The following is a 72,089-nucleotide window of genomic DNA, read 5'->3' on the forward strand; positions in this document are numbered from 1 at the left end:
TAGTTGAATCTTTACTTATCTAGTTTTTAGTTAAGTAATCTAAGTATTAGTTGGTAAGTTTCTAGTCTTGCAAAACTAGAGAAACCCCCTTTCTATTACTTGTTTTATTTAGATAATATTAGCTTTTATTTTAATTGTTTATCTTTCCCTGCGTTCAATACTCTACTTGCTTGAACTATATTACTAATCGATAGGTACACTGCCTTTCGTGTGTTTATTGTGTGTCTAAGTTAGTAGGATTAAAACTAGTTCGTTTCACACGCATCAAGTTTTTGGTGCCGTTGTCGGGGAACGGTTCTAAATAGTTAATTTTATTTGCTAATTGTTATCATTTTTTAATTTATTTGTTGATTATTATTTTTTTGATAGTTTAATTTTTATTTATTATGTATTTTCCAAATCTCGATGCTTTTGATGCTTTTCTTGAGGAAGTAGCGCAGGAAATTGGGCAAGAAGATGAAGCATATGACTCAGATGAAGATTTGAAGAAATTTGGAAGATGGTTAGATAACTTCTTGACTAACGAACAAGAGCAACCTGAGTCACAAGAGGTAAAGTTACAAGATGATGAATTTAATCTAGAAAGAGATTTGGAGGAGCTGGAAAGGTCGCTAACAGAGAGGTCAGACGAAGAACAAGAATAAGCTGAATTGCAGGAACCAACCTGTGGTTTGACCATTACCACGACATGGCCCCCTGTATTTTCAGTTTGTGTTTCGAAGCATGGGGTGACGATTCCAACTTTGGAGAAAGTTCTGAAGCGCGATCCATTTCTGATTAGTATCCAACCGGTCCCAACCCTTGTCAGAATTCTTGGGTTCTATGTATTCAAGCTTGTTTGGCCAATTTTAGAAGAAAAGAGCCAAATTGTACAAATTGGTCCAAAGAAGATATTCAATGCAACGGATGGATTGGCGTTGAGTTTATTGGAAGTTTATTAAGTTGGGAGTCCAGCTCAAGACTCACACAAAAAGAAGCGCTTGCGGGAGGCAACCCGTCATTAGAGTTTGCTTTTCTTTTTCTTTTAAACTTCTAGTATTTAGGGATAATATAGGAATTTTTATTTTGATGTTTCTTTTCCTTTTTATTACGTGGTTTTGTCTTTGATCTTTTTAGAAGCTAGGGTCATATTAGATCAAATTCTTAAAGCGTGAGGGAATTAAAGTGAGGGCTCGAGTCGTTTACGAGAAGATTAGAAGATTTTGAGCGATATGTTGAGTCCGATGTTTATATTTGATTAAAAAGAGTCTCGTCCCTGAAGAAAATGAGGAGTTGTATTACCTTGATACTCACCTTGAACACAAAATTAAAGCTGAGGCAGAAAGAAGAAAAGACCTGATCAGAGTCAAGAACTCGTCGAGTGCATAATACTAACTCGAAGAGTCCAAGCAAAAAATCACGATTTCTGCGAGTATAGCGATTCAACTCGGCGAGTCTCCACATAAAACTCAGCGAGTTACTCATTCTTTTTATATTTGAGTTGACGATTTGATTCCATTCGACGCTGGCCTTGTCTATATTTTTGAAGATCATTTTCCGAGCGTTTCTAAGATGCTTTTTCCCACATATTGAGAGTTGTCAACCACACGAGATTTGACGCCCAAGGCATGGATGCGCTGTTCCCATGCCAAAGTCAGCTGAAGTTGGAGCTTTACATGAAGAAGATTAACCTCGCGACTACTATCACAGGGGAGTTTGTTCCAATTCTCTCTTTATTTTATTGTTCTTTATCATGCATAATATGCAATGGGGACATTGCATAAATTAAGTGTGGGGTAGGGGTTGGTTAAATTAGTTAAAATTTTAGTTAAGTTTGAAAATTTTGCATTGCTAGGGCTAATTTAGAAAATTTTGGTAAAGCAATTAGGGATCATGCTAGTATTATATTTGATGATTGCATGAAAACTCAAATGTTTAGTTGAGCCTATATACATTCTAGTGCATTTGTGGCTTCCTTATTCTAGTGAAATCATGGGACAAAAACACGACCTCGCTTAGTTTGAAGGATGCAATATGTTTAGCATCATGTACCAGAAATGTATCCAGGAAAATTATTATCGTTAACCAATAAAGGTTGAAGTTGAGCGCCCCTGCTTAAGCATGTAGGGTTTTGAGTGAAAAAAGTGAGTTACATGTTAAAAGAGAGAGAGAGAGAGAGAGAGAGAGAGAGAGAGAGAGAGAATTACAAGAAAAAGTTCAAAGAATTTTTGGAGCATCAAAGTTAAATTATGAAGTTCAAAGATCAAAAATTCTGAAGAAATTCAAAAGGTTGAAGATACCCAAAAATTAAAGATCAAATGTCAAAGAAGTGAAGAATTTCAAAAGAGCTCCATAGCGGTATCATAAAATGTAATTGTCTAGATTATGTATGCTTGGTTTCCTCAACCAAAAATACCTTGAGGTTAAGAGGTTTTCTGAGGATGGATTTGGATGGATGCATAAAATGAGCATTGTTCGGAAAAAGTGGGCGAATGTTTATGAGGATTGTGAGTATTTGGAGTATGGGGGGTTATTAGGAAAATTTTAGACACAAATGCATGCGTTGCGGTCTTGGCATCATGGCTGGATTCGATTGGGATTGTCTTATGTAATATTAGTGTACTAAAATTCAGTTTTGCTTGGGGGCAAGCAAAAGTCAAGTGTGGGGTATTTTGATATTAGCATATCTAGTTATAAAATTTGCATTATCTTAATACTTTATGTTGTTTTTGTCTCATTTAATGAACCAAAGGTGCTTAATTAGCTTAAATATTTCATTTACAGCAACAAAGACATGCTCGAAAGGAAAATGAAGCGGAATTGGCGATTGGACGCTTGGATCTTGGATTTTGAAGAAAGAAGGATGTTGTTGGACAGCTTGACCCATTGTCATTGTTTTGGCCATATTTCATGAACCGTCACTCTGATTGACGAGATTCAAAATGTTCTGAAAACTAGACACAATTTCGGACGGCTTTCGTGTTTTGAGAAAATGCTGATTCCAAACGTACTCGACGAGTAGGCCATCAACTCAACGAGTTGGTCAGAAGTTTCGCGATTCTTGACTTCGCCTTGTCGTACACGGGATTTTAAGTGATGGACTCGGCGAGTAGGTCAATGGACTCGCCGAGTAGCCCCTGTTTTCAGAATATATATATATATATATATATATATATATATATATATATATATATATATATATATATATATATATATATATAGAAACGCTTCTCATTCGAGCCCTAACGAATGGGGGAAGTTTAGGATGATTTTTGGAGGCCAGAAGGGTTATTAGAAGCTGTGGTTTTCGAGATTTCAACTTAGATATCAATTTGGAAGAAGATCAAAGGCAATAACACACTACTTTTTGATGGGTTTTAGCCATAAGAACTTTCCTATGTGCGCATGCAAAACCCTAATGCTTGGATCTAGGCTTTCTAATTAAACATGCTTTGAATCCAAGACTCCTAATGACTATTTAGGTATAAGAACAATACAAAACCAGATCTAGAATCATACCTTTGAATCTCTTGTTTGATCTTGTTGTCTTGGAGCTCTAGAATCACAATTGTCACTCCTCTGATGGCTTACAAACACCAAATAGCAAGGATGATGATTTGGGAGAGAGGAGAGGGCAGGAAATCGGCCAGGGGTTCTCTACTTTAGATCAAGTGCCGATTTCCCTTTGCCATAGGGTCTATTTATACTTGTAGACTCCTTAAGGGTTACAGCTTAAACCCTAATTGGATAACCTTCTTTTAAAGCAATCCAAATCCATTCCTTAGATAGACTTGGACAATTTGAAGCTATCCATAGCTTCTAGAATCCGTCCACCCCTATCCAATATGGATTTACAGTCTAAAGTCTAACTATCAAACAATTGACAGTTTATACCCTCTTATTTAATTAATCTCTTTAAGTCACCAAATTAATACTAATTAATTTATGACTTATATTAATCAAATAAAAATATTATTATTCTTTATATTATTCCCATAATATATTAATAATATTTATTCTCTCTTAATAAATCATCCTATCAAGTTGCTATGGTGAAGGTAACCCAAAAGGACCATGCACAACCGGGTCAAATACTTGCCTAATATAGTTGCAGCCTTAGACACTATTCCAACAGTCTCCCACTTGGATAAATCTAGTAACTATATGCACAAGTACAATTCAATTTGCAATCGTAGCTCTCAAAGACGTTTTCAAACTCTGATCAATCATGTCCTTTAGATAAGGGATCGTACAGTCCTCTGTTAGATATCATGCTGACAATTCTATGGAATGGTTAGTCAAGCATTTAGGTTTCTCGATCTCTGATTTATTTGACATAGAACTTAATCGAACACATCAATTCAGTTCTGACCGGGCCCGGCACATAAGTCAAATCAAATCATCGAGCGGCCGAGATATCGCTTTACCCTCTTGGGATAAAAGTTACAAATAAACTTCGACTTATATGCATTTACTTATTCATTAACCAACTATACACAACAATGCGTTTTATGACACCGAGTTACTGATGCGTTTTCGCATTATCAATGTACAATCAATTAACAAATAACAAACCATATATCTAGGTTTTAAGACTATATGATATTATCGTCTTGCGATCACCCCTTTTATATCTTATTCCATAAGGTGATTCCAGCAAGTGCGGGTTTGTTCCAATACTCAAAACCAGTTCATAAGCACTCATGAACGTTGCAACAACCCTTAGCTATGTCTAACACCATTGAGACAATCTACACACCAATTCATGACAATCTTCATTCATATCTACTTCCAACATATGAATGATTGTGGACAATTTGAATAATTCGATTATTCCTAATAAACTCAATTATTCTGGAAGTCAAAACATGCAAAGTGAAACAATAGTTAAACAATTAACATAAGATAGTAACATTACTTATAAATAAAACTCCTTTATTTAATCATCAAATGTTAATTACATTTATCTATTACACATTTCTAATACTATCTAATCTATGTTAATATCATCCTTCAGCCCAATACTCCTAGCATGCTGCAAGTGCTTAACCCTACTCAGTCCCTTCGTAAGCGGATCTGCTGGGTTATCCTCCGATGATATCCTCTTCACCACGAGTTGTCCTTCTTCTACACGATGTCTAATAAAGTGATATTTTATGTCGATATGTCATGATCTACCATGATCCCTCGGTTCCTTGGTCAAGGCAACCGCTCCTTCATTATCACAGAAAATCTCCATGGGCTCCTTTATGGCAGGTACAACTCCAAGATCACCTATGAAGTTCTTCAGCCATATTGCCTCCTTCGACGCTTCGCTCGCTGCAATGTACTCTGATTCGCACGTTGAATCAGCTACGGTTTCTTGCTTGGAACTCTTCCATGTCACTACTCCTCCATTCAGGGTAAAGACCCAGCCCGACTGCGAACGGTAGTTGTCTCTGTCGGTCTGAAAACTGGCGTCACTATACCCTCGCACCTTCAAGCCATCACTCCCTCCGAGGACTAAGAACCATTCCTTCGTCCTCCGAAGCTACTTAAGGATATTCTTCACCGCAATCCAATGGGCTCTGCCAGGATTCCCTTGATATCTGCTAACCATGCTCAAAGCAAAGGCTACATCAGGGCGAGTACAAGTCATAGCGTACATGATTGAGCCAACTGTGGAAGCGTATGGTACTCAGCTTATTTCTGCTATTTCAGCTTCGGTACTCGGACTTTGAGTCTTACTCAACTTGGCATTACTTTGTATCGGTAATTCTCCCTTCTTCGAGTTTTCCATACTAAAACGTTTTAGTACCTTCTCTAAGTAAGTGTTCTGACTAAGTCCAATTAGTCTCTTACTTCTTTCTCTTACTATCCTTATTCCCAAAATGTAAGAAGCCTCTCCGAGGTCCTTCATAGCGAAGCACTTCCCGAGCCAGGACTTAACCTCCTGCAGAGTCGGGATGTCGTTTCCTATGAGTAATATGTCATCGACATATAGAACGAGGAAGCTTACTATACTCCCACTGGCTTTGACATATACACAAGATTCATCTTCGCTTCGTACAAATCCAAACTCTTTGACTTTCTCATCGAAGCAAAGATTCCATCTGCGAGACGCTTGCTTAAGTCGATAAATTGACTTCTCAAGCTTACACACTCTATTTGGATGCTTCGGATCCACAAACCCCTCTAGCTGAGCCATGTAAACATCCTCAGCCAACTTTCCGTTAAGGAAAGCGGTCTTGACATCCATTTGCCAAATCTCATAATCATGAAATGCGGCAATAGCTAGCATCACTCTAATAGATTTTATCTTCGCAACTGGTGAGAAGGTTTCATCATAGTCAACTCCGGGAGTTTGAGTAAAGCCCTTCGCGACCAATCGCGCTTTATATGTGTGTACGTTTCCATCCACGTCGGTCTTCTTCTTGAAGATCCATTTGCACCCAACGGTCTTACATCCGGGCACATTATCAACCAAATTCCAAACTTGGTTATCATACATGGATTGGATCTCGCTATCCATTGCCTCTTTCCATTTTGCAGACTCCGAGCCTGCCATGGCTTCCTTATAGCTATTAGGTTCATCAAGATTTATTAGTGTACCATCACTAATATACGTGTCCCCTTCGGTAGTAATATGAAAACCATAAAACTGGGGTAGAACTCTAACTCTATCGGAACGTCTAAGAGGTAAGGACTCGTCAATCGGTTCAACCAGAGTTTCCTCCTCGGGTTGAGTGCCAGCGGTAGAGGTTCCTTCATCTATTGACTCTTGAATCTCTTCAAGTTCGATTTGCCTCCCACTATCTCCTTGGCTTATGAGTTCTCGCTCTCGGAAAACTCCTCTTCTCGCAACGAAGACAACATTGTCCTTCGGTCTATAGAAGAGATATCCAGAGGATTTCTGCGGGTAGCCGATGAAAATACATCACTCACTACGAGGTTCGAGCTTGTCGTGAGTATCTCGTCTTACGAAAGCCTCGCAACCCCAAACCTTGATATGTGCTAACGAGGGAGCTTTCCATGTCCACATCTCATGAGGTGTTTTGGCAACCTTCTTAGTAGGGACTCGGTTAAGGAGCATACCCCCAAAAAGAGATTGATAGTGAAGCACGACTCATCATAGAGCGAACCATATCCAATAAGGTTCGATTATGCCTTTCTACCACACCATTCAACTGCGGTGTCCTAGGAGGCGTCAATTGTGAAACTATTCCACACTCCTTGAGATAATCGTGGAATTCAAGACTTAGGTACTCTCCTCCTCGATCGGATCGAAGCATCTTGATTTTCCTGCCCAATTGATTCTCCACTTCATTCTTGAACTCTTTGAACTTTTCAAAGGTTTCTGACTTTTGCTTGATTAAATAGATATACCCATATCTACTATAATCATCGGTAAAATTCACGTAGAAGCGGTTCCCATCCTTCGTGGTTGATCTAAACGGTCCACATACATCGGTATGTATTAGGTCCAATAGACCCTCACCCCTTTCACACGTACTTGTGAAGGGTGACTTAGTCATCTTTCCAAGTAAACAAGACTCACATGTGTCATCTTTCTTAACGTCGAATGACTCCAACACACCATCCTTTTGGAGTTGGGCTATGCGTTTCTTGTTGACATGTCCAAGACGACAATGCCACAAGGATGCTTTATCCATACTAGTGGAAGAATCTATGTTCAAAACATCATTTCCTAAGTTATCAATAATCATAACAGTTTCATAAATCCCATTACATGGTATAGCTTCAAAGTAAAAGACACCATTTAGATAAGCCAAAATACAACCATTCTCATTATTAATAGAAAATCTAAAACCTTGTCTAAACAAACCATGAAATGAAATGATGTTTCTAGCCATTTCTGGCGAATAGCAACAATTGTTCAAATCTAAACATAAATTATTCCTAAGCACTAAAGAATACACTCCAATCTTGGTCACAGGCGACGATCTTTTGTTCCCCATGATTAGATTGATCCTTCCTTGCTCCACATCCCTACTTCTTCTTAGTCCCTGCACATTATAACAAATGTGATAACCACAACCGATATCAAGAACCCAAGAAATAGCATGATTAGAATCGTTAGACTTAATTGTATATATACCTGCGAAAGATGGCTTGATCTTTCCTTCCTCGATGGCTTGCAGGTACTCTGGGCAGCTTCTCTTCCAATGTCCTATCTTGTGGCAGTGGTGCCACTCTGCCTCCTTAGGGTTAGGGCAGGGCTTAGCGGGATCAACTTTGGTCCCACTAGAAGAGGCACCATCTCGGGCTTTAACCTTGTGATAGTTCTTAGACGAAGCCTTCCTCTTCTTTCCCTTTCCTTGACCAATAGCCAAGACAGGAGCAGTGGGTGGATTGGGAGTTGGTGCAGCAGACTTGTCTTTGAAGTTGCTCTCAGCGACCCTCAAGAGACCTTGGAGTTTGCTTAGGGTGACCTCCTCTTTGTTCATGTGGTAGGTCATCCTAAATTGACTGTACATCGGAGGCAAAGAGTGAAGCACCATGTCGATCGCCAAGTCTTCCCCAAAGTCAACATTTAACTTGCGAAGGTGGTCGACATACCTTTGCATCTTTTGCAGGTGCACGGTAAAAGACTCTCCATGACCCATCTTAGCGGAAATCATGTTAATGAAAATCTCATAACGCTCTTGTCTCGCGTTTTGGTGGTATCTCTCCAATAAGTCTTGATGCATCTCGTACGGGTACATGTCCTCGTAGGACTTTTGGAATTCGGAGTTCATGGTGGCTATCATGATGCAATGTACCTTCGTTGCATCTCGCTCATGAGTTTCAAAAGCGGTAATTTCAGCCGGAGTAGCGATTTCAGGGTTGATTTTCTCGAGCTTCTCATCGAGGACATACTCCTTATCCTCATAGCGAGCAATGGTGCGAATGTATCTTATCCATTCGCTAAAGTTCATTCCATCGAAGGTGACCTTTTGGCAAAGGCTCATCAATGTGAAAGAACTAGCAGCAGCGTTGTTAGCGTTCGACATCTACAATTAGAAAGGACAAAGATAGATTAGATTATGAATCCCTAATTATCACCCAATAAGAAAAATTAGGGCTAGGATCCAACAACAACATTTACATATTAGAAAAGGGATGTCGTAATCTAACATGCAAATAAATTGAAGGTAAGTGAATGACAATTCACTAATTCTCCACCATAAAAACTAACTATAAGTCCTAAATGTATTGAGAATTCCTAGGTTCGGATGAGATTCATTGAAACTATTCAATGGCATGTTTAAATCTCGATATGCCCCTCTTGTTTATGACTGGGATACCGAGGATCACAAAGCGGGTGTGAATTACCATGCAAATTCACATGGTGCCTTCATTGTAACAATCACCAATTCGATGTGCCGGTAAACCACACACGCTCCATCGAACTATGATAAAAAATGAATCACCCTTTGCCACCTTTGCTTAGAACCAATTAGTGTGCCGGTAAACCACACACGCTCCACTAACTTCTTAGCAAGGGTGCAAAGTGTAATTTCATGGGATTGCATCAATTCACTTTTCCTAAAGTAACTAAGATTGGGAAATTTTATAAAAAAAATGTGTAGTTACTTTGTATTACTTATTATACTTTTAATGAGAGGATGAGGTTGCCCTATCCTACCCGTTCGGCTAACGACCCTCCACCGATCAAGCAAGCGATGGGTGTGAGTGTACACCCATTAAGCGCCATTTTACAGGCCGCAACCTTATACCCACCTTATAGATCGGCTTCGTGAATGAGGCCTACTAACGGTAAGACTAGCATTTTAGTTATATATATATATATATATATATATATATATATATATATATATATATATATTAATCTTGTAATATTATATTAGTATAGGGTTGTATTTTAAACATTTTAAAATCTAGGGTTTGAAATTTAAATTGTCTAAATTAAACCTTTTAATCACAAAATATAAATTTCAAAACTTGAGGATAAGTTTTAAACATTTAAAACATGGAGGATCAAATAACAAATAATTTTAATTAACAATTAATTTCCTAATTATCTATATTTGATTTATTCAAGATTTCTTTCAAGATAAATACCAAAATAATCAAAATAATTAATTAATTATCATATAAGGAAATTAAATATTTTATTAGTTGATAAATATCTTTAATTAGATCAAGATAATAGTCATATATATCAAAAAATCGGATTAGGGTTGATCTAATATGATTAAGGTAAGTTTCCATAAGATAATCATGAAGAAATTCCGAATATGGCCATTCCTGACGCTTGGACTCGCCGAGTGCACCAAGGGACTCGTCGAGTCAGGCCAACTTGTCGAGTCCACTATGGAACTCGCCGAATCCATGACTCAGAAACACAAAATTCAAATTTTGCAGTTAAGTTTCAAACAATAAGCAACAATTTAATGAAAACCAAGCTAGGCTCTGATACCACTGATGGGTTTTAGCCATAAGAACTTTCCTATGTGCGCATGCAAAACCCTAATGCTTGGATCTAGGCTTTCTAATTAAACATGCTTTGAATCCAAGACTTCTAATGACTATTTAGGTATAAGAACAATATAAAACCAGATCTAGAATCATACCTTTGAATCTCTTGTTTGATCTTGTTGTCTTGGAGCTCTAGAATCACAATTGTCACTCCTCTAATGGCTTACAAACACCAAATAGCAAGGAGGATGATTTGGGAGAGAGGAGAGGGAAGGAAATCGGCCAGGGGTTCTCTACTTTAGATCAAGTGCCGATTTCCCTTTGCCATAGGGTCTATTTATACTTGTAGACTCCTTAAGGGTTACAGCTTAAACCCTAATTGGATAATCTTCTCTTAAAGCAATCCAAATCCATTCCTTAGATAGACTTGGACGATTTGAAGCTATCCATAGCTTCGAGAATCCATCCACCCCTATCCAATATGGATTTACAGTCTAAAGTCTAACTATCAAACAATTGACAGTTTATACCCTCTTATTTAATAAATCTCTTTAAGTCACCAAATTAATACTAATTAATTTATGACTTATATTAATCAAATAACAATATTATTATTCTTTATATTATTCCCATAATATATTAATAAAATTTTGTTCTCTCATAATAAATCATCCTATCAAGTTGCTATGGTGAAGGCAACCCAAAAGAACCATGCACAACCGGGTCAAATACTTGCCTAATATAGTTGCAGCCTTAGACACTATTCCAACACTTTTATCTTAATCTTTTGCATAAACCATGTTTCAGTCATTAGATTATGTTTTTCGTTTGTTATTTGTTGTAGATATGAGCTAAAAACTCATAACTTCTGTTTAGGATAGATGATTTTGTGATTATGGTTTGATTTTATGGTAGGATTGATTTAATATTGGTGATTTTGTTGATTTTAGCTTGTTAAAGAACATTATGTGTGAATGATAACTATTTTTCTGTTAATAGGAAGATAATTAAGCTTCATGAACATCTCTTAATTGTTTACCTCATATGATTTATGTGAACACTTTATTATATGACTAGGATTAGCGAATGTGAAACTAGATTTAATAAGAAAAATAGGTAAATTCATGTGTGAGCTTGTGTGATGACCATCAACAAGAGGTTAACTAAAGGACCAAATTAGTTAACCATTACAAGACTAAATTAACCCGAATAAATAACCTAGTGAATTGAATTAAATTAGACAACTGGCCACTGTTTGAGTTAGTTTGTTCTCTAAGGATTAGTGCAGCGAACGTGAATCTAATCAGTTGAATTGGTAGCCAATAGAAGAGTTAATCCATTGCAATATTACCATAATATCAACCATAGGATCAATTGAGTTGAACTAAACAGAAGTTCCCTTCGTTATTGAATTTAGTTGAATCTTTACTTATCTAGTTTTTAGTTAAGTAATCTAAGTATTAGTTGGTAAGTTTCTAGTCTTGCAAAACTAGAGAAACCCCCTTTCTATTACTTGTTTTATTTAGATAATATTAGCTTTTATTTTAATTGTTTATCTTTCCCTGCGTTCAATACTCTACTTGCTTGAACTATATTACTAATCGATAGGTACACTGCCTTTCGTGTGTTTATTGTGTGTCTAAGTTAGTAGGATTAAAACTAGTTCGTTTCACACGCATCAAGTTTTTGGTGCCGTTGTCGGGGAACGGTTCTAAATAGTTAATTTTATTTGCTAATTGTTATCATTTTTTAATTTATTTGTTGATTATTATTTTTTTGATAGTTTAATTTTTATTTATTATGTATTTTCCAAATCTCGATGCTTTTGATGCTTTTCTTGAGGAAGTAGTGCAGGAAATTGGGCAAGAAGATGAAGCATATGACTCAGATGAAGATTTGAAGAAATTTGGAAGATGGTTAGATACCTTCTTGACTAACGAACAAGAGCAACCTGAGTCACAAGAGGTAAAGTTACAAGATGATGAATTTAATCTAGAAAGAGATTTGGAGGAGCTGGAAAGGTCGCTAACAGAGAGGTCAGACGAAGAACAAGAATAAGCTGAATTGCAGGAACCAACCTGTGGTTTGACCATTACCACGACATGGCCCCCTGTATTTTCAGTTTGTGTTTCGAAGCATGGGGTGACGATTCCAACTTTGGAGAAAGTTCTGAAGCGCGATCCATTTCTGATTAGTATCCAACCGGTCCCAACCCTTGTCAGAATTCTTGGGTTCTATGTATTCAAGCTTGTTTGGCCAATTTTAGAAGAAAAGAGCCAAATTGTACAAATTGGTCCAAAGAAGATATTCAATGCAACGGATGGATTGGCGTTGAGTTTATTGGAAGTTTATTAAGTTGGGAGTCCAGCTCAAGACTCGCACAAAAAGAAGCGCTTGCGGGAGGCAACCCGTCATTAGACTTTGCTTTTCTTTTTCTTTTAAACTTCTAGTATTTAGGGATAATATAGGAATTTTTATTTTGATGTTTGTTTTCCTTTTTATTACGTGGTTTTGTCTTTGATCTTTTTAGAAGCTAGGGTGATATTAGAGCGAATTCTTAAAGCATGAGGGAATTAAAGTGAGGGGTCGAGTCGTTTACGAGAAGATTAGAAGATTTTGAGTGATATGTTGAGTCTGATGTTTATATTTGATTAAAAAGAGTCTCGTCCCTGAAGAAAATGAGGAGTCTTATTACCTTGATACTCTCCTTGAACATGAAATTAAAGCTGAGGTAGAAAGAAGAAAAGACCTGATCAGAGTCAAGAACTCGTCGAGTGCATAATACTAACTCGACGAGTCCAAGCAAAAAATCACGATTTCTGCGAGTTTAGCGATTCAACTCGGCGAGTTACTCATTCTTTTTATATTTGAGTTGACGATTTGATTCCATTCGACGTTGGCATTGTCTATATTTTTGAAGATCATTTTCCGAGCGTTTCCAAGATGCTATTTCCCACATATTGAGAGTTGTCAACCACACGAGATTTGACGTCCACTACTAGAAAACAGACCTTTAATGACGCGCTTTTTACGACATGCACTGATTAATGATACGCAAAAGGGCGTGCCCTACAAATAATGTCAGATCTTTAGAAATTTGAAGAACGTAGGACGCGCATTTTTTGCGTGCCCTAAATTATTGTCCCACAAAAAAAATATACAAACACGGAGGGCGCTTATTTAAAGTGTGCGTCCACTGTGAGTGTCGCTTTATAATTTTTCACTCAAAACACGCGTTCAAGGGGGAAATCAAATCCTCTTAAAATTCTAAAATTTTTAAATACCCCGCTTCAAGATCTCCCTTCATTCTCTTCTTCCCTTCTCTCTACAAACCCTAATCATAGATACCATATCTTCTTACTTCGGTTGCTATAGTTTAATTGGACCAAAATTAATCATATATTAATTTTTTTAGCCCAAGGCAGTGGAGCTGAACATGAACACATGGGAAATTACAGCATCTCAAGCCTAAATCGAAGCAATCAAACATATTTTAGTCCTCCATGTTACATTGAGAATCATTTCCCCTCCCATTGCCGACCCCTTTGGAGCGATTTCTAGGGCTTGAATCAACATTTACCCATGTCGACACTCCATCTAATGCCCTCATCGCCTTTTTTTTCTTTTTGTGGAGGGGGTGATTCTAATTAGGTATATGCTATTCCATGTTTAGATTTCTGTAATTGCAATCCTCTCCTCCCATCAATATGATAATAAATGAAGATGAATAAGTCAAAATTTTGTTTTATTTTTTGGTCCCAATTTCTTTTTCTCTCACCCCTTCCATTCCATGGGCAGAGGTCAGCGGGTCGTCGAGCCTGGTTTTCAATCGCATGCCATAATTCATGCAGGTGCTGGAGTTCAAGCCCTGACAAAAGAACACTTCAAAACTGTTCGATTTTGGACAAAAACGACATGGGTAGCGATCGTAAGTCGAAAAAGAAGGGGTCTCCGGCTGAGTCCTCGTCGGAAGGTTTTTGTTCTTTCTCTTCGTTACCAATATTTCTCTGTTTATACAATTTTCAATACGAATTGATGAGGATACTCGTGTTATGTAGATGGAGGGAAGAACAAAAGGCGTAGAAGTTCAGAAACAAAGAGTGATAAGAAAGAGAGAGACTCCGATAGGAAGCACAAATCGCATAAATCTTCAAGTACTAAAGGTATGCTTCGCTACATCATGAGCTTACATCCAGTTTTAGTTTTGTTGTTGATTTGTTTCTGTAATGGAGGAAAGCTAGGGTTTAATTTGTTATCGAGTATCATCTTAGTATAAACACTCTCGATGCGATTAGTTACAGAATCAAGCTACTTAGTGCGATTAGGGTTTTTCAGCTGTCTGTCTGCGCATTCTGTTTTCCATTCACTAAGATACGATACCCAATTTTTAGTTTTCTGATGAATCTGATACCTTTGTTCTTGTGCAATTGGGATTTGGAACTAAGAATCCAGTTGTAAGGACTTGTATCCTGCCAATAATCCCTTTGATTTGAACAACAAGCTGATATTGTTTCTCAATTGTTGTAACTTTGATTTGAACAACAACCTGCTTCCCTTGTATATAAGTAACCTTAGAATTCCTCCTCATATCCAGAACCCTTAATATTCACCCTAAGGCATATTTTTTTTCAATAAGCACTAAATAGATGTCTAAAGTCTGATTAGACTGATAGACAAAGTTGACATCAAATTTTGTGTTCTAAAGGTATCAATTAAAGATGCTATTTAACAGACAAACTTTTTACAAATATGTCACGTTATTTTTGCATTTTTTGTCTCACTCCCACCCACAAAGGTGGATAGACTGATAGAGACTCACACTTGATCTTTATATGTGTAGAAAAGACATAAATACCCTCCTATTGAGTCTTGAGTGTTTCATATTTGTTCTAATCTTATTTCTTCTACCCTCTAAAAACACACAGATGAATGGGTTTCAAACACATGTTGATGACACTGAAAATCTAAAGTAAGTTATCAGTTACTACTTACTAGTTTTTGTTCTTTAAGCCTAAATGTTTTTTTTTTGCATAATTTAATTATTTTGCATATTTATAGGACACATCGAAGCATATTGGTTGGAAATATACATGTGCTTTTTAACCCAAGTCGTGGGGATATTAAGCTCGGTCAGGTACTTAACAAAATTATTATTATTATTATTATTATAAAAATGATTAAAAAAGTGTATTGTTTAACATAATCATACAGTTTGAGCAAATTTTGACACATTTGACTTTTTTTTTGACCAATAAGGTACGATTATTTCTTGCAAAGGCTCATAGACTTTTGGAGACATGGGGCAATATACCAATTATACTTGGTGGAGATTTTAATAGTATGCCTCAGGTATTAAATTAAATATGATTATATTGTTTTTTTAATAGTATGTATAAAGTAGAGTTAAACCTATACATTGTATTTAAATATATATTATAAAGAATTTAACCAATCTATATTTTATTTCACTTAAACATTTGTGTGTCCTCATCTATTCATATTTTTTTTCAGAGTGCAATGTATCAGTTCATAGCTTCATCAGAGGTTTTCTTGTTTTTTTTAGATGCAGAGTTTTATTTACTATGAATCTATGATGAATATCAATGTTTAATATTTTATGTTTATTGATTTATTTAATTTTTCTTCTCAGTTAAACATCCAACACCATGAACGCAAAAAAATATGTGGGCAGAATTGTCCATTACATTACCCAACATTTCAGTGTCATAGTAATTATTATTCTTCTAGGTCTGTTAATCCAATTATTTTTTCACCTCTTATCTGTGCAAAAGACGTAAATGCCCTCCCCTCCCCCTCATCGAAAATTGCCTTAGAAAGCTTCTTCACTGTCCAGCTATTTTTGATAATGAGAACAAGGACATTTACGTCTTTTGCACATATATAAGAAATTGCATTTTGTAGTATTTGTCCCATTTACATGAGTCCTTTTTTAAAAGGTGGAATAAAGAAGAAATAAGGTTAGCAACAGGAACAAAACACTCAACTTGCCTTAAACACAAACTAAAACTCACAAGTGCATATCATGGAGTTCCTGTAAGTTTATTATTTTCTCTAATTTCCTTTTTATCTTTTTAAATTTTGTTTGTGCTTCAGTGTAATTATGTAATTTACAGTTTCTATATGAGTTGGTTATGATTTTTTTTCAGGCGACACGTTTGACAAGAGATGAATATGGAGAACCCTTAGCAACATCTTTTCACTCCAGATTTATAGGGACAGTTGATTACATATGGTAAATCTAATTACATATAGTTTATCCTAAAAGTTGAGTGCATATTTTTACCTTACTTATTTGATGTCAAGTATGTCTAAAAATGCAAAAAAAAGTTTGTCAATGACACTATCATTGACTTTTATGTCAAGTATGTTTACCTTACTTATTTGATGGAATGAATTACTTTCATAACAATCCATTTTACAAATATAAAAACTTAAATGTACATCAGACTAGAAGTCATTACATATGAAATTTTATTCTAACTTTCTAACTGATGATAGATACTTGAAGAACAAAATCAGGCCTGAAGAGAGACAGAGGTTTCATTTTTTTCAATAGTTTTTTTCTTCCGGAAGCTAGCTGACCCAGAAAAAGAACCTCTAGATGCCCTTGAAGGGAAAACAGCTTTTCAACGCGTAAGAAAGTGGACACGAAAAGTTAATCTTTTTTAGAAAGACTTTGTCTTTATTCCTGTAATTTACAAGTAAGTTGGAAAACAGTTTGCTTTCTATACATTTCATTTGAACAGTTGACAATTATTTCTGTTGTTTGACAGCTATCATTGGAGTCTTATTGTGATGTGTCATCTTGGGGAAGTTGCGAAATACAAGGGTATATCTGTCATTTCTCTTTGACATCTTCAAGTATTTTATGAGGCATGGTTATCCCTTTTTTCTAATGTTATAATCTGGTTTATAGATGAAGAAGATGTAACTGAGTTGATTAAAGTGTCATGTGTTCTGCATATGGATCCTATCAGAGGTAGTCATACTGGTTTGAAAGGTCTTATGCAAAGGTAACATTTTTTTTATTATATAAACATTTTATTTTATTTTTAAATTATAAACCTTTAAATATGCCATTCTAGCTATCTGAAAGAAGAGTGGAAAGGGAGGCAGCAGGAGGCATCTAAAGATATATCATCAAGATTCGATAATCTACACTTTATTTCACTTGAGGTATCATCTGGATAAATAATGTTTCAAAATTATTTGAGAAATGGAAAGGAAAAATATACGAGGGAAAAATTGTGAATTTGTATTAAATTCTAAAATCTGAATTTTGTGTTGCTTTTGCAGTTACCACAGCAGCCGAATTCATTCGACTGTGGTTTATTCTTGCTCCATTATGTAGAACTTTTCTTGGAGCAAGCCCCGATTAATTTTAATCCATTTAAAATCACAAAAAGTGTCCACTTTGTAAGGACATGGACCATTTATGTAAAAATTAATAATATAAGTGAGTTGTTGTTTGTGAATATGTGACTCAGCTAAATACGGATTGGTTTCCACCTGCTGATGCATCCTTGAAAAGGGTGGTTATTCAGAGACTGGTGTATGATCTCCTACAACAACCTTATGATGAAGCTGAAGCCTTTTACAAAGTATTTTCCCAAGTAAGTGCAAAAAGATTTCTTTTGGCAAAGTTTCATATCAATTTTGATCCTTGTGTTAACTTTAACAACCCTTTTGTTAAATTAATAAATATGACTGTTTTGCCCTTATCCGATTCTTGGATTTTATATTTCATTGGATGCTTGCAGCTTTGACCAGCCTTTTGAAGAAGTTATATATCCAAAAGAGGATGTTGATGTTGTTTCCATTAGTAAGAGAGACGTTGATTTGCTGCTACCAGACACATTTGTCAATAACACCATCATTGACTTTTATGTCAAGTATGTTTATCTTACTTATTTGATGGAATAAATTACTTTCATAACAATCCATATTACAAATATAAAAACTTACATGTACATCAGACTAGAAGTCTTTACATATGAAATTGTATTCTAAATTTCTAACTAATGACAGATACTTGAAGAACAAAATCAGCAAAATGAAGCCACTTGATTTAAATCTTGCAGCATTATCAGCAAAATGCAATAAAGACTTGGAGTTGAATTTGGCTAAGTCATTATTGAGTGAGATGGGCCAATGTACAACTGCTTATCCATATAATCAACTGTTTGGAGCATTAGTCTTAAAGAATTATGAAAGGAAAGATGCAACTTTACTTAGTTGGAATTTGATGTACATAGTAGATTAGATGCAAATTTATATATTGTAAGAAATAGAATTGTATGACATTAGATTTATGCAATGGATTCTATTTTTTGTATATGGTATTTTATTTGCTATTATGAAACATTAAATACAAATTTAATTTGAAAATAAGTAAATATATAAATAATATATTTTTTTTAAACATTTAAAATTATGATACGCAAAAATGTGTGTCATATTCATTTATGACATGGCCTTTCTTGACAGAGGCTTTCTTGATACGCATTGCGTGTCATTAACACGCGCGTCGTAAGGTTACGACACACGAATGCGTGTCGTCTTCCTTTATGACAGGGCCTTCCTTGATACGCACTGCGTGTCGTAACCGCACGTTGTAAATGCGCGTCGTAAATGCGCGTCGTCTCTCTTTATGACAGGGTCTTCCTTGACGCGCATTTGCGCGTCGTCTGAGCGTGACGCGCAATGAGCGTCGTAAAAGGCCTTTTTTCTAGTAGTGGTCCAAGGCATGGATGCGCTGTTCCCATGCCAAAGTCAGCTGAAATTGGAGCATTACATGAAGAAGATTAACCTCGCGACTACTATCCCATGTGAGTTTGTTCCAATTTTCTCTTTATTTTATTGTTCTTTATCATGCATAATATGCAATGGGGACATTGCATAAATTAAGTGTGAGGTAGGGGTTGGTTAAATTAGTTAAAATTTTAGTTAATTTTGAAAATTTTGCATTGCTAGGGATAATTTAGAAAATTTTGGTAAAGCAATTAGGGATCACGCTAGTATTATATTTGATGATTGCATGAAAACCCAAATGTTTAGTTGAGCCGATATACGTTCTAGTGCATTTGTGGCTTCCTTATTCTAGTGAAATCATGGGACAAAAACACGACCTCCCTTAGTTTGAAGGATGCAATATGTTTAGCATCGTGTACCAGAAATGTATCCAGGAAAATTATTATCGTTAACCAATAAAGGTTGAAGTTGAGCGCCCTTGCTTAAGCATGTAGGGTTTTGAGTGAAAAAAGTGAGTTACATGTTAAAAAAAAGAGAGAGAATTACAAGAAAAAGTTCGAAGAATTTTTGGAGCATCAAAGTTAAAGTATGAAGTTCAAAGATCAAAAATTCTGAAGAAATTCAAAAGGTGGAAGATACCCAAAAATTAAAGATCAAATGTCAAAGAAGTGAAGAATTTCAAAAGAGCTCCATAGCGGTATCATAAATTGTAAATGTATGGATTATGTATGTTTGGGTTACTCAACCAAAAATACCTTGAGGTTAAGAGGTTTTCTGAGGATGGATTCGGAGGGATGCATAAAATGAGCATTGTTCGGAAAAAGTGGGCGAATGTTTATGAGGATTGTGAGTATTTGGAGTATGGGGGGTTATTAGGAAAATTTTAGACACAAATGCATGCGTTGCGGTCTTGGCATTATGTTTGGGTTCGATTGGGATTGCCTTATGTAATACTAGTGTACTAAAATTCAGTTTTGCTTGGGGGCAAGCAAAAGTCAAGTGTGGGGTATTTTGATATGAGCATATCTAGTTATAAAATTCATGCATTATCTTAATACTTTATGTTGTTTTTGTCTCATTTAATGAACCAAAGGTGCTTAATTAGCTTAAATATTTCATTTTCAGCAACAAAGACATGCTCGAAAGGAAATTGAAGCGGAATTGGCGATTGGACGCTTGGATCTTGGATTTTTAATAAAGAAGGATGTTGCTGGACAGTTTGACCCATCGTCGGTGTTTTGGCCATATCTCATGAACCGTAACTCCGATTGACAAGATTCAAAATGTTCTGAAAACTAGAAATAATTTCGGACGACTTTCGTGTTTTGAGAAAATGATGATTCCAAACGGACTCGACGAGTAGGCCATCAACTCGACGAGTTGGTCAGAAGTTTCGCGATTCTTGACATTGCCTTGTCGTACACGGGATTTTAAGTGATGGACTCGGCGAGTAGGTCAATGGACTCGCCGAGTAGCCCCTGTTTTCAGTATATATATATATATATATATATATATATATATATATATATATATATATATATATATATATATATATATATATATATATATACGCTTCTCATTCGAACCCTAACGAATGGGGGAAGTTTAGGACAATTTTTGGAGGCCATAAGGGTTCTTAGAAGCTGTGGTTTTCGAGATTTCAACTTAGATATCAATTTGAAAGAAGATCAAAGGAAATAACACACTACTTTTATCTTAATCTTTTGCATAAACCATGTTTCAGTCATTAGATTATGTTTTTAGTTTGTTATTTGCTGTAGATATGAGCTAAAATTTAGGATAGATGATTTTGTGATTATGGTTTGATTTTATGGTAGGATTGATTTAATATTGGTGATTTTGTTGATTTTATCTTGTTAAAGAACCTTATGTGTGAATGATAACTCTTTTTCTGTTAATAGGAAGATAATTAAGCTTCATGAACATCTCTTAATTATTTACCTCATATGATTTATGTGAACACTTTATTATATGACTAGGATTAGCGAATGTGAAACTAGATTTAATAAGAAAAATAGGTAAATTCATGTGTGAGCTTGTGTGATGACCATCAACAAGAGGTTAACTAAAGCACCAAATTAGTTAACCATTACAAGTCTAAATTAACCTGAATAAATAACCTAGTGAATTGAATTAAATTAGACAACTGGCCACTGTTTGAGTTAGTTTGTTCTGTAAGGATTAGTGCAGCGAACGTGAATCTAATCACTTGAATCGGTAGCCAATAGAAGAATTAATCCATTGCACTATTACCATAATATCAACCATAGGATCAATTGAGTTGAACTAAACAGAAGTTCCCTTCGTTATTGAATTTAGTTGAATCTTTGCTTATCTAGTTTTTAGTTAACTAATCTAAGTATTAGTTGGTAAGTTTCTAGTCTTGCAAAACTAGAGAAACCCCCTTTCTATTACTTGTTTTATTTAGATAATATTAGCATTTATTTTAATTGTTTACCGTTCCCTGTGTTCGATACCCTACTTGCTTGAACTATATTACTAATCGATAGGTACACTGCATTTCGTTTGTTTACTTTGTGTCTAAGTTAGTAGGATTAAAACTAGTTCGTTTCACACGCATCAAGTTTTTTGGCGCCGTTGTCGGGGAACGGTTCTAAATAGTTAATTTTATTTGCTAATTGTTATCAATTTTTATCTTTTTTGTTGATTATTATTTTTTTATAGTTTAATTTTTATTTATTATGTATTTTCCAAATCTCGATACTTTTGATGTTTTTCTTGACTCAGATGAAGATTTGAAGAAATTTGGAAGATGGTTAGATAACTTCTTGACTAACGAACAAGAGCAACCTGAGTCACAAGAGGTAAAGTTACAAGATGATGAATTTAATCTAGAAAGAGATTTGGAGGAGCTGGAAAGGTTGCTAGCAGAGAGGTCAGACGAAGGACAACAACAAGCTGAATTGCAGGAACCAACCCGTGGTTTGACCATTACCACGACATGGCCCTCTGTATTTTCAGTTTGTGTTTCGAAGCATGGGGTGAAGATTCCAACTTTGGAGAAAGTTCTGAAGCGCGATCCATTTCTGATTAGTATCCAACAGGTCCCAACCCTTGTCAGAATTCTTGGGTTTTATGTATTCAAGCTTGTTTGGCCAATTTTAGAAGAAAAGAGCCAAATTTTACAAATTGGTCCAAAGAAGATATTCAATGCAACGGATGGATTGGCGTTGAGTTTATTGGAAGTTTATTAAGTTGAGAGTCCAGCTCAAGACTCGCACAAAAAGAAGCGCTTGCGGGAGGCAACCCGTCATTAGAGTTTGCTTTTCTTTTTCTTTTAAAGTGAGGGTCGAGTCATTTCCGAGAAGATTAGAAGATTTTGAGCGATATGTTGAGTCCGATGTTTATATTTGACTAAAAGGAGTCTCGTCCCTGAAGAAAATGAGGAATTGAATTACCTTGATACTCTCCTTGAACACAAAATTAAAGCTGAGGCAGAAAGAAGAAAAGACCTGATCAGGGTCAAGAACTCGTCGAGTGCATAATACAAACTCGACGAGTCCAACCAAAAACTCACGATTTCTGCGAGTATAGCGATTCAACTCGGCGAGTTACTCATTCTTTTTATATTTGAGTTGACGATTTGATTCCATTCGACGCTGGCATTGTCTATATTTTTGAAGATCATTTTCCGAGCGTTTCCAAGATGCTTTTTCCCACATATTGAGAGTTGTCAACCACACGAGATTTGACGCCCAAGGCATGGATGCGCTGTTCCCATACCAAAGTCAGCTGAAGTTGGAGCTTTACATGAAGAAGATTAACCTCGCGACTACTATCACAGGGGAGTTTGTTCCAATTCTCTCTTTATTTTATTGTTCTTTATCATGCATAATATGCAATGGGGACATTGCATAAATTAAGTGTGGGGTAGGGGTTGGTTAAATTAGTTAAAATTTTAGTTAAGTTTGAAAATTTTGCATTGCTAGGGCTAATTTAGAAAATTTTGGTAAAGCAATTAGGGATCATGCTAGTATTATATTTGATGATTGCATGAAAACTCAAATGTTTAGTTGAGCCTATATACATTCTAGTGCATTTGTGGCTTCCTTATTCTAGTGAAATCATGGGACAAAAACACGACCTCGCTTAGTTTGAAGGATGCAATATGTTTAGCATCATGTACCAGAAATGTATCCAGGAAAATTATTATCGTTAACCAATAAAGGTTGAAGTTGAGCGCCCTTGCTTAAGCATGTAGGGTTTTGAGTGAAAAAAGTGAGTTACATGTTAAAAGAGAGAGAGAGAGAGAGAGAGAGAGAGAGAGAGAGAGAATTACAAGAAAAAGTTCAAAGAATTTTTGGAGCATCAAACCTAAAGTATGAAGTTCAAAGATCAAAAATTCTGAAGAAATTCAAAAGGTTGAAGATACCCAAAAATTAAAGAACAAATGTCAAAGAAGTGAAGAATTTCAAAAGAGCTCCATAGCGGTATCATAAAATGTAATTGTCTAGATTATGTATGCTTGGTTTCCTCAACCAAAAATACCTTGAGGTTAAGAGGTTTTCTGAGGATGGATTTGGATGGATGCATAAAATGAGCATTGTTCGGAAAAAGTGGGCTAATGTTTATGAGGATTGTGAGTATTTGGAGTATGGGGGGTTATTAGGAAAATTTTAGACACAAATGCATATGTTGCGGTCTTGGCATAATGGTTCGGTTCGATTGGGATTGTCTTATGTAATATTAGTGTACAAAAATTCAATTTTGCTTGGGGGCAAGCAAAAGTCAAGTGTGGGGTATTTTGATATGAGCATATCTAGTTATAAAATTCATGCATTATCTTAATACTTTATGTTGTTTTTGTCTCATTTAATGAACCAAAGGTGCTTAATTAGCTTAAATATTTCATTTTCAGCAACAAAGACATGCTCGAAAGGAAATTGAAGCGGAATTGGCGATTGGACGCTTGGATCTTGGATTTTTAATAAAGAAGGATGTTGCTGGACAGTTTGACCCATCGTCGGTGTTTTGGCCATATCTCATGAACCGTAACTCCGATTGACAAGATTCAAAATGTTCTGAAAACTAGAAATAATTTCGGACGACTTTCGTGTTTTGAGAAAATGCTGATTCCAAACGGACTCGACGAGTAGGCCATCAACTCGACGAGTTGGTCAGAAGTTTCGCGATTCTTGACTTTGCCTTGCCGTACACGGGATTTTAAGTGATGGACTCGGCGAGTAGGTCAATGGACTCGCCGAGTAGCCCCTGTTCTCAGAATATATATATATATATATATATATATATATATATATATATATATATATATATATAAACACTTCTCATTCGAACCCTAACAAATGGGGGAAGTTTAGGACGATTTTTGGAGGCCAGAAGGGTTCTTAGAAGTTGTGGTTTTCGAGATTTCAACTTAGATATCAATTTGGAAGAAGATCAAAGGCAATCTACTTTTATCTTAATCTTTTGCATAAACCATGTTTCAATCATTAGATTATGTTTTTAGTTTGTTATTTGCTGTAGATATGAGCTAAAAACTCATAACTTCTGTTTAGGATAGATGATTTTGTGATTATGGTTTGATTTTATGGTAGGATTGATTTAATATTGGTGATTTTGTTCATTTTAGCTTGTTAAAGAACCTTATGTGTGAATGATAACTATTTTTCTGTTCATAGGAAGATAATTAAGCTGCATGAACATCTGTTAATTGTTACCTCATATGATTTATGTGAACACTTTATTATATGACTAGGATTAGCGAATGTGAAACTAGATTTAATAAGAAAAAATAGTTAAATTCATGTGCGAGCTTGTGTGATGACCATCAACAAGAGGTTAACTAAAGCACCAAATTAGTTAACCATTACAAGTCTAAATTAACCCGAATAAATAACCTAGTGAATTGAATTAAATTAGACAACTGGCCACTGTTTGAGTTAGTTTGTTCTCTAAGGATTAGTGCAGCGAACGTGAATCTAATCACTTGAATCGGTAGCCAATAAAAGAATTAATCCATTGCACTATTACCATAATATCAACCATAGGATCAATTGAGTTGAACTAAACAGAAGTTCCCTTCGTTATTGAATTTAGTTGAATCTTTGCTTATCTAGTTTTTATTTAACTAATCTAAGTATTAGTTGGTAAGTTTCTAGTCTTGCAAAACTAGAGAAACCCCCTTTCTATTACTTGTTTTATTTAGATAATATTAGCATTTATTTTAATTGTTTACCGTTCCCTGTGTTCGATACCCTACTTGCTTGAACTATATTACTAATCGATAGGTACATTGCCTTTTGTGTGTTTATTTTGTGTCTAAGTTAGTAGGATTAAAACTAGTTCGTTTCACATGCATCAATGGGGGTTGGACAAGATATCATTGGGGTTTGGATCGAATTATTCGCTTGGTGGTGATAGCCTTGAGACTGGATCAAGGGTGCACCCGGTTATCCTATTCTTGGATCGGGTGTGACCATGATTTCGTCGAGTTTTGCATGGGTAGCAGCTTGTTCTGTGAAGGAATTGGGTGTAGTATATTTCTGGCATTGTTATGCTCGGTTAGCGTTGAGAGGGACTTTACTTAGGTCCCTGCAAGGCAGTGGAAAGAGGTTGAGAGTCTTTTGGCCCATGATGTGGGTCGCAAGTGCCAGGCAGAATATGTAATGTCGACAGGATCAGCTTGAGAGCAGGAACATTCCAGTAATAGGCTACGGTCCCAGTGATCATGATTGTTGATTTCATATAAGTATGGTACTTTTGGTATTGATGCATTAATGGAAGTCGGGAGACACAATCAACTGGTTTGGATAAAGGGAACAATTAAAGGTTGTTGGGAGTATCAGCCCTGTATCAAAAAGTCTCTCGGAATGTTTGCATTATAATCCTGTTTGCTCGCAATTTGTTATGAGGGGTTGATTATCAAGGTTAGGAACCGGTTTTGAAGTCTCAAATCAAAGTTCTTTGTTAATGTATCGGGTGCTTTGCTTGATGGTGGTACATCTGAATTGTTATGGATTGGAGGTAAATGTGGGATTCCTGGAATTCTCATATTTGCTCGAATAAGCAGTGGTTGGAGTGGCGTGCCAGGGAGTCACGGGTGAATTAAAGGATTTTGGTGCATCTTATGGATTTCAGATTAGTGGAAAATTTGTGATTTGTGTTTGGGTTCTTTTCAGATAAGGTATTGAATTCCTGGTTTTGAGTTGGGTAGTGATGGTTGTCTTTTATCAGGGATCTTGTAGGTGGTCGTGGATTTATGTTCTCGGGTATCTGTAAATTCGTTCAGGCTGGATAGGTTGTTCAGTTCGGGTAGTGAAGTTGAGTCCTTATGGGGACAGTTCTTTTGGTGTTGTTAGTCATGGAGTCCGATATTGCTAAGGGTTTTCAGTTTCAGGTATAGCGGTTAGGTATCTTTTATTTTGGTGTCGACATCAGTAAGGTTAAGAGGTCATCATAGCGGGGTGACTTCCCTAATCATTTTTGGGGTTCAAGGAGTTCAGTCAGGATCGACAGTTCGGTAGGGGAGATTGTAAGGAATGATTTCGAGGACGAAATCTAATTTAAGTGTGGGAGAGTTGTAACACCCAAAATCTTGAGGAATAATTGTGGAAATAAATCCCCTTTCTAGGGTTAGACACGGTGTGTTGGAGGAACCAAAACGGCACGTCTAGATTGAAGAAATGCGGCTTTATTTAAGGTCAACACGACGTGTTTATGGAGCTACACGGCATGTTGGCGGCTGGTGGAGAAAACCCTAATTTTAGGGTGTTGTACCCTATATAAAGGCCTTAAATCCTTATGGTTGGCCTCTTTACCAGCTTCCATTGTCACTAAAACCCTAAAATCGATATTTAAGTCTCTTGGTGGTGTTCTTGAGCTAGTAAGAAGTTCTTGGTGCTCAATTTTGGTCTTTGTGAAAGAATAGGAGATCTTGGAGTTGCTTTGCTTGGGGAAAAGGTTTTAAATCCAAAATTATCATCATGCGGAGAAGCTTTCTGAGGTATCAAGTCTACGTCCTGGTCTTGTAAATGTTTAGATCTCTTCATAGTTAGTTTGTTGTTCTTTTGGTCCCTTTTGGGGTTAATGGATGAGTTAGGTCATTTAAGGGCTTGTTCTTTCAGATATGAGTTTGTTTTGGTATGCTTAAGCATAAAGGTGCAAGATTTATGAGATTTTTGGTGTTATGCATGCATTAAGTCAATTATTAAGTCCTTTTAAGCTTAAGAGCTTCATTTAGACATGCATGAACGTAAAGTTGGCAACTTTACATGCTTTTCCAGCTCAAGGAAGTCAGATCTATGTTTTGGGGTTATGTCTTTATGGATTAAGTGCTTATTGGTCAAACCCTTGCACTATTAAGCTTATGGATTGTGTCTTGAACCTTTTTGGGTAGTCCTAATGGATAAAGTTGGAAACTTTATACTTCTGGACTATATGAGAGGCAAGATCTGAGCTTTGGAGCTCTTAGTATCGGAGAAAACAACTTATTGTATTAAGTTGTTGAATCTCAGGCAAACACAGTGTGTTGGCAAGCTAATATGGTGTGTTGACTAGGGTTTTCCCGATTATCTGGATGACTGAAGAACATAATGTGTCCAAAGGGCAACATGGCGTGTTTGGTCAACATGGGTTGTTGACTTTAACTTTGACCAGAAGTTTGATCAGGGTTGATCTTAGGATGTTTTGGGCCATGTTTGGGCCTATTGGATTGTTGATTTAGGCCTTGGCTTTGGGGCTAAGTTATGAAGAGGGTAAAAAGGTCTTTTACCCTAGTTTGGACACTTAGTGTGGGACGGATCCGATTATTGATAGATGTTTATCTTGTGATTGATAGCGTGGGGATTCTTGCGAGCGAGCAGCCAATGATTCTTTTTGTGAGATTCGACAGTGTGAGGTGAGTCTTCGTCACTGTACTTACGGGTCGAAGGCACCAAGGTAGGCCCTTTGGATTGTTATCCTGGTTTATCGTATGTAGGTGTGATGTAGTGATCTATTAGATCGGTATCCTGGTATATAGGATGATGCTATGCTTAGTGATCTGTAGATTTGTTTGACTGGATGTAGACTGCTATATGATTATTTGTTATATGTGCGCATGTTTGGTCGGTGGCTGAGGCTTCACTGCTTTGTGCGTAAGCTAACAGGTCAAGGCATTCCAACCCAATGGTTGAGGGTCGAAGGTATTTCATCCCAATGATGATTGGACCCATAATATGTTAGCATTCCAACCCGATGGTTGAGGGCCGAGGGTATTCCATCCTGAGGATGATTGGACCCATAATGTGTTGGCATTCCAAACTGATGGTTGAGGACCTGGGGTATTCCATCCCAAAGGTTGATTGGACCCATAATAAGTTGGCATTTTAACCCGATGGTTGAGGGGCCTGGGGTATTCCAACCCGATGGTTGATTGGACCCATAGTATGCTGTTATTTGTTGGTATATGTTATTTGTTCATGTGGTGATATTTTGGGGGATCTCATTAAGCTTCATGCTTACAGTTTTGGTTTATGGTACAGGTACTTCAGTGGACCGTGGTAAGGCGAATGCGTGACCGTACACATCTAGTAAAAAACAACATATGTACGAATCAAATTCTCTACATTCTCTAAATATTAATGGATTTGAATCATTGAACACTAAGGTTATGTTTGGCATACTATGTATTAGTTGAAAAACTAGCTAATAACTAAAACTGTTGTACGAAAAGTTAGCTAATAAAAAATAACGTTTGGTAAAACTAGTTAAAAGATATAAAATGACATTTAAAAGAATATGTTTTCTATAATTAATTAAATGGTATATTAGACATTTTATAAAAAAAAAAACTATTAAAAAGCTAGTCGGAGTAATTTAAAAAAAAAAAAAAAAAAAAAAAAAAAAAAAAAAAAAAAAAAAACTAGTTTATAAGCTACTTTTTTATTCGTCAAACATGACAACTTAAAAAAAAAAAAAAAAAACACTATTTGTGGCGCGCTAAACACAACCTAAGTAGTTCAATTTTATCAAACAAACATTTATCTTATTTTTATTTGAGTAAGCTTTAATTATGGATTTGCTTTTAATTTGGGGTTGCTATTATGTTTAATTTTAAGCTTTAGGGTTTAAATAGGGGATCAAATAGGAAGATGATATGGAACATGGACCGAAGAGTGTTCCTAAATAGTTTTTTTTCAAAAAGCTAGCTTATAAGTCTCTTTTTTATTTTTCAAACATGACAACTTAAAAATAAAAAATAAATAATAAGTAAATAAAAGAATAAATTTGTTTTAGCCTGCTAAACACCACCTAAATAGTTCTAAACAAACATTTATCTTATTTTTATTTGAGTGAGCTTTAATTATGGATTTGCTTTTAATTTAGTTGCGGTGCGGTGCAGTTATTAGTTTTCAAAAACCACAAAAAAACCACACCGATCTGCATATATTATATACAATTTTTATTAATTATTAATATATTAAATATTAAAAAAAAGACAGTTCAATGGATAAAAAATGGATAAAATACTAAAAGACAAAAGTGTTTGATTTTTTTTGTTATGCTTAACTTTGAAAATGGTGAAATTAGACAATTTTAAGATATTTATTGTTAATTAGTATTGATTTGATGTTTTTAAGATATTAATTGTTTATGATTTAAGTTAATTGTCTTATATCTTATGGTTTTTTTATTATTACAACTAATATGTTTGAACTCTTAAAACTGTTTGAACTCTAAACTGCGGTTAAAACCACACAAAATAACCGCACCAAATTCATGCAGTTAATAACCACAACACAGAAAAAACAAAACCACACCACAAAAACAACCGCCTAACCGCACCGCAAAAATAACCGCACCAAGCGGTTTTGAAAATGGATTAACCACATTTGTGGTTAGAGGTGAGGTTTTGGCTAATAACCGCACCGAACCACACCGCGCTCAATGTACTATCTTTTCCAATTCGTGCAAAGACACTAACTACTTAAAATTTTCTGAAAAATAACTTGTTAGATCTCAGGATAAAGTGATAAACCAATCAATGACATTATTAAATCCTGTAAAAAGATTGTTTTTTTTTTAATTTAAACAAAAAACTAAATAAAAGGACCAAATGTGTAAATTCGACTTAAGTTGAATAGTTTTTGTTTATGGTGAAATTTTTTATAAGTATATTACATCGACTCCTCGGTTTTTGGAAACAAAGAGAATTTTAAGTAGGCAAAACAAGAAGATTCCAAAGAATGGTGGGTCTTGAAGCTAACCAATTCGATAGTTTAAAGTTTAATTTTAGTGCTCCTATTAAACAATCAAAAATAGGATTGTGACATTATAAAATCAATCATAATGATTTTTTTTTGGGTTTTCTAGTCCTAAAAATGTTCTACAAATCTCACCATCAAACTATTTGTACCAAAATATTTATTGCAAGAATACAAAAAAAACATGTGATCCAAATTCTCATCGGACCACCAACATACAGTGCATAAATATCCCCAATTGTAACATCGCCTATGACACGTATCACAATATTGTCCACTTTGGGTCACTCGGCACGAGGACTTCCTCATAGCTTTAAAACGTGTTGTGATAAGGAAGGTATACACACCCCTTACAAGGCGATGTTTAGTTCTCCTTCCAAGCTGATGTGGGATCAGGTGCAACCCACCTTCACCCCCCCCCCCCCCATTATAGGGTTCGATGTCCTCGTCTAACACGTCGACCCGTGCCCCAGCTCTGATATCATCTGTAACATCCCCCTCTGGCACGTATCACAATATTGTCCGCTTTTGGCCACTCGGCACGAGGACTTCCCAAGGGGTCACCCATCCCAGTACTACTCCCGCCCGAGCACGCTTAAATGCAGAGTTCTTATAGGACATGCTGCCCTCACGGCTTTAAAACGCCTTGTAACAAAGAAGGTATCTACACCCTTTAAAAAGAATGATTCGTTCTCCTTCCAAGTACTTCCTTATTTTTTTGGATTTGCGATCTCCAGGCCCACTCTGGATTACCAGCACCTCGGCCTGAGGTGGGTCTCTTCTTACCACCATATCTAGGAATCCATATGTCGCGGCCTTGGCTCGCTTTGCCCGAGCCACGAACCCTTCCCATAGCTTAGTGATAGTGGGTTTCCTTAGCTCCAACACTTCCTGTTCTAACCTTCGTATCTTGCGCTTAGTTTTCTCAGCAGCCTAAACCCGTATTTGGTTCTCCTGTATGATCCTTGACCTATGCTCATCTAGCTCTTCAATTTTCTTTTTCAAAGTGTGAATCTCACGCTGTGCCTGTGTCATTTCATCTTTATAAAGCCGCTCCCAATAGGAACCGGGACTAGTTGGCGTATACTCCACATAGGGCATATGGAACGTTTTGTATCTTTGTTCCACATGGTGCTCCACACGATTCCCCTCCGGTTCCTCCTCGGGGTCTTCATCGAGTTCCTCATCAGGGTCTTCATCGGGCTCCTCCTCAGGATCCTCGTCAGGTTCCACCTCAAATTCCACATCCTCGTCTTCTTTATCCTGCTCAGAGAGGTTAAGTGGAGTCGTTGGTTCTAGACTGCCTTCCGAATCAGAGAGCTCTAACCTGGCTTTCAACTTCTCGTGAGGAAGTAACCCACTAGTACCCTCACTTGACACCCCACTATCGACGATTGCCTTTCCACGATCCATAGTACCTACAAACGAGACGCAGTCCAGATTAGGCGAGGTACCGCTCCTCCCGTTTAAGCTTAGGCGTTTAAACAACGACTAATATGCTTAAACATCTCTCTGATACCAACTTGTAATGCCCCAAATTTTCAAATAACAATATTAACTTAACATGGTCTCAAAACTTCTAAAATTCGAAAATTCAAATACTAATGTCATTAATAATAATAATAATAATAATAATAATAATAATAATAATAATAATAATAATAATAATAGCGGAAGCAAATAGAAATTTAAGTACACACTTGGTGCGCTTAGTCTTCCTCAAATCTTGTCACATTCTTCAAGTCTAAGCTTTATCCTTTCCATTCTCGCTGCTACTTGCTATGTTATTTCCTGGATTGCGTGAATTTAAAGATTCTAATAGGTAAGCCTAAGGCCTAGTGAGTTTCGTGTGAATTTTGTGGTTGCTTGCATGAAAAGTTGATTCTAATTTATTTGCAATTATATATATATATATATATATATATATATATATATATATATATATATATATATATATATATATATAGAGAGAGAGAGAGAGAGAGAGAGGGAGAGAGAGAGAGAACACGTGTATTAACTACACGGTTTTGTTATCAGTCATTGTACAGTGTCAGTATACGGTGGAGAGTTTATGCTCTGATTAATTAGTCGTAAGCATATTTGTTGTGCCCGACGGAGGGACTTGTTCCCTGGAAATGATAGTAATTTCATAATGTGTCAGCAATGGTGGAAAGAAATGAAACAAATTATATTTGATAAATTTTTGCATTTGTTTTTATTTTATTGACGTCAATATGCATGAAAACCACGAACTCACTAGGCCTTAGGCTTACCCATTAGAATCTTTAAATGCACGCAACCCAGGAAATAACATAGCAAGTGGCAGCGGGAATGAAAATGATAAAGCTCAGACTTGAAAAATGCGACAAGATTTGAGGAAGACTTAGCGCACCAAGTGTTTACTTAAATTTCTATTTGCTTCTATTATTATTATTATTATTATTATTATTATTATTATTATTATTATTATTATTAATGACATTAGTATTTGAATTTTTGAATTTTAGAAGTTTTGAGACCATGTGAAGTTAATATTGTTATTTGAAAATTTGGGGCATTACAAGTTGGTATCAGAGAGATGTTTAAGCATATTAATCGTTGTTTAAACGCCTAAGCTTAAACGGGAGGAGCGGTACATCGCCTAATCTGGATTGCGTCTCGTTTGTAGGTACTATGGATAGTGGAAAGGCAGTCGTCGATAGTGGGGTGTCAAGTGAGGGTACTAGTGGGTTACTTCCTCACGAGAAGTTGAAGGTCGAGTTAGAGCTCTCTGATTCGGAAGGCAGTCTAGAACCAACGACTCCACTTAACCTCTCTGAGCAGGATGAAGAAGACGAGGATGTGGAATCTGAGGTGGAACCTGACGAGGATCCTGAGGAGGAGCCCGATGAAGACCCTAATGAAGAACTCGATGAAGACCCCGAGGAGGAACCGGAGGGGAATCGCGTGGAGTACCATGTGGAACAAAGATACGAAACGTTCCATATACCCTATGTGGAGTATACGCCAACTAGTCCTGGTTCCTATTGGGAGCGGCTTTATAAAGATGAAATGGCACAGGCATAGCGTGAGATTCACACTTTGAAAAGGAAAATTGAAGAGCTAGATGAGCATAGGTCAAAGATCATACATGAGAACCAAATACAGGTTGAGGCTGCTGAGAAAACTAAGCACAAGATACGAAGGTTAGAACAGGAAGTGTTGCAGCTAAGGAAACCCACTATCACTAAGCTATGGGAAGGGTTTGTGGCTCAGGCAAAGCGAGCCAAGGCCGCGACATATGGATTCCTAGATATGGTGGTAGGAAAAGACCCACCTCAGGCCGAGGTGCTGGTCATCCAAAGTGGGCCTGGAGATCGCAAATCCAAAAAAATAAGGAAGTACTTGGAAGGAGAACGAATCATTCTTTTTAAAGGGTGTGGATACCTTCTTTGTCACAAGGCGTTTTAAAACCGTGAGGGCATCCCATAAAAACTCTGCAGTTAAGTGTGCTCGGACAGGAGTAGTACTGGGATGGGTGACCCCCTGGGAAGTCCTTGTGTCGAGTGGCCCAAAACAGACAATATTGTGATACGTGCCAAAGGAGGATGTTACACCAATCAATCAAAATTAGCCTTTTCAAAAGTTTATTTTGCTTCAATCTCCAAGCCAAAACATTCATCTTAATGGACACAAAATTTTTCCATCAAATAGGAGATCCTTCCACAATTAAAATATACTATCTATTAAAGGCTTTGCAAAAGTAGTTGTGTACTCCCCAATAGCTTCTAAATCCTACCTCTATCTGTCACATTGTTAGGATAACACTTGCTCCAAGTAATTTTTCTTTCACCCAACTCCACACACACACACACACACACACAAAAAAAAAAAAAAAAAAAAAAAAAAAAAAAAACTTATTTCAAAGTGCTTCTAAACAATTGATGATTGTTTAGGGACACAAAACTAAATTGACTAGTAACTATTAGTGTCTTATTGTTTGGTGTACCGATAAATAGTAGATTACAATGGGTTAATTGTTAACTCAAAAAATTGCACAATATGAAAATAGTTCAAGCAATATTCTGTTTTTTACACTACTTTATTAAATGTTAACCATTTAATGTAGCAATCATATCATTTATGTAACATTCTTTTCTTTTTTTACAATTTTACATGAAAGAAAGTCGGTTGCTAGTAATATGTCTTAGTCCTAGAATAATAAAATTATGTTACTATAAAACATGAAGCGAATATAATGTAGAAAAACACGGAAACTAATTAAAGAAAGAAAAACTAGTGAAGATGCGATAGTAAATAAGTCTATATGATTGTATGGTTAAAGTAATAACATAGGCGTAAATGTAGACTCCTAACCTAATGGGTCTTCTCTAAATCGCATCCACTAGTTTGAAAAAGTAAACAAAGTATAATGTACATACACACATATATATACATCTTTGAATGTAAATTCTCATAATCACTACTACGTAAATTGCTCTTTTAACTTCTTTCTCTATTCTGACCTCTGTTTTCTATATATCATACATTTACTTATATTCACATAACTTACTTTCTACCCCTATAAGCTTTCCCAGAGCTTCTTGAGACTCAACAATGGCAGACGGTGGCATCACCTGGGATGACATCATGAAGGAGACTGTTGATCTTGTACAAATGACCTTTCTACCCTTCACCTCTATTCTTTTTTCTTTTGGGGAAAACTAATCACTAATGACGTTTTTTTATTATTATTACAGGAGCATATGCCAATGGATGAGCTGTTCGACCAATTGAAATGCACAAAACAGGGATTAACCGGTGATGAAGGAAGACGAAGGCTCGGCATTTTTGGTCCAAATAAATTGGAGGAGAAAAAGGTAATTTCATTACCCAAATTTAAACCCATAAAATATAAATCAGTCTATTTTACACCATCTTTCTCTAAACTTTAAAACCAACACCCTCTTTTGCACCATGTTCATGTTGCTTAAACTTTCATCTGTTTCGATTTTAAGTACTTTTAATAATCAAAATATATATATGAATATTTATTTATTTGGTTATAAATATAATTTATACAAATATTGTAACAAAAAAGATGTTAGACAAATTTTTTTAAAAGCCAATAAACATAATGGTAATTTTAAATATATTTGAAATATTCTTTTTGGTGCAAAAAAATGGTGATAAAAGTTAGGAGACTATCTTAAGAATCATATTTAATTTACAACATTAATACAGGAAAACAAACTCCTCAAGTTCCTTGGATTTATGTGGAATCCTCTCTCATGGGTCATGGAGGCTGCAGCTATCATGGCAATTGTCTTGGCTAATGGAGGGGTATGTATTATATGTATATGTATCAGTATCAGTATCAATACCAGTATCTGTATCTATATATGTATGTATGTTGATGGTGAAATATCGATCGTGCAGGGGAAGCCACCAGACTGGCAAGATTTTGTTGGAATCACAACACTGCTAATTATAAACTCGACCATAAGTTTCATAGAAGAAAACAACGCAGGGAATGCAGCAGCAGCGTTAATGGCGGGTCTTGCTCCAAAAACGAAACTTTTACGTGATGGAAAATGGTCAGAAGAGGAAGCTGCGGATCTTGTCCCTGGAGACATTATTAGCATCAAGCTCGGAGATATTGTTCCGGCTGATGCGCGTCTTCTAGAAGGTGACCCGTTAAAAATTGACCAGGCGGCGTTGACTGGTGAGTCGTTGCCGGTTACTAAGAAGCCTGGAGACAGTGTGTTTTCCGGTTCCACGTGTAAACAGGGTGAGATTGAAGCGGTTGTGATTGCTACTGGGGTACACACGTTCTTTGGCAAGGCTGCTCACTTAGTCGATAGCACAAATCAAGTTGGCCATTTCCAAAAGGTAAATAGTTTAAAGATACTCATCGGGCAACAACCAGCCCGATGAAAGATAATAGAGAAAACTGGACACAACAATATACGTGGAAACTCCAAAACCGGTAGACGAAAAACATAATATAGTTTAAAAAGAGCAAAAAAACAAAGAAAATGAAAATGATCACTAAGGTTCTTCTGAAGTCGAGACAAAAATTTATTGCACCTCAAGAAAAATTCAGTATATGAGAAATTGTTACAATCACATAAACTGATCTCCAAAAAAATGTGTTATATCTACAACAATTGTGATGATTATTTTTTTGGTTAGGTGTTGACCGCGATTGGAAACTTTTGTATATGCTCGATTGCGGTTGGACTGGTGATAGAAATAGTGATAATGTACCCAATTCAGAAACGAACCTACAGGAATGGAATTGACAATCTATTGGTTCTACTGATTGGTGGAATCCCAATCGCAATGCCGACAGTGTTGTCAGTGACAATGGCTATCGGGTCCCACAAGCTATCACAACAAGGAGCTATCACGAAAAGAATGACAGCCATTGAAGAGATGGCGGGAATGGATATTTTGTGTAGTGACAAAACTGGAACCCTCACACTCAACAAGCTCACAGTCGATAAAACTCTTATTGAGGTTTTCGTAAAGGATATGGATAAAGACACAGTAGTTTTAATGGGTGCAAGGGCTTCAAGAGTTGAAAATCAAGATGCAATTGATGCTTGTATTGTGGGAATGCTTGGTAATCCTAAAGAGGTAATTAATTATTATATTATATAGAAATTAAGTAATATAATAAATGATAATGTTTTACCTAATAGAGTCATGGTTTTGTTGATGTAGGCAAGAGCAGGGGTGACTGAGGTACATTTTTTGCCATTTAATCCTGTGGACAAAAGGACAGCAATGACGTATATCGATCAAAGTGGAAACTGGCATAGAGTCAGTAAAGGTGCACCTGAACAGGTATATAATAAATAATTAATTGAACATAAAAAAAATAAAAACAAACTCTCTTTTACTAAAATAGTAGCTTGCTATTTTTCAAAGATTGTGGAGCTTTGCAACTTAAAGGATGAACCTAGAAACAGAGTTTTCAACATCATTGATAAGTTTGCTGAACGTGGGCTCCGTTCTCTAGCTGTTTGTACACAGGTGAGTTTTTGTATTTCTAGGTAACAGACGATTCCCAATCCTAGTCTTAGAATTAGGTGATTTTGAAGTGTTTTTGGTGGTTAATTGTATGCAGACGGTGCCCGAAAAATCCAAAGAGAGTTCCGGAGGCCCGTGGGTGTTTGTTGGTCTCCTCCCTCTCTTTGACCCACCAAGGCACGACAGTGCCGAAACCATCCGGCGGGCCCTCCACCTTGGTGTCAATGTGAAAATGATCACCGGTGACCAGCTGGCAATCGGGAAAGAAACCGGTAGGAGGCTTGGAATGGGGACAAACATGTATCCCTCTTCCTCACTCCTTGGTCAAAACAAAGATTCGGCTATTGCTAATATCCCTATTGAAGAGCTAATCGAGAAAGCCGATGGCTTTGCTGGAGTCTTCCCTGGTAAAGACACATTCACACATTCAGATGTGAAGTCACATCTGAATGTGTAAGCATACAACCTCTAAACGGTTAAGGGACCCTACCTTCTCTTAACCATTTAGAGGTTGTTTTAGCTTTCCTTGGTTCTAGTTATAACTTATAAGTTATAACTAACCGTATTTATACATAATAACTCACTCTAAAAAATGGGTTGAATGCAGAGCACAAGTACGAGATTGTTAGGAAGCTACAAGAAAGAGACCATATTGTAGGGATGACGGGAGACGGTGTGAACGATGCACCAGCACTAAAGCGGGCCGACATAGGAATAGCGGTTGCAGATGCAACCGACGCGGCCCGCGGTGCATCAGACATAGTCCTGACAGAGCCAGGACTAAGTGTGATTGTGAGTGCAGTCCTTACTAGCAGAGCCATTTTTCAAAGAATGAAAAACTACACCATCTACGCTGTCTCAATCACAATTCGTGTTGTCCTTGGTTTCATGTTGATTGCTCTTATTTGGAAGTTTGATTTCTCGCCTTTCATGGTTCTCATCATTGCCATTCTTAATGATGGAACCATCATGACCATATCAAAGGATAAAGTCAAGCCTTCACCTATGCCCGATTCATGGAAATTGAAGGAAATTTTTATTACCGGAATTGTTTACGGTACTTATTTAGCTGTCATGACTGTAATCTTCTTTTGGTTGGCTCAAGAATCCGACTTTTTCACCGTAAGATATTACTTCCTTCTATCTCCCAACACGTTATATTTTCGGTTGTTTTGTAAATTGCGCCTAATTAATGAAATTAATGTTTATTTTTCAGGAGAAATTTGGTGTTCATTCAATCAAAAACAATGATTATGAGCTTACAGCAGCTCTTTATCTTCAAGTTAGCATTGTTAGTCAAGCACTTATTTTTGTTACAAGGTCAAGAAGTTGGTCATACACGGAACGCCCTGGTCTTCTACTTCTGACAGCCTTTTTCATAGCACAGTTGGTAAGCTTTTATATGTTTCTAAAACTTTATAAAATGATTATTGTATTTGTAATGTAATAATTAATTATTGTTTAATGAAATTGAAGATTGCTACACTTATTGCTGTGTACGCAAACTGGGATTTTGCAAAAATCCATGGAATAGGTTGGGGATGGGCTGGTGTGATTTGGCTTTACAGTATCATCTTCTATTTCCCTCTAGACTTGTTCAAATTTATCATCCGCTTTTCATTGAGTGGAAAAGCATGGAACCATATGCTCCAAAACAAGGTAAAAAAAAAAAAAATTGTTCGAATTTACTTTTAAGTGCTAATTAACTCTATAAGTTGATTGATTGAATGATTTTCCATGACAAAACTAGACCGCTTTCACAACCAAAAAGGACTATGGTAAAGGAGAAAGGGAAGCCCAATGGGCCGTGGCCCAACGGACTTTACACGGGCTCCAACAGCCAGAGCAAGCAGGGCCTTTTAGCGATAAAGATGCCTTCAGGGCTGACGTGGCTAGGTGAAGTCAACCTAATCACACTACAGTCTACACACAAGGTTAGGGTTTAACATTTTTTTCACATTACAAAAGAAACCATATTTTCTTGTGTGTTAATAATATTCACTTTTGTTTGTAGACTAAGGGAGCTTCATACACTAAAGGGGAATGTGGAATCAGTAGTGAAGCTGAAAGGTCTTGACATAGACACTATTCAACAACATTAGAGGGTGAAGGTGGAAATAGTTTAGTTCTTTCTCACATGAGGAAAGATTTTGGCAAAGAGAAATAAGGGTATAGGAACGTTGTTTTTTCATGAATGAGATGTTGGAATAAAAGATTTTAATAAAAATGGGTCTAAAAGAAGCCTTTGGAGGCATGATTTTTCATATTTCCTTGCTAAAATCAATGTATTTTCAACTCGGTTTTACTTATAGAAATCTATGTTACTGTTTACTTTGTCTCTCTATCTCTATGCGTTCATTCTTCAATGTGTATATCATGATAGCATAATGTTGGATGATGGATGGATTTCACATAGATGCACATTACTAGATAAATATGATTTTGGAATAAATAACAGCAAGATAGTGGAAATTATCTAACCTAAACTACTAATCACCTTAATTTCTTGAGCGAATCATGCTTTTTTGGGGTAACCTAGATGCACAAGGTACCATAAAACTCCTTCAGCAGCTGAATCTGCTGCATTTTTCTTGTTGAATTGAGGCTTTCCAATACACTCCACTAATATCCATGACTTTGAGTCTTCTTCTTTCATCTCAACAACTGCCTTGTAGGTGAACCTGTTTCATGTATTACATCATCTCTAGGGTTAACATAGAATTGAAAGCAGTTTATTCAAATCAAAATATATGAATGTGTTAAGTGAAGTATAAATTGGAAATTGACGATTGTGTTGAAAATTTTGATCCTTTCTGTAATGGAATAACAATTAGAGTGTATGAACTTACGATCTGAGATTAGTCGGACCATTTTCGTTGCAACAAGTGAATACCGGACGTTTCCACCGACTTTTCGCACATATCTCGTACAAGCATGATCTCGCCGTTAACTTCACCGGATCTTATTCCGGGAGAAAATCGATACCAAAAAAAGTAAGTAAATGAAAACACAGTAACAAGAGATTTATAGTAAAACCTAAAAATGAGCAAAGGGGGGTTTTTTGGAACTTAAAGTCTTAAAGCCTGCAGTTTATGAGCAAAAAAGCGTCTAAATGATTCAAAAACAGGGAAATTGGAGTGAAATAAGTGAGACTAACTGTTTTACAGTAGCATATACCTCGGGGAATAGGGGAGGAGGGCGAATTAATTGGTAGAGAATCGCGTGACAGCGGCGGAGTTTTGGCGGAGGGAGTACTGCTCCGGTTATCATCTCCGCCGCTTGGGAACGGCACCAGGCTCATGGTTTCTAATTCTTCCGGTAGACTTGTGTAATTCACAGTAGCACCGCAGCAGTGTAGAGCATATTATATTGTTATTACTGTTATAGAAACTTGGTACCTGATTAATTACTAACGGAAATACTAAAAATAACACACACACACGTCCTTAACATTGTTATTAACTAAAATAAATTTTGGTAATTTTTCTTAATTTCTTTAAATTTACTAAAATAGTCGATTTTCTTTAATGATTTAGCTAAAAATTAATGTTTGTCTAAATTAGTCAACGAAACCATAGATATGGCATACTCGCCTTCGAATCATCAAATAGGTTTGTGGTTTCATGGTCGACCTGTGGTTTCAAAGTCTATTAGCCAATTATATTTAACCCTTAAAAAAATTTCCAGATACAGTATTTGTAATGATCCAAGACGGAATTCTCTTTGTAATCTTATATATAGATCTTTTTTTATCATATACGAAAATAACACATATTATTTCGGCTAGTTAAACATGATGCATGATCGAGGTATTATTGTTCATTCTTGTCTTCTAAAAATAGTTGGAGATTGGAGTAATCAGGGACGAGGCTAGGTAATGCTAAGGTGGGTTCCTTGACCCATCTAAATTTTAAAATTTTACAATAAATTATATTTAAAAAATATTTAGGACCTATCTTAAATATTTTGAAAGATCCATTTTAATATGTTTGACAAAAAAATGAAAGAAAAAAGGTGATATAAACCGTAGACAATCAAAAACATATCATATTTTTTGGCATTAAAAAATCACACACATTGACTCCATAAAGAAATTGTGAAGATTTTTCATTATAAATAGTTGTTTCCTCTTTCACACTTGTAACTTATTATCTGAGGATAAATTGGTTTTAATAAATAAATAAATAAATAAATAAAGGAAATACCGATTTGGATCTGTTCTTTCACCACCAACTTTTATACATGTTGCATTTGTTGTCACCATCTTACGGTGATTTGGAGATTTAGAAACGGAGTTTTATTTAGAGATACACCTCCCATTAAAAACTTGTTTTTTGACAGTATAGTTGTTTTTTCTTAATTGATTTATGTATAGAAACAATTATGTTAATGTTGGTTGGGTTGAGTAGTTTCAAAACCCAATTTTAGTTATTCATGTAATTTTTTTAACTCATTGTTAGTTTCATTATAAAATTTTCAAAGAAAAAGTTTAAGCGACATAATCACGACCAATACTCATCATTGGGATGCAATTGTCATCAGTGTCAAAAGGAACCTATTTATCTCATATTCTCATTAGACATTACGCAATGCAAAAGCACATACAAGAGAAAATTAAAACCATATACTCTCTCTATGTGGAGGAAATTATGAAGCATTCATTACATATCCGAGAATTAGCATGCGTTCTTGTTCTTAGTCCTTAATATAATTTTACTTCGTATTCTATCTATGTAGTTTATTTGGAAGTCATTTTTTTTATTAAACTATGCATGTTGCAAAAGTACCAAATTGTCTGTTTTATTTCTTAAGTACTTATGTGAAAGGTTCAAAAAGAGCCACGAGTATTCGCGTAAGGTGGCCAAATATAAGCCCGATTAACTGATAAAGTAGTGGGTGCATTGAATGTTTGCATTTTTTTTCTCTCAATGTCTATAGTAGAGAGTGGCGGAATTTCAAAGAAAGTGATTTAAAAGTGTTAGAATTTAATGAAAGTTGGAAAAGAGGGATTCATGGGAATTAAAGTCGTAGAGCTTATCAAGTGAAACAACTTTTGTGATGTTGCGTTGCATTTGATGAAAGGTTGGAAAAGAGGGATTCATGGAATCATGGATATTTACTTATTTACCTATTTTAAGCATTTAACATACATTAATGTAAAATAGATAGTATTTTTTAAGGAAGATTGTTATGATCCGAATTTTATGGTAGGATCATTTTTGGCGTTACAAGATCGTGATCGTAAGATCATATTTGATTCCTAAGAACTTATAAAAAAAAAATTATATACTTATAGTATTTAAAACATGAAAAATACATCTTCATCCATCGTTTGACTGTTAAGAAGTTATAAAAAATCCAAACATTAGTGATGACAAATATTATATAATATATTTTAAAATAATAAATGGTAATGCCTTGCACCAACATCTAGCGACTACTGGTCCAATATGTTCATCATGGTACTTTACGTACAACTGACCATGTGGAACTGGTGAATAGATAGCAGAGCACAATCTAACTTTTTTATGTTCAATATCTTCAATCTTGATGGTAGCTTCTCAATCTTTCGTTCGATTAGAGTTGCTTCCTGATTCTTTTCTTGAGTTTTCCTTTGATTTTGGGGCGTGACTAGTTTCTTGAATGGATAAAGGAAAAAAATCTACGGTTTTTACCTTACCCTATAGTCCTTTATGGTTCAAAAAAGTGAAGAAATAGATGGTAAATGAGTACGAACATATTCAGTATTCAGATTTTGCTGGATTGGTAGGATCAGATGGATCCTGATCCCATGGTCCCAAATGTAATCTTATGGCAAACTCGGTTCTATTAGTGATAGATCAACGAAATTTTTTTGTTTTGATTTGAAGAAGTGTGATTTATTGTTGATCAGGTTGTATTATAATTTGACCTAGATATCAAATGACCATTATATTGTGTTAGGTGAATGAAACAATGACCATTATATTGTGTCAGGTGAATGAAACAACCCTTGAAACATAATTTTCGATTGATGTGTGTATGTGTAATTAAGTGAGAGCGTTTGTATGTATGTGCATTCTTTTAATGAAGTATTATGAACCTTCCATTAGGCAAATAAGGTGGATGCAGGTCTTCATTCACTAGGTGAAGTGAAGAATGTGGATTTGGATTTCCATGGATCGTATGATTTGTATCAAGTAAATAATGCAAATTTGAGATATTGTACTGATATATAACTAGATGTTTATTCAAAACACCAGGTGTCCATGATTATGGATACATGGATATTCACAATTTCATTGAAAATTCGTAGATATGGAAAATTGTAGGTGTAGTGTCCATAGTCCCATAAATAACATTTTGGGTGACTCGGTAGTGTTATCTGTATGTTTTTAATATTCAATTCTTTTAATTTTTTCTATCCTAATATTTGCAAGAACCATATTTATTCTAGATAAGAAAAGATCAGATGAAAATGAAATTAATATGTCGGAATTCAAAAAACACTGTGTAAATAAATTGTACAATTTTTATAAAAAAATTATTAGGTCCAAACAGAAAATGCATGATAAACGTAATGATTTTTAAGCAATTAATCGAAAAAAAAAAAAAAAAAAAAAAAAAAAAAAAAAAAAAAAAAAACCTACATCAATCTATATTATTTTAGACTTTCATAATAACTGAATTAGAGGATATATTCTTCATTTGATTTTGCTAGCCTACATGTTTACAAAATGAAACAAAGCTCCTTCTACTTATGGCTATGATTTACATATGTATGCTTACACATACAATATTAGATAAAATTTGTTATATTTAAGTCTCTAATATGTAATTTGAAAAATGGTGAACTGCATCATCTGAATAGTCCATGTAAACACATACAAAGGCTCGTATCTCATATAAAATGTCATTTACGAAACACTTACAATATTTTGAACGTGCTAGGATTTGAACCATAAACTTTCTATGTGGAATTTCGAACTTTGTTAGGCTCCCATAATTTGTGTCCATTTAAGCGGTTTTCAACTTTACATAAGTATACACGAAATAAAAACTAGTTAACTAAATTATTTGAGCTTTTATTTTAGAACAAAAAAAAAATATAACTCAAAAATTATTTCAAGTAATGTTTAAAAGAACTCATATCTATTATAACAAAATTACTAGGTTACACATCTATTATTTGGATGTCCTTTTATCTATTTTTATAATTTCCAAAAACTTACCCTTACTTTTGCCAAACATACTCAAAGCATCTAAGCAAAGTCGTTGGCACATTACTTGAATGTATAAAAAAAAATAAAAAATTAAAAAAAATTAAAAAAAGAACATACTCACCATCACTACATAAATTTTTATGTTTTAGACACATGAAATGTATGTCTCAAAAAACACCAAAAACATGTTACTTCAAACCACATGAAACTAAACACCATCCAAACGAAAGTAACTCAAACCGGTCAAGTTACAACTTGTTGAAAGTACAATAACAGAATCTCAAACCATTATCACATCCGGTTCGAGTTTGACCCGAAAGTGACCCATAACAAAAACCACACAAAATCCAAATCAAATCATTTGACACAAAATCCAACGTGATAACATGGAGCTTTCAATCCATTAATTCAAAACAAAAACCCACTGAAAAGTCGCATAATGAGGATGCTTTGTTGGCCTGTACATAAAATAAATAAAAAAAAAAAACACAAAAGAGCCCATGTACTACTTCTAATCTTCTTCTATTACATTAAATGTTAACTCATGTACATCGTACTCTCTTGTTCCAAAAAAATTATTACTATGACGTATGACCCCTCTCTTCACATCTTTAGATCAGATTTTTTGACACGTGTACAAAAGAAACACTCGTACCTCATAACACACAGCTATTGTAGCACCCACAAAAACATCATTAGATACCCAAAATGATAAATGAGATGGAGCCAATGTTCACGAGTTTCCTACAAATATTTTAATAAAATTCATTTAGATAATGTATGAGATAGTTAAATTCTATTGGAAAATGTAAAAAGTTATTTGTCATTCTTCTCGTGTTAAAATTTAACATTGTGAAATTTGTTTTTTTTTTGTAATGTAAAAGGTAAAATGTTATTTAGTTTCATTTAAAAACGTTTATTTAATTTAGAAAAGAAAACACTTTATCCAGATATCCTTACTCTTTTATACAGATACACATCATTACTCATTCAGTCACCCTAAGTCAAAAAGGATATACCCATAAATAATTTTATCAAACACAAGGGTAAAACAGTCATTTACTTGGTTTTTAAGCTCTTAATGATCCTCCAAGCTCAACAGGTACCAATGGAATGAATGAATGCAATACATCTGTTATCAATGGCCTGTAACTCGGTTCAGGTTGAACACAAAGCACAGCTACAGCAGCAACCTATAATTTCATTAAAATGTTAAATAAATTAAAAAATAAATCAACTTTTAACTTTTTTTTCTTTTTTTTTTTTAAGTATATAATACTAACTTGATATAAATGCTTCAAGTCCATTGTATCTCTAATCACAGGGTCAACAATATTTGGAAGCTTTGATCTGTCTGTTAGCTGAGGAACCGCCTGTTTATCAAATTAATTGTTTCTTAATTAATATCTTGTGATTTTTTATTTAATAAAATAAGTTATGTTAACATTAACATTAACATTAGCATAAAATAAAATCGTTACCCATGTGACAATAGATTGAAATAAAGAAGGTGACATTTTCTCCACAGGTCTTTTCCCTATTAAAAGCTCAAGAAGTATAACTCCAAATGCATACACATCACTTTTATCAGTGAGTTTACCTATAACAACAACATTTAATAATCTTAAAAAAGAATAATTTAATTAAAGGGTTACGATTTTATATTATTAAATCATAATTCATACCATCTGATAAATATTCAGGGGCCACATAACCTGAAGCTCCCGAAAGCTTTACTTTGTTTTTGACATGAAACTCAGTGGTAGCAAGTCCAAAATCAGATATCTGAATTTTTATTAAATCCAATTAGATAAAGAAATTAAATTATAATAGATTATTGATAAATATTTATATAAAGGATCTTACTTTAGCATTGAAGTTGGAATCTAGCAAAATGTTTGATGATTTGAGATCTCTGTGAATTACAGGTGGGTTGCATCGTTCATGAAGATACTCTAATCCTCTGTTTAAATTTTTTTTTTTTGAATTATTAATTTAGATTTAAAAATAAACGTAATCTAGAAAAATAAATGTGGATACCTTGCGATATCAAGTGCAACTTTCATTCTACGATGCCATGTTAAAGCCGATCCATGAGAAGGTCCTAATGGTATTGAATAAGAAAAAGGTTAAAATTGTAATTTTACAAATTACTAGTTGCGTTTTCCCATAATGTTTAATAAACTTGTTTGTATACACCTTGTGTCATTTTAGATAATCACTACCTTTAACAAGAACAAACAATAATGGAATGATGGCAAAACTGTAAAATGTAATAAAAAAAAAACATTCTTACAAATAGTCCAAAAGTTATTCATTTTTAAAAAAAGTAGTTTTTTTTTTATTCTTTTTGTTTATGCCTTTATGGCTTATGCTCTCTTTAACATGAAAAGCAAAAGTAGTAAAAGAAACTTTACCATGCAATTGGGATTCTAAAGAGCCTTGATGCATCATTTCATACACCAAAAATCTATTCTCATCATGAATGCAATAACCCAAAAGATTGATGATATTTTGATGCTTCAATTTGCCTAACCAATCTACAGCATTCTGTAAACAGAACCCAATGAATTACAGTAAATTCAAAAAGGGTATAATTGTAATTTCATGAGGATTAAAAGTGTAAAGTGTTACCTCAAATCCTCTTTGGGTATCTGGACCTCTACCATGGAGTCTTTTCACAGCTGCAACAAAATGATCATTGAATCGAGCTTTATAAATATGTCCAGATGAATCTACACGAACGATATGATCTTCATGAAAATCGTTTGTTGCAGAAATCAACCATTCGTAGTCGATAACAGTTGCAGAGCCCTTTCTACCGGTTGTGATTCTTGTAGGGGTAAATTTGTCCAAGATTGGACCCAATGATAACCCTTTTGAAGAATCTATATGAATATGATGTGATAATAATATTAGGAAAAGGTAAGTTTTTTTTGGAATGTTTTAGTCAGTAAAAAAGATTAAAGATACCTTGGCCTTTTGGGGGTTTGTTGATATTGAGGGGTTCTGTATTCTTTTGTTTAAAGATCCAGAAACAGAATAAGAACAGCAAGATTGCAGCAAGGAGAGTTGAAGCGATGATGAGTGCGATAAGAATCGTCGTGTTCAAATCCTCATGGTGAACGACTTTGATTTCTGATACTCCTGTTTAAACATAATCGTTTAGCTAAAGCGAGTGTCACAGTGATTGCGAACCCATTTTGATGAAATTATACGTAAAACATATCATCGAGAGGTGATGATACAAGCGTATTACAGGTGAGTCATATCATCGAACAGATGGAGTGCATTTTACTCGAGATTAACAAGGGACTCATCAGTTCAAAACTAGAGTGTGATTTACAGTGACGAATCACAAACGTAAAAGAAGATTCGATTTTTTTTTAATTTATGGAAAACTAATGATTTTAGTGAGATTTACCTGGAGAGTGAGCTTCATTGTCCGTGGGTATGCGAGAAAATGGAGGCTTTTTCTCGGTAGGAAGAACAGGATCAGCAATGGAGGAGAGAGGAGGGTACGTCCTGATAGCTTCAGTTGGCTCTAAAACTACGACTAAAGAGGACAAAATCCAAATGGGAATCATCCAATTCTTCGAAAGAAAATTCATTCCCAAAATTTGCTAACAGTTTTCAAGAATCTTTTAGGAACATGAAGGAAGTAACAGTTGTGGAGAGACAATAGAAGGGAAGGTGAACATTTAGGATATCTTGTGTTTGGTCTTGATTTTAAATCGGAAACCCACTCTAAATAGTAAATCCTGTTAAATCTCCATCTTCTCTTTCCTGTATTTGTCTCCATCTATTATAGATCTCTATATAAAATTCTTTGTTTTCTTTAAACCTTAATAAATAAAATAAAGGATACAAATAAAATCAGGGATAAGCATTTGGACAAAGAACCGGTCGGAACCGGATAAAACCGATCGGATCGGGATCGAGATCGGGACAATATTCTTATGGATATGTGGAACCGGGAATCGGTAGGGACCGGTCATTGGACCGGGTCCAAAACCAGGAACCGAACCGGACCAGCTTTTTTTTTCAACAATAAATCGCAATCTGACTTTTTCTTAAAATGTTTATATCTTACGAATTTGAAGTGTGATTGATATTATTATTTTTCCTACATGTTATTTAGGTTTTGAAGATAATTTTAGACTATAAAATCTTTTGATTTGGTTAAAAACTGAATGAGTTACAAGCCCTACAAGGAAGCATATGAAATTAGACTTTTTATTTTCTATTTCAGTACTAAAACATAATCTGATTTTTTCTTAAAATGTTCATATCTCACTCAGTTGAAGTGGGATTGAGATGATTCTTTTTTCTACATGCTATTTAGGTTTTGTAGATAATTTTAGTCTATAAAAACGTTTGATTTATTTAAAAATTGAATGAGTTATAAGTCCAACAAAGAAACATATCAAAACAATTTTTTTTTTCTGTTTCAGCATTAAAATGTAATCTGACTTTTTTGTTAATGTGCATATCTCACTTATTTTAAGTTGTATTGATCTGACTATAAAAACGTTTTATTCAGTTAAAAATCGAATGAATTACAAGCCCCACAAGGAAGCATATCAAATTAGACTTTTTTTCTGTTTCAGCACTTAAACATAATCTGATTTTTTTTGTTAAAATTTGCATATCTCACTCATTTTACGTTGTATTCACCTGATTTTTTTCCTAAATGTTATTTAGGTTTTGTAGTTAATTTTAGACTATAAAAGCTCTTAATTTTTTTAAAAACTGAATGAGTTACATGCCTTGGAATATAGCATACCAAATCTGTTTTTTTTTCAGCAACATACAAGAAAGTTTGATTGTATTTTCTTTGTTCTTTTTGATAGATCCGGAAAAAACCGAAACCGTAGCTGAAATATTTTTTAAAATACGCTGTTATTTCTCAATGATTGGTTCTCAGATTGAAGACCCGGCAAGAACCGGCGATCCGGTTCAGTTCCTATTTACCACCAAGTTTTGTTCCAATTCGGGTCGGGCCGGTTTCGATGTTTATCCCTAGATACATTATGGTTCTTAAAGTACTTGATTAAGTAATCTAACAAGTATGAGTGAGACTGAGCATTTTAAATAAAATAATTTGTTTTTATTTTTTTTAAATAATCATCTTTTTCCGAATGCTCCATTTTGGACTACTGTTTTCACTTCGAAAGCTCCATGTTTGATTTTCAAATTCCAAAATTATTTTTTGGTTTTTTTCCAATTTTTATTTTTGAAAAAATATCTTCACTTATGTTTGAAATGTTTATTTCGAAGCGTTTTAATGTCATTGTTTTCCAATAAAATGGTTGATTTTATGTACTAATATCGTATATAGTTAACATTTGTTTGTTTAACTCTTTTGTTAGATTTAAGTAAAAAGAAATTTTTTTTTCTTGAAATTTCAAAATTGTTTATCGGCTTTCAAACTTCTTCTTGAAATTTTTGGAGTTTTTTTTGTCGAAAGCCAAAATTTTAGTCCGGAATCCGAAATATTGGTCCGAAATCTGAAATGTTGGTCCGGAGTCTGAAATGTATTTTTTTTGTGAGAAAAAATATTTTTTCTTGGTCAAGAATGTTCATTCCGGACCACATGGTTATTTTGGCTAAAAATAATTTTTTAGGTTATTTTTTCTAATACATTAAATTATGGTTAGATTACTTAATTTCTCAAAAAAAAATTATTATATCTCTTGTTTAGATTTATGACTTGTGTTATTATAAATGTTGGATTAAGGTCTCTAATGTCCTAACTAAATTGGTATAATGTTGATGAATAAAACTAAAGTCATTTTTGAGTTACCCTCGTAATCAAGAAATTGTCTACATTGATTTTAGAGAGAGATTAATGTTTTATTAGTATATTATATGACTAACAGAAATAGTTATATTTAATTTGGAATTAATCAGAATTAACTATAGAATTAACTATGGGTTAATTATAATTAATCAAAAGTTGAAGGACTATAGTTGTAATTGTTCAAAAGCTGAGCAGAGAAGAGGTTCTAGAACCCTGTGGGAGGGTTTGGAGGCTCCTCTTGAAGTCTTCTAGAAGCCTTCATAAAGATAATTAAGGAACTAGATAATTACCCTATTTGAAATAATATTATGTTATGTTCAAATTAGGGTTTCTAGGTGTTAACTAATCAGCTACAAATAGAGCCTTAAACTTGGAGTTTTCGGCCAATGCAATCAGATATACCATAGCCAAAAATTGTCTGTCTCTCCCCTCTCTCCTAAATCTTCTAGGGTTCTTGTGTTGTGGGTATGAACCATTAGAGACTTGCACACAATTAAAGCTAGTTTTCAAAAGACTACTTGATTGATCAAAGGCTTTGTTCACGATAACAAATTAGATGTATGTTATTATCCTTGTGAATTTCGATTTCAATTAGGGTTTAGATTTTGTTGTTCAATAACATGTTGCTTCAATAGAGTTATGACATAGATCCAATTAGTTTACATGTATCCTTAAGAGTTTAAGGTATTTTCCGCATTATGTAAAACCCATCATTAGACACATCATCAAAATGACCAAAATAAGAAAAAATACATCATTAAAAACTATTTATTAGTTTTTTTGTTGCAATATAACCATTGGTTTCACCAAATTAAAAGTTACAAAATTAATGTTTTGATAAAAAAAAAAAAAACAATTTCGAAAAGTAGGTGCACTTTAATTTTGTGAAATATATTTTCTTAGGGTTTTATATAGAAAAGTCTCATAACTTTGGGAAATTTTTTATAATGTCTTAAGAAAAATTGAATAGAAAAGTTTCGATTATTTAATATTTTTATCCAAACTAACAAAAAATTCCTTATTTTTTTATTTTAATAGGAAATGATAGATTATCGTGTAAAATTAAATAATCATAATTTTTCTGTTAAAAAAAATTCCCAAAATAATAGGACCTATGTAGATAAAACTTTATTTCCTCTGAACAAAAGTTAATCATCTAACTATAATTTTTGCAAGATTTTTATTTCTTTTTAGTTATGTCCAGAATTTAGATTTACAATATTTAGTTATGTAAACAAATGTAGTTTAACAGAGAAATAATAGAAACTTTAAATTTATTTTGACAATTTTGACGTTCTAATTTTTCAAACTATGACTACAAACCAATGTTCTAAATAACGTTAGGTGTGACTTGGTGACAATGTCAAGCTTCAAGTTTTTACGAACCGTGACAAGCTATGTCACTTGTAAGACGTCAATTTTTATATAATTAATAATTTTATATATGATATCTATTATTATTATTATTATTATTATTATTATTATATATATATATATATATATATATATATATATATATATATATATATATATAACTTAAGACGACATTTTGTTAAAGCTTGACGTCAAGTACAAGCCTTAAAGCCATGACGATCTTTTTAGAACATTGCTACAAACTCAACACAAAAGAATAAGGGCGATACATATAAGACCTTGACTAGGATTCAAAGGCCGTGTTAAACAACTACCACCGGTGATGTCCGTATGAAAAATGTCATGAATAATTTTTAGACATAAGAAGGCATTATAGTATCCCGACAATATTATGTTGTAACATCTGAGTTCCCGCTACATAATTTATTCTAGTTTTTATTTTGCTTTATTCGTTGAAAATCTAACATCTGAGAATTATCTGGTGGGTGTGGCGTGCCTATTTATTTGGCGCGACACGTCCAGAACCATGGGTTGATCGTTTTACTTAGGGTTTTGTGAGTATTTGTGTTTTAGTGGGTTTGGAGTGAAGTATTCTTGAAAGATTGAGTTTTGGAACTTTGCAAAAAAATATCTCAACTTTCATCTATCGTCTAAACCTTTGTAAGTTACAATGATCCTTGCTTTATTGTATTTAATCTTTGGATTTATGAGATAATTGTATTTTGGTCCCTTTAATGGTTTAATCTTTGGAGTTTGGACAACTCCATCACCTTAGAATTGTATTAGACTTCATATCTAACATTTTGGTTGAGTTTATAGAGCTTGCATGAGCTCTATTTACTTCATGCTTGAAGTCAATGGAATCTTGGACTTTTAGGAAACTAGGGATCTAAATCTAGTTAGTATGGGGTGTTTGAACGGATAAAGTTGGAAACTTTATGTAACGTCCCAAAATTTCAAGGTAAAATTTTCATTTTTAATTAAACAATATAACGCCATTTGGTAATAGCAATCATTCAAAAGTGTATTAATGTAAAACACTTATCAAAGTACAATCCAAAAATCATAAAGTTACGGAAACATAGGTGGATGCAGTGCAGTCAAGTCGGGCCCTTCCCTTTTGTACCGAAAGTACCTGAAAACACAAACAATAAACCGTAAGCACAAAGCTTCGTGGCCCAAAATACCACTTACAATTTGGCCTACCCCTCACATTGGGCTCAATTCACATATTGGGCCCATTACACCATAATGGGCCTATCCCTACCTAACCAATGGGGCTAGCCCGATCATACAAATGCAAAAGTCACAAAGACTGTTAGCACCCTACATAACATACAATGGTCCTAGCCCTTCCTGATCCATGGGCCTAACCCAGCATACAAAAGGGCCTAACCAACCATACCATGCAAGAGTCATAAAGATAACTAGCATAACATATCCTAGTGGGCCGGCATTGGTGCCTTCGATCCATGAGTACGGTGAGGAAACTCACCTAAATCATAATGTCGACTTTAGCTAAATACTCTCCTGCCAAAAGACGGGTGCTTGACACCTCCTATCAATCCACACAAGATAAACCCTAAGTCTACCTTCTAAAAGTAGAATCTTGACCCAAAAGTTAAAGCAAGTCAAAATTCAACGATCAAAGTCAAAGTCAACAGCCCAAAGTCAACTTGCCCATTCTCACGCTGCGACCCATCCTTGGTCATCTTGTGAGATCCCAATCAGTCTGATTCCAACTCATCTTGACCCATCCTGGCCAACTCAGTCAATAAAAGTCAACGGAGCTGCCCTCATGTCTTTAGAAACCTTCTCTCATGGCGTGAGCTTTAAGACGATAACCATAAACGGGTTCACTCATCCCTCACATTGTGACACCCCCATGTCTCACGTCATAAGAGCAATATGAAGCAAAAAGTCCATATTTTAAGTCCTTAATCTATTAAGCCTTGCACTCCAACTTTCTAGATGGTCTGATAACTTCTAAATACACAATAAAGTCGATGCTTTTAAGACATACATGTCCAATACATGTCTAGATCTCATTTAGGTCCAAAGTTTAAGAAAAAGACATCCAACTTTCATTCAAGGTTCCAAAACTCAAGAAGTCCCTAGATTTGAACTCCAAGACATCCCTAAGGCCCTCATAACACATAAAGTTGTCAAATTTATGGTTTCTATTCATTCCAACATGCACAGCCAAAAAGAAAAGTGGGACAAAACTTAGATCTAGCCTTATAGAACCATAAAGGTAGAAGCTTTATCACTTACAATGGTCCAGAAACAATGTAAGGTGATGTAGATGATGATTCCTTGCAAGCCACAACATAATACCACCTTCTTCTTCTTTCCTCTTTCTTCCAATCCTAGAAAATCTCCAAAACCACCAAAGATCAAACAAGGATGGGCACTAGGGTTTTTCTGGGGTGAAAGAGGGTTTGGGGCTAATAAGAAACCCTAAATAAGGTTATAGATGCTTAAATACGAAGGAAACCCTAAAAGATCATGGGCTTTGTAATGACGTGAAAATTTAAAACAATTTTTCATTTTTAAAATGCATACTCTTCATAACATATCTTATAAAAATATGTCACACCCCCGAACCAGACGGCGGAAACGTCCGAGGGCTGTTGTGACTCGATTGAATACCATCACAATGAATATACATGAATCATAACATCATTCGTCACCATGCATTGAAATGTTACAACCATCAGTGTTTACGTTCAGTACATTGTTTTTACACATTACAATTCCAAAACATAAACTGTTCGATATTAATTAAACAAAACATCATGATATCACTGGGTACATTTTCTTCGATTTACCTGTTACCTGAGAATACAAGTATTTTGGAAAAACGACAACATATGAAATGTTGGTGAGTTCATAAGTAATGTTTGAAAAGTAATGATGTGTATCATTTTGAAAACCACCAGAAAATCCGATATTTTCTGAAAAGATTACTGTAAGTAAGAAAAAGTGTGAAGATCCGTAAGTATGCTTGTTTATTTCTCTAAGTGTGAATAATTGTTAGACTTGGTATGCATCACATAGGTGTAAGTGTTGAAATCCCTAGGAAAACCCGATGTTTTCCTAATACTTTAAATTACGCGTTTTATATATTGTTATGTCGTTGCGACGTGTGTATTCGATAATTCCAGGTGACATTGGATTAATTATGGGTCGTGAGTTATTATAATCACGCATTAATGAAAATGACTAGGTTACAACTATACAAACGACCCCTTAGGCGTCGTCCGTACTACCCACTTAATCCAACCACCCTGACTTCTCATAGCCCCACAACCTAGGAGAAAAGAGGGTGCGAAGCCCCCCGTTATTTCCATGAGTCGTTCAAGGCTATCGTGAATGCGAAAGGCCCTTGACCCGACTCGCATTTGACTTCACTAGCAGTACCAAAGGACCCTTGGGGCCCAACAGCACAAAAGCTATTGAAAGTCCTTTTACACGGAGTTAGGTCGTATAAGACCCAACAACATGTAAGCGCATTTCCTTCGGGCCTAAAGATCATGTCATTGGGCTAGCTAGGCCCAACAAGCATGATTTGAAACTTTCGGGCCCAAAGATGGTGTATCGACGTCTGGTGAATTCCCACGTGTGTATTGATTTCCCGTAAATTTTCGCGTGTGTATTGAAGTATCATCGTTTATTGATTTTTGATTCGTTATTGATTCGAGACCGAATCAATTCGTTTGGTAACGATTCTTGGTGTTGAAGGTGTATTACGTTTCACCGGTAGTCGTGGTACTCGTATTTTATCTTAAAGGATTTATTGTTTTAAACATTAGAATTTTTCTTTTTGAAGCCCCTTCTTGGATAAATTTACACTTTTAACCCTTCATATAAAAGAATTTCCATTTTAGTCCTTAAACCATTTTTCTTGACACTTTAGTATCAAAACTTGTTGAAAAGATATTTTTCAGCCCAAATTTACTTGAAAAACAGTTTTAGTCCCTCAAAATGAAATTTTCTCAGTTGAAACCTCTATTTTCGCAATTTTTACAATTTTGACCCAAAATGGAAATTTTTTGCATCTTTGGTCCCTTTTAAATTTGAAAGGCATTTTTAACCCTTGAAATGAACTTGGTACACTAGTAGTCCCCTGTTTTACAGAAATGTGCAGTTTCAGCCCCTCCAAATTAAAAATCTCGCAATTTGGGCTTTATTGGGCCAAAAAGTTCATTTTTGGCCCATTATGTTTAAAAATTCACATTTTAACCCTTCAAAAGAGTAAATTTTCAGAAAATACATTTTAGAAACTGTTTTGACTCATCTCAACCTTCAGAATTTGTATTTTGTCGTTTTGGGCCCTTTAGTTTTGTATTTTTAGCATTTTGAGCCCAAAAATGGGTTTTAAGCCCAAAGATGTTCATATTAACCAACTTGGTTATTTTTCTAGAATTGATTTGTGTGAAATAATATAAGTTATACTTATTTCATTCAACATATTATAGATCTCGGTTTCTAAGTTCTTTTTGACTAGTACCAACACCACAATCACATAAAAACATATATATAAGCATAGAAATCACACAAAGCATACATATACTCATAGATCTACACATTTGCTTGTATTCTCCCCCACAAAACTTATAAAAACCGAAAAATAGGGGGTATGAAGCTCACCTTGAGTTGTGGTTTTGATTTGAAGAAGAAAAGGAAGAAAGTGAGGTGATTTTCGGCCCTAGCAACACCTTGATGAAGATCTCGAATTTGAGGTGATTCTAAGATGCAATATCATGATTTCATATGAGTTAAGAAGAGATTTTTGTATAGGACAAGGAGTCTAGAGTGTGGATTCAAGCATCAACTTACCTAGATGATGATTTTTGTGAAGAATCCTCCTTGCAAAGTCCTTGAATCTCGAAAATATGGAGGAGGTATGGGAGAGTTTTCTTGAGAGAAAAGTGAGTGAAATGTGTGTGTGTGCTTGAACTCGGCCGAGAGCAAGAGAGAGAGGGAGAAAAGGAAGTGCTTGCATGGGAAGATGAGATTGCATGGATGTTTGAAGTGCAAAAGCCTAGATATCCTTCATACAATAATGAGGTGGCAAGCAAAGTCAACCCCCTTTCTTCTTGGGTTTATGGTTTGGGCCGAGAGATAGGGAAGAGAGATAGGGTTTTGGGCCTTTATGTTTAAGTCCATAATGTGGAGTCCAAGTTAATAGTTTTTGTCCCATTGGCCTTTTTAGAGAAATTTACGGCCCAAATAAATGTGAATATGATTCTTATGGCCCTTTAGGGCTAATTAGGTTAGTTGTTCCCCAATGAGGTCCATTAAGGTGTCTTATTTCATTCTAGGCCCAATATGGCCCAAAATGTTAAAATGAATGAGAGTGGGTCCAATTAGAGCCCATTTAAGATTTCTAAGCCCAAGGTAGCCAAATTGGAAGCTTATTGGTCCTTTGGGCCCAATAAAGAAGTCCTAGTCCAAAATAGACTTAAACAAGAACTCCTAGGGTTTCCAATTGTTTAACAACTATTTGTAGTGCTTGTATGGTGTATTTGATTGAAATTTTGTTGTCATAAAGTAAGCATCATACATGCTCTTATGTTTTTGGATTCATAATTTAACTTAAGTGTTGTAGTTACAAGGCACAAAAATTCCTGATTGTGACAAAATATCTTTTATTTAATTACAAAGCACAACTCCATTATTAATCCAAGATCCTCTATCTCTTTCTCTGGTGTGTACAATCAAGCCGGTGTCGTCCCGCGATCCAAACAAGAAAACCTAAAACATATAACACATAACACGGTAAGCACGAAGCTTAGTGAGTTCCCAAAAATACCACATATAACACATATTAGCCACTCGAGGCTATAACTCTATGGACCCTCCGGTCCTAACTCTATGGGCCCTCTGGCCCTAACTCTGTGGACCCTCTGGTCCTAAGCTCGTTGGACCCTCCGGTCCAGTCTGCTTAAGCCTTCCGGCCTCATAAATCGTTGGACCCTTCGGTCTGGTCTATAAACTCTGCATAGCATAAATCACAAAGACATAATGCATAGCATGTCACATACAACAGGATAACATAATACTCAATGTAAGCACATAAGACCTTCCGGTCACACATATCTACCACTCAAGGTAAAGTATAGTGAGAAGACTCACCTCGGATGAAGAACAGCTCCTAAAAACACTGCTACCACACACCGGCCTCTAACTCTGTGCCAAACCCACAATTATCACAATTAGGAGCTAAGTCCAACCTCTCACTATTTGGGTCTAAAGATAGACCACCTACCAACCCATTAATTCCCTGAACCCATTGGGCCCACCAAGGCCCAATAATCAATGGGCCCTCACACGGCCCAAAACCCCAAACAAAAAGGCAAGCCCAACCCAAGGGCCCAAAGCACATACATAGCTTCTCTAATCCAAGGCTCTATTGCGTGAAGCCTGAACCCCAGGCCCAACACATCACTTAGCCCAAAAGCCCACAGAGGGGTTACGCAGGGCGTACCTCCTTTAGTACGCTCGACGTACTCAAGCATGCACAAATCTGATCGGGGACCTCATGCCAATACGCGGGGCGTACTAGAATTACACTGGGTATACTCTCAGTTTTGCTTAAATCAATTTATGGGTCTTAACCCGTTAAGACCTTAACTCATCTCTTGGATCTGGACTTCCTAACATCTCCTACTCCATAAAGCTAACGAAATTAAGCCTTTGCATGGCTGAAGAAGTCACAAGCACACAAAACACTTATTCTCTTTACCCATTAAGCTCTTATCTCATGCATAACTTGGTTCCAACACCCAAGGTCCCATTTTTATGACATTACACCACTCATAAGCTCAAAAGGGGAGGGTCTTAGTCTCTGGAGTTCAGGATCTCATCAAGTCTCCACCTTTTTGGGACAAAACCCTAAAATACCCCATTAACATACTTAAAACAAAAGAGAGGTAAAGTTTGAAGCTTTATACCTCAAAAAGAAGTTCCCATCTCAGATATGCTCAGATCTAGAAGCTTGGACTCCAACTTTTTCTTCTTCAAGGCTTCCACTTCTCCTCAAGAGCACACAAAACTCTCAAAAGCTCTTAAATACACATACAAGCTCCAAGAATGAAGGACTAGGGTTTTGGAGGGTTTGCTCTCTGAGAAAGGTGGCCAAGAATGAGGCCATCTCATTCTTTATATAGGTCCACTTAAAATATCAGGGTTTTCCTTTTGTGCCTAGTACGCCCAGCGTACTAGGTGGCTCTTGCTTAAGGAACATATGCATTTCTATGCTAAGCATACGCATACGTACGCCCAACGTACTTCGCTACCACACTTCTCCACTTTAGGGACTCATCTTGCCAAATCTTCAAACTTCCATAGCTTCTTTGATATAACTTCGATTCCAAAGATCCTTATAACCACAGAAAGGTGATGAGATGCCTTACGATTCTAGCAACTCGCCACAACCTGAGACTTCCTCATGCCTGGCTCGTGGCCCATGAGCCCTAATCATGGACAATCTGAATCAGGATGTTACAATTCTCCCCCACTTAATTAGATTTCTCCCTCGAAATCTCTTCTTATCAACACTTAGATTGAAACCAAAAACCTAAGAAGCACCAATAAAAAGGACCTCATATCCCACCACTATCTTTCTATGGATGCCTGAGTCCAAACAGGAACTCCCAAATCCAGAACCAAAATCGAATCCTCTGTCGCTAAGATACCCCTTTTTGACCTTCCCAAAATCGGAAACTATAGTCGCCTGGCCCGCCGCCAAACCGCCCACTCATGATATCACCATGATAGTCGCCCCTTGAACCTCAAACTCTGATAACTCACTGCTCCTCTGTTTTCACAAGACAAAATTCAATAATCGGCTATTGATGACTCATACCAATGTACCAAACAATCTGGATCACGCCCTAAGGAACAGAAGGGTTCACATCCCACCAGGGCTCATTTACTGAACTGCTATACTAACCCATCTGAATAGTGAATTCTCAATACTCTGCCCTCAGACACAAGAGAATAATCATGCTCGCTCAGAAGTGTCCTCGGACATAAAAATAACCATAAGCCTCAGCTCCATTTCACATACCCCTTTTTAAAATTGTGCACCAGGTCCGAACTCGACCCAACCGTTGAACCCCCAAGGTCCATTGCATTATTTCAACCGTCCCAATGGTTCCCTTCTCATAATAACTACCTCGGCCCATTGTGACACACAAGTCATGAAATTCGCCTTACCCCACGCGAATGCTACACTCCCAACTGAAGGTCGACTCAGCCCCGACCTATGTCGTTCACTGCTCATAGTTCCATGCATCTCGCGGTACTTCCCGTACTCGAGTACTGACCTACACAGGTCTAAGACATCAGATGATAAACATTACCCCTCAATATGGAATCCATCTCTGAATCCGGCATCTCATTCCACCTACTCAATACACCACTAGAATCAAAATCAACTCGAGAGACTGGTCTGGCACAAAATTGGAACCACTCGTCCCAACGAACACTCAACTCATAACTCATGACCCGCAACCCACGCGTACCTCACTGATCCACTTCCCTTTGGTCACGAAAACCACCATTCAAATCAGAATATAATGACTTCCGACAATCATGGAGCCCCCAGTCTCACCCCTGATTCGACCCCAGGCTTCCACAACTCAAATATTAGGGCTACCCAAGCCTAAAACTCTTCTGCGTCAAGCTCTGATCAGAGAGTATTCTATCACAACATTCTTTTGCTGACCAGTGGGCATTATGGCTCCCGACAGTATCACGACGACCTCTCACTGAATAGTGAGTACTACGGCTCCCCGTAGCATCACCACAACCTCTCACTGAATAGTGAGTACTACGGCTCCCCGTAGCATCACCACAACCTCATTATATAATCCAATATCTAGTTACCGTAGAATATGTTCCAATGCAATTCAATAAGTGACTTATTTTGTTGAAATAGTGTTCATAAATCAATGAGTATTCTTTGGTGTGCGTTAATAACTCATTATATAAATACGACATGATTTTATTGCTAATTATTTTCCAAATAATAGAGGGAAATAACTAATGTCCAAAATCTATAATTTATTAGATAGAAATTGACAAAGTTAATCCCATACACCTCATCATACAACTTCTAAAAACATAGAGCCCAATCAAAATTTTAAAGATTAGACTTAAAAGTATAAATAGATGTAAACCATAATGACCAGAAGTCTAATCTATCATAATAATAATAATAACAATAATAATAATAATAATAATAAATAAATAAATAAATAAATAAATAATAGAAAAAAACAACACAAGATAAAAGTAACAACAAAAATACAAAATGTCAAATAAGATGTTACAATAAATAATAAGTGGTGCAATAAGTAATATCAAATATAAAAATATTAGAAAAAGTTAATTTGATAGAATTCGAATTGATTTGACTAGTTTCAGGGTGGATAGAGTTGTTCAAAAACGTTGGTGGGTTAGGGTCGGTACCGACTACATTGTCTCATGAACGGGAGGTACCCAAATAGAAGAAAATATTGGTTAGGGAAACCGCTTGAAATCTCTCTCTCTCTCTCTCTCAATCTATCTTTCTCTCTCTCTCTCTCTATGCGTGTGTGTGTGTCTAAAACTCGTATTTTAGATTGGTTAAACTTACTTGTAACAAGGACCTAAGATGGAGTTTTGGGGGAAACTATGTGCCATGACGTGGCAATGATTAATTGGTCGCGTGATTTTTTGGACTGGCGCGACATGGCCAAGGAAGGCCAGAGCGTGGCAGCTGTTCAGGCCCAAGCCCATGACTCTTTTAAGGTTCCCTTCGTATTTAAACCACTCTAAGCCATTGTTAGGGTTCCTTATCACCCTCAAGTTTTAGAAACCCTAACCCTAACCCTTCTTGAAAGTGTGAGATCATTTTGGGAGTCTTTGGTTACTTTTGAAGGAAGAAGAAGCATTAGGAAGGATTATGGTGCATCTTGGCCATCGTAAAGATCTATTTTGGGCATTTCTGGACCTTTGTAAGTGTCCATGTTCCTAGCTTTTATGGATTTTGGTGCTTAGATCTTGAATATTATCCCATGTTCCTTATGTTTGAGCAAGTTTGGAGGGAAGAAACTCATAAAGTTGGCAACTTTTTGACTCTCCTGAGTCCCAAGAGCATCTTATGTTGTGGATCTAGTCTTTGGTAGAATTTTTTGTCATATGCTTAAGTTTTTGGTCTTTAGAGCTCATTTTGACCTAAAATGGATCTCAGACATGTATTGGACCATAGTAAATGGAAATTGTATCCATTTCGACCATAGTATGGACCTGATCTTAGCTTTGGAGCTCTTGGAATCGAAGAAAATAGCTTAATCCATTAAGTTGCTAAAAACCTAGTACCCACAACGTAGCCATAGGTCGCCATGATGTGGCAACTGGGAATTGCCCGTATGTTTGGTTGGGTGAAGGCCACGGTGTGGCCAAGGAAGGCTACGACGTGGCGGTTGGCTAAAGTCAACCCTAGTCGTTTGACTTTGACTTTTGACGTTTAACATGGGTTGACTTTTGGTTGATCTCTATTTTTAGAAGGTAGACTTAGGTTTTGCCTTGTGTGGATTGCTAGGAGGTGTTTACCACCAATAATTTGGCGGTGAGAGTTGTTGGTTGTGATCGGTGCGATGTCGTGCCAGGTTCTAGTCAGCATTGTGATTCAGGCGAGCCTCCTCACTGTACTTATGGGTCAAAGACACCAATGTCGGCCCACTGGGTTATGTTGTATGATAGTAGTGGTCATTGTGACAATTTCTAATATGCATGTATTTGCTTAATGTCTTTGTGACTCATGCTGGTTTGATTGTATGCTTAGTTGTAGGGGTGAAATAGACCCGTACTAGTTTAAAGATACCGAAGGAGTCAGAAGGGACTCAAGGATTCGGAGAGGACACCCAGAGAGTCGAAAAGGACTCAGGGGTGAAACAGACCTGTTACAGCTTCAGGCTGATATATATATATATATATGTATGTATAATTTGCATGTTTGATGTGTATGTATGGTATGTGGTATTTTGGAGAACTCACTAAGCTTTGTGCTTACGGTTTAAGTTTATGTTTTAGGTAGCTCCGGTTCCAAAGGGAAGGGCTCAGCCTGATCGCAACGCATCCACTCGTGTCTCTGCATTTTTATGATTTTGGGATTATACTCTGATAACTATTTTCACATTGACATACTTTTGGATGGTTTGATATGAATACTTGATGGCTTTTGGTTGACTTAAAATTGAATTTTTTACTTATAATTCTTGGGATGTTACACACACACACTCTCTCTCTCTCCCTCCCTCTCTCTCTCTCTCTCTTGTCGTCCAACGATTAGTTTTGTATTTTTTTATTATAACTCAACTATATAAATGAAAATCATCTACTACCACCAACTCACTCTAATTCCTTCTAATAATCTCCAATTTCTTTCCAACTTTTCTAATCTCATTTAACTATTTAAAAAAATATAACCGTGAGGTTATATGTAACGGAAGAAAAATCTTATTATTCATGTTCATCTAACGATGAACCCACTGATCTTCATTGTTTCTCTACATTATATCAAGCTGCACAACCGCTTGTTCATAATAATGCAAGTACATAGTCAGGCTGTCAAGAATTATAGTCCAAAAAGATCATGAAGAGGCAAAACAGTTGTTAATCCGGCATTACCTTTTCAAATAATACAACATTTGGTGATGAGCAATTCTACAAGAGGTTACAAATGATCAAACATTTATTTATACATATTCTTGGTGATATGGAGATGAATTAGCTATATTTTCAAACAACATGAGATGTAAGGCATCATAGAAGTTTCGTGTGTGCTATAGAAATGCACCTCAATAATACATCAACTAACATGTGGGAACACGTTAGACGGGTATTTGTATATGTAGGAAAGAATTTCACGTGAAGTTATTTAAAACTTATGTTATTGTGCTGTCCAACTATATAAAGTCTAGTGTTTGTGCCAACCAACATCTATCGATATTCAACTTTGTTATAATGCACACGAAGCTGGGCATGCATTTCCATGAATGCTTGGTAGCATTCATTGCACACAATATAACTAAAGGAATTGCCCAATGGAATTACGATGCTAGTACATGAAGGGTGATCACCGGTATTCAATAATGATACTCAAATCAGTGGTGTCACAAGATTTATTGCTTTGACATACATTATATGATGTAGCTGATTCAAACAATGATCTTAACGTCTTCTACCAATCACTACTATTCGACGGAAAATATCACGGAAAAAGCTCCCCATTGCTCATTAGTTTGAATGGCGAAGAATACAAGCATGACTACTATCTTGTAGGTGAGATATATCTAGCTGTGCGATACTTGTAAAATCATATCTATATCCAGTAACTGATAAAAAAAGAAAATGTTCAAGGCGACACAAGAAAGGAAGTTGAATGTGCTTTTGAGGTCCAAAAACCACGTTGCAACATAATACAACAACCGACACTGTCAATATCGTCGAAGAGAACAAAAGATATAATGTATATTTGCATTATACTACACAATATGTTACTGCAAAATGAAAGTGTTACGATATCTTATGTTCATCATACGATATCTCATGTTCATCATTCTGATCCTCCGTTGACGAAAAAGTGGACCAAGAAAGAAATATTTAATGGATTGTGTAACGATGAAAACCTACAATCAACTTCGTTCAGATCTTAGTTATTACATTGAACATCCCTACATATCATCTTTAGATAACTGGTTTATTTTAATTGTTGTTTTCCTATTTAAATTGTCATTTATCATTTTAAGTCATATTTTGTTGTAGTATGTTTTTTTTAGTTAAATGCTATGTTTTTTTATTTTAATTTAGTAAATTTTAAATTTAAAAAATGGAAAAATAAAAATTGATTGGATTGAAAAGTAAGAGAGAGATGAGTTTTCTAACTTTCCATGATGAGAATAGTGAAAGTAAGAATGGAGAAAAAAATGGTGATAAGAAAAATAAATAGCCTTTCCTTTCCTTTAGAGATAGAACTAGAAATGAAGCACCCCATAATATAATGTTGCAGGAAAAGTAGGACGGTGGACTGGTAACAGCAATCGCTTTATTCAGTGGCAAGGGTGAATCATGTGGCGGTTATCAAAAGAAGGATATGTAAGGGCGGGGAAAAGCAGAGTGGCTTTGTTCGTGGCCTATGAAATGACGGATTTGCCCTTCTGACTTTTCAAACCTTGCAGGGCACACCGGCTATAGTTCCTTATTTGACGGTACATTATTTGTCCGAACCATAAACACCAATAATGAAGCAATCTTTGCCTTTTAAGTTATTAATTCATGGATAACTTAAAAAGAATATTGGATAAAGAGTATGGAATTATGGATTATATTATACATATATATATATGCTTTTTAATATAACTATTAATGAATAGAAAGTAATAAGAAATTGAAATTTAGTTTTATTATAACAATCATCTGATAAAACTTTATTTTGCAATATATGATTGTTGTGACATAAATATTCATGTTTTAAATATATATGATGGTCTATTTTTATAGTCTGTTTGAACTATTTTCTTTAATGTTTATACTCATGTTATAAATACCACGATGTATGTTTATTGTATAGTATTTTTTTTAGTAGAAGTCCAAAGTATTTAAAATTGTATTAAAATTGAGTAAAACCATCTTGAAATTGGTGTCAAGACTTTTAGTTAAAATTACAAATTAAATAGTTATTACTATACAAAAGATTGATTAAAAAATAGGAAATGCGAAGTGGAACAAAAAAGGAGATCCTTCTTTTTCTGAAAATGTGAGCCATTATTCTCCTCCACCATTATTACACATATAATTACATCCCAACTTCCACCATTATTCTTCTGAAAATGTAATAAGTTTTTAACCTAAAAGGTTATCACTGAGATTTTCTTTTTGAAGTAATCGAAATAGGGTCAACATTTGTAGAAAAATTAAATACATTTCTGTCTTTTGTTAGCACCAATTCATATAATCAAGATACTTGTCTATATTTTATTGTTTTATTTGACTGAGTCTTAATTATATAAAATAAATACACAAATATAAACAAAAAATATTATGATATTTAATTGAAAAGTTAAATATCTTTCTATCTTTTATTTTTATTCATCTTTTTTACTTGTATAGAATTAATGACATAGAGACATTACTAATTATTTTTTTTTAATCTTTTTTCTTTAATTTTTACACTTGTTTTTGAATACTAGAACTTAAACTATGATGTTTTTAAGTTCATACTATTGTTTTGCTAGCTGTTTGTTAGTTTTTGCCTCTTTAATATATTTTTTGGCCTTTCTAACAAAAAAGTTATCACATCAACAAATTAAAGTACATCTATACTCGTATAATTGTTCTATAAATATAATACATATAATATTGATGTTAAAAATTCAAATCATAAACTACAAATTGTCTCAAATATTTACACTGTCTATGCATAAAACGTGTACACATTTCAAGATAGTTTTAAGGACTTATCCTTTTAAAAACAATTATATAAACGTTTGATCTTATGTGATTAAATTTAAATCAATTGTTTTTTAAAAGTATAATCCTTAAAAATGTGAATTGACCAAAAAGCCAAGAGCACATAGTCCCAGTGGACAGACAGACAGGCATGCCTACGAGGCGCAGAGGCTGTGTTCAGCTTTGTTTTTTATTTTTTTTTTAATAAAAAATTAAAAATAAAGGAATGCTGGAGCGCAGCTTTCATTTTTCTGGTTGACAATTGCTTCCAATTTCACGTGTGTTTTGTGTGTTGTCTATTTTATATATATGCAAACAAACATTTCTCATTTTGTCATTACTTCTTATTCTTTATTTTGTTATGGTATCTCAATTCTTCAGGGCTTATTTAAAATATCATTTTATCAATCTATGTATGTAAAAACAAATATTTTGTTCATAGAAAATGATAACTCAATCACAAATATTATATCCACGACAAACAGTCGACATGTAACGAATTTGCGGTTTATACTTATTTATATACTCATTTCCTCTAGGAATGTTTTTGGGATGATCATTTTTTAAATTTATTTCTAGTAATTTCACCATCTTTATATTGCAAAGTTGTTTCTGAATTCTTAAAGTTGTGAATTGTATTATAAATTTCTGACTTTATTATTACGTTGAGTCTGTTATATGCATTCACATCGCAATTTTCTCATAAGGCTACAAACAAAATCTCATATTTTTTATTTTATTTCGCAACTTCTTATTATGACAAAAAGGTATATATTTAAAGCTTTAAGCTGAATCCTCCTTAATAAATAAATGTTTTTTTTGTCACATGTTAATCTTTCATGAGTTTTGACACTTGTCATTTTGTAGTATTTTTGAAATAAATATTATCCACTTATTAATTTTTTGTTTGTTTCAATTTTAAAATTAAAGTCATATATTTATATATATAAAGTATTATATGATATTAAATTGCAATAAATACGTTTTTTCTTTTTTTATTTTAAAGTTTTACATTAAAAAATATTTTTTGTTTACATTTTAATGTTTAATCTTTTTTTAAATCAACCCGTGTAATACATAGATTTCACACCTAGTATGTTTTTAAAATAAATATTATCCACTTGTCAATTTTTGTTTGTTTCAATTTTAAAATTAAAGTCATATATTTATATATGTAAAGTATTATATGATATTAAATTGCAATAAATACGTTTTTTTTAATTTTAAAGTTTTACATTAAAAAATATATTTTTTTACACTTTAATGTTTAATTTTTTTTAAATCAACCCGTGTAATACACAGATTTTACACTTAGTATGTTAATAAAAAACAAGAAGAAATGATCATAAGATCACCTTATGATCTTCTTGCTCAAAATAAGAGGGTCAATATATGAGCCAGTATTTATGAGAAGTAACTTTTAAACAACATTTGAGCAATGACGGATTAAACGCTGCTTATGCTTTCAACTAACTTAATTGTCATCAAACCAATAAAAATGTAAACTAAGTCAAAAGATCATGAAATCAACATCAGATGAACAAACAAACAATCATTCTTATTAGCCAAAAATTATTTTTGCAATGAAGTTGTGCATGCCCACGAACACCATGTCATTCAATAGTTTTTTTTTTTTTTTCAAACGAAAAAAGATATTAAAGAAATCTAGAAAAGAGTTAGAAAAATTACAATTACATAGAACTAAAAGCGAAAATAGGGTCTTTAATCCACTTAAACCAATCAACCTTATTCTACGGAATCTACTCAAAAACCAAAGAAAAACTAGAAGACAAATTTATTAAATAATTCATTTCTCCTCGGTTTGGTGGTATTAAAAATAGACAAATTACGAAACAATCAAATCGGCCAAAAGCACGGAAAAATAGCGGTATCGAAGGCTTTTTTTTTTTTTTTTTTTTTTTTTTTTTTTAAAGAAATTTACAAACCCAAATTGTTTCCCAAATGTAACCATTCGATAGCCATGTAATAACTTGTAAAGGTAACACGCCATCATTAACCGATTTGTTGCCAAACATGAATCACCATGGGATAAGTAGCAAAAACTTGATCTACATTTTCTTAATTGTCATCAAATAAAGGACAAATAGTAAAATTCAACATCAATATATCTTGCACCCAAATTAACTCACCTAGATCATGTTTAAGGCTAATACGCTATCCCAATAGATTAACAATTATAGGAACCAAATTATTTCAACGTGTTGGTTGATTACCCGTATATCCAAAGTAGTAATATCAATAAAATATCTCATAGATGAAACGTAAACTTTCCCGATTCATCTATCTTCCAAGACCTCGCGTCGTTATCAAGAGAATGCATAACACCCATTCATGGCCTCATGCCAAGTTGTCAACTAGGAAGTAGGAAACATCGATACCTCTCGGTTCAAATCTTCAACCCCATATCCCTATACCATTTGAAATCCGATCACTAACAAAACTCTTTTTATTTTATTCACTTCAAGAGCATAAATTCTAGGAAAGCAATTGTGAAATGAGGAGTCGAAATATATTCCCAAAACATTGTTGTTTTACCATTACCAATCTTTCTTTGGAAGTGCAGCTTCATATTAATATGGAGTCGAAATATATTCCCAAAAACATTGTAGTTTTACCATTACCAATCTTTCTTTGGAAGTGCAGTTCCGTATTAATATATTTTAGACAGGGCCGACCCAAGACAAGTTCAAGAGGTGCTCATGAACAGGGCCCACCCTCTACCAGGGCCCCAATATTTTTAGCCTTAAATAGTAGTATACCGGTAGATATGGCCCAATTTCTTGTTTAGGTCTAAAACCAGAATACGTTTTCTTCCAAATCAAAAAGATTGAAAACAAAACTGAAAGCGGGAATTGAAATCGATTTTGCTCCTGCCTCGTTTTCAATCATAATCATTGATGGCAAGCAACGATTCAATTCTTGGTAAAGATATCATAATCCCTATGATATCTTTGGATTTAAAAATCCACATCCTTCAAGATTTAAAAAAGACAACAATTTCTCCCATCTTGGCTCTTCTGTTCTTAAAAAATCATAGTATTCAATGCCATTTTTGTTCATGGAACACAACATGTAACTACGACAACACCTCTCTTCAACAATTGTGGCCTTCGACCTTGAACTTAGACTTTCGACCTTGAATCGCGGCCTTCAAGTAACTGTGTAAGCTTTGATTTTCTTTCCAATTAACAGAGCATGTTTCTGATTCAGATTTTTAGAGTAATACATTTGGTTTCTCAAGAGTTCAAAATTTCTGATATTCTTTCCAAATAATAGAGGTATTATACGTTTTTAATCGTTCATCCTTTCTGATTTTGGTTTCTCAAGAGATAAACATTGTATATGATGATGATTTTATCATCTCCTTTGATTTTGATTTTTATAGAATATTAGTTTTAGTCGGACAGCCATCAACAATCCAAACAACAAATAAGGTTAGTAGATCTAGATTTTACAAATTTGAAAAGGTAATTAACAATTCTGATATAAAGACTATCAAATAATCGGTTTTGGATTTTAAATTTCAATCATCCATATTTTTATTTTCTTGTCTTTCTGTTTCACAATTTTACATTTCAGTTTTTAGATTGATTTTTCAAGAGCATGAAAAGAAAATTACAGTAAGGTTTTTCTTAGTACATCTATGATTTATTATAACGAAATAGTGAAGTTGGGTTCAAATATTAAATGAATGACAATTTTTAAGTAGAAACGAATTTAGTTTTTTGAATACTGTTTTGAATGAAATTTTGTTTTTTACAACTATATTAAAAGGATGATATTTAGAATATTTTTTAGTCTATTTTTTTATTAAATTGCACAGGGCCTACAATTTCTCGGGGATGCCCCTGATTTTAAATTAAGTTTAAGGCAAATACCATAAAAGTCATAACATTTTTACGCGTAATTGAGAAAAGTTATATTTTTTTTGGTTGGCTCTAACCATAAATGAGACGTAGAATTATCACTCTAGTCATTTAATGATTTTCATGGTTAACTCTTGTTAATTATTTTTGTAAAATCAGCCCTAAAAGTTCAATTTGGTCCTTGTAGTTTGCAAAAAATTACACCACATGTCCAAAACTCGGTTTTATGTTTTTTAACTTCTTTATTTTCATTAATTTTATAATTTTTTCATCAAAACTAAACTTGTTTTTATACTTTTTTTTTTGGTTTTTTTTATATTTTTTTATATTTTTGTTTTTTATATATTTTTTAGTTTTTTTTTTGTTTTTTTATATTCATTTATTTTTATATTTTTTTGTTTTTTCTTTATTTTTGTTTTTTAGTTTTTTTTGTTGCTTTTTTTAAGAAAACCAAAAAAAAAAAAAAAAAACTCAAACACCAAAAATATAATATACTCTAATATATTCATACACTTTACACTTTTTTTAAAAAAAAAATATCAAAAGAAATCATTTCTTTTTTGTAGTATGGTAACTTGTAGGAATCAATATCTACCTTGAGCAAGGTACAAGTAGGTGTGGAAGGTTGTATTGGGTCTGTACTACTAGAATTACATGACTTGTACTTGATGTCTTGCAAATATTTGGGGCAACTCTTCTTCTAATGACCCTTGTCATTGCAAGTGTAACAACTGGCCTCTTTGGGGTCACTAACAACTGGAATGTATGAGTTGGACTTCGCCTTTGGCCCATTGCTTGATGACCCCAACTTGTGTCATGTTCTTCTAGCTAGCTTTAGGAGCAACCTTCCTTTTCTTCCCTTTGCCTTTATCAATGGTGAGAACGGGAGCATTAGTAGGAGGGGCCGAATTCTTCCCCTTCAATCCCGACTTAGTAGTTTGTAGCAAGTTGTGGAGTTGGTCCGATGTGGTTTCTATGTTGTTCAAATGATAATCTAATATAAATTGATCATAACAACTTAGCATGGAGTGTAAGACCATGTCAATGGCCAACTCCTCATCAAAGGCGCTCCATTAATCTTTGCATTCTCTGCACGTGGTTGTAAACAGACTCTCACTCTTTCATTTTGCAAGCCATGAGGGACTTGACCACTTCAAATTTCTCTTGACTAGCTCTCTTGTGTTCCTTTTCCACAAGGTCATTGTTCATATCAAAAGGCCATTAGTCCTCATAAAACCTCTGCAATTTAGGATTCATTGTGGTGACCATGATGCAAGCAACTTTTGTTGCATCGTCGTAGTGTTTTCTATATGAGACTAGTTGTTCAGGAGTAGCAGTGTTTTCATCGACTTCAACAAGTTTCTCTTCAAGGACATATTCTTTTCCCTCGAATCGAAGAGCCATTCTGATGTTACGCATCCAATCATTATAGTTGGATCCATCAAAAGTCATTTTGGAGACGATAGAGAGTAGGGGGGAAACCCGAGTGATCGATGGGTACATGATGATGGAGCAGAAGCATAAAAAATAATAGACATCTTTAGAGAAAAAATAGTTTTAGTTAGATGTCAATTATCCTTAATATTTTAACCCGTAATAAATTATTAAGGCTAGGATCCAAAATAACAATTCACAACTAAGAAGATGGATGTCGTAATCTTATTGCGAATTTATGAAGGTAGGTAAAAGCAATTTACCTATTTCGAACTATGAAATTCCTAGATCTTTTGAGATTCATTGAGGCTATTGATGACATGTTTAATCTCAAATTATGCTCTACTATTTGTGACTGTGATATCGAGGATCACAAACTAGATGTGAATAACCATGCAAATATGTTTGACACTCTCGATGTCATTTATCATCTCATTTTAATGTGTCG

The 72,089-nt window shown here is 34.9% G+C and overlaps 3 protein-coding genes across 10 annotated transcripts; 1 reads left to right on the top strand and 2 right to left on the bottom strand.

Annotated features, from left to right (window-relative positions):
* Positions 1-32,413: 32,413 nt before the first annotated feature.
* LOC145102731 (RNAse THREE-like protein 1) lies at positions 32,414-40,803 on the bottom strand. 6 transcript variants are annotated; one of them, XR_013706258.1, is made up of 5 exons: positions 40,614-40,803; positions 40,286-40,397; positions 39,934-40,117; positions 37,099-37,170; positions 32,414-32,548 (listed from the first exon to the last, which is right to left on the bottom strand). XR_013706258.1 is itself a non-coding variant. In XM_079040199.1 (4 exons), the coding sequence occupies exons 1-3, from the start codon at positions 40,735-40,737 to the stop codon at positions 39,952-39,954; spliced, it is 402 nt and encodes a 133-aa protein (XP_078896325.1). In that variant the 5' UTR covers positions 40,738-40,803; the 3' UTR covers positions 32,414-32,548; positions 39,934-39,951. The 6 variants fall into 6 exon arrangements, 4 of the variants coding, with proteins under 4 accessions (XP_078896325.1, XP_078896324.1, XP_078896326.1 ...); XR_013706257.1 differs by lacking the exon at positions 32,414-32,548 and adding an exon at positions 35,534-37,032; XM_079040199.1 differs by lacking the exon at positions 37,099-37,170.
* LOC145102730 (ATPase 9, plasma membrane-type-like) lies at positions 34,892-39,672 on the top strand. Of its 3 annotated transcripts, none has more exons than XM_079040195.1 (13): positions 34,892-35,069; positions 35,159-35,278; positions 35,643-35,741; positions 35,838-36,290; positions 36,594-37,040; positions 37,128-37,250; positions 37,335-37,439; positions 37,534-37,843; positions 38,044-38,558; positions 38,653-38,826; positions 38,913-39,095; positions 39,187-39,370; positions 39,451-39,672. In XM_079040195.1, exons 1-12 carry the CDS (start codon positions 35,016-35,018, stop codon positions 39,334-39,336), a joined length of 2,733 nt encoding a protein of 910 aa, XP_078896321.1. In that variant the 5' UTR covers positions 34,892-35,015; the 3' UTR covers positions 39,337-39,370; positions 39,451-39,672. The 3 variants fall into 3 exon arrangements, with proteins under 3 accessions (XP_078896321.1, XP_078896322.1, XP_078896320.1); XM_079040196.1 differs by having other exon boundaries at positions 39,187-39,332; XM_079040194.1 differs by having other exon boundaries at positions 35,643-36,290.
* A 4,214-nt stretch (positions 40,804-45,017) lies between the features above and the next one.
* On the bottom strand, positions 45,018-48,419 carry LOC145102732 (putative receptor-like protein kinase At1g80640). The gene is made up of 11 exons (XM_079040202.1): positions 48,063-48,419; positions 47,612-47,785; positions 47,273-47,526; positions 47,056-47,188; positions 46,679-46,742; positions 46,505-46,601; positions 46,324-46,423; positions 46,120-46,238; positions 45,922-46,011; positions 45,702-45,831; positions 45,018-45,382 (listed from the first exon to the last, which is right to left on the bottom strand). The coding sequence occupies exons 1-10, from the start codon at positions 48,247-48,249 to the stop codon at positions 45,709-45,711; spliced, it is 1,341 nt and encodes a 446-aa protein (XP_078896328.1). The 5' UTR covers positions 48,250-48,419; the 3' UTR covers positions 45,018-45,382; positions 45,702-45,708.
* Positions 48,420-72,089: the final 23,670 nt, after the last annotated feature.

This window comes from Lactuca serriola, chromosome 4 (genome assembly GCF_051521515.1).
Source record: "Lactuca serriola cultivar US96UC23 chromosome 4, Lser_US96UC23_V15, whole genome shotgun sequence".
Taxonomy (NCBI): Eukaryota; Viridiplantae; Streptophyta; class Magnoliopsida; order Asterales; family Asteraceae; genus Lactuca; species Lactuca serriola.

Bases quoted from the DNA above. Each gene is read 5' to 3' on its own strand.
- LOC145102730 (XM_079040194.1), top strand. From the start codon at position 35,016: ATGGCAGACGGTGGCATCACCTGGGATGACATCATGAAGGAGACTGTT. The intron at 35,070-35,158 runs GTACAAATGACC...TTATTATTACAG, and splicing joins TGAAGGAGACTGTTGATCTT to GAGCATATGCCAATGGATGA. The intron at 37,844-38,043 runs GTAAAGACACAT...GGTTGAATGCAG, and splicing joins CTTTGCTGGAGTCTTCCCTG to AGCACAAGTACGAGATTGTT.
- LOC145102732 (XM_079040202.1), bottom strand. From the start codon at position 48,249: ATGAATTTTCTTTCGAAGAATTGGATGATTCCCATTTGGATTTTGTCC. The intron at 47,786-48,062 runs GTAAATCTCACT...ATGTTTAAACAG, and splicing joins CAATGAAGCTCACTCTCCAG to GAGTATCAGAAATCAAAGTC. The intron at 45,832-45,921 runs GTTAGTATTATA...ATGAAATTATAG, and splicing joins ACTTGAAGCATTTATATCAA to GTTGCTGCTGTAGCTGTGCT.
- LOC145102731 (XM_079040199.1), bottom strand. From the start codon at position 40,737: ATGAGCCTGGTGCCGTTCCCAAGCGGCGGAGATGATAACCGGAGCAGT. The intron at 40,398-40,613 runs GTATATGCTACT...TCCCGGAATAAG, and splicing joins CTCCTCCCCTATTCCCCGAG to ATCCGGTGAAGTTAACGGCG. The intron at 40,118-40,285 runs GTAAGTTCATAC...TACATGAAACAG, and splicing joins GGTCCGACTAATCTCAGATC to GTTCACCTACAAGGCAGTTG.